Source organism: Gekko japonicus, unplaced genomic scaffold (assembly GCF_001447785.1).
Source record: "Gekko japonicus isolate JY-2015 unplaced genomic scaffold, Gekko_japonicus_V1.1 scaffold1037, whole genome shotgun sequence".
Taxonomy (NCBI): Eukaryota; Metazoa; Chordata; class Lepidosauria; order Squamata; family Gekkonidae; genus Gekko; species Gekko japonicus.
The window spans coordinates 73,839-145,501 of record NW_015171534.1 but is presented as its reverse complement, the minus strand read 5'-3'; the positions used below and the strand labels follow the sequence as shown (position 1 = coordinate 145,501).

The 71,663-nt window shown below is 46.3% G+C and overlaps 2 protein-coding genes across 2 annotated transcripts; one reads left to right on the top strand and one right to left on the bottom strand.

Moving 5' to 3' along the window:
* The first annotated feature begins 14,411 nt into the window (after window positions 1-14,411).
* TSN (translin) lies at window positions 14,412-25,630 on the top strand. Its single transcript, XM_015419602.1, has 6 exons — window positions 14,412-14,604; window positions 18,598-18,691; window positions 19,121-19,217; window positions 20,230-20,345; window positions 21,199-21,278; window positions 24,230-25,630. The coding sequence occupies exons 1-6, from the start codon at window positions 14,539-14,541 to the stop codon at window positions 24,464-24,466; spliced, it is 690 nt and encodes a 229-aa protein (XP_015275088.1). The 5' UTR covers window positions 14,412-14,538; the 3' UTR covers window positions 24,467-25,630.
* A 4,741-nt stretch (window positions 25,631-30,371) lies between these two features.
* Window positions 30,372-61,747, bottom strand: LOC107117473. Its single transcript, XM_015419601.1, has 7 exons — window positions 60,663-61,747; window positions 52,525-52,621; window positions 50,548-50,752; window positions 46,959-47,299; window positions 46,668-46,928; window positions 35,743-35,888; window positions 30,372-31,168 (listed from the first exon to the last, which is right to left on the bottom strand). Exons 1-7 carry the CDS (start codon window positions 61,745-61,747, stop codon window positions 30,373-30,375), a joined length of 2,931 nt encoding a protein of 976 aa, XP_015275087.1. The 3' UTR covers window position 30,372.
* Between the last annotated feature and the right edge of the window lie 9,916 nt (window positions 61,748-71,663).

The following is a 71,663-nucleotide window of genomic DNA, read 5'->3' as shown; positions in this document are numbered from 1 at the left end:
TGTGTCATAAGGTCACACCCCCTGACATCACCGGAAGTGTGTCATAAGGCCACACACCCCGCCCCCAACGGTCCCGGCCACCGCCGCCGACCTTGCAGCTCCACTGCTGAGCCCCATGAGGGGCCTGGTGGTGGACCTGCAAGGCCGGCGGGAGTGCAAGGAAGCCCCGCGAAGGCCCTCCCTGGCCCCAGGCAGGCAGGGGTGGGGAGAGGCAGGGAGGAAGCAACTTACCCTTCCTCCTGCCTCCTCCTGGCTGAATGAGGGCCGGAAGCGGGGTGGTCGGAAGCGGGGGGCGGGGCTTCGTCATGTGCCCCACCCCCTGTACCTCACCCGGGGGAACTGCGATCCCCCCCGAAATGACCTCTGTACATAATATTGATTGCTAGTGAATTAGAAAAAAACTCAGAGCTCCAAAATATCAAGAATGTTATTTGAAATCATATATGGCAAAAACACAAGTGCAGCTAGACAGTCAAAACAAATTTTCCACAGTATCTGATGTAACACTCTTCCCATTTTATGATCTCCTCCACAGGCCTCTGTAGGAGGGAAGGCAGCACTATGTCGCCTGATCTCATCAGGTATCATGAGCTAAGCAGGAAGGGAGACAGCCAAGGAAGACTCTGCAGAGGAAGGCACTGGCAAACCACCTCCGCTTCTCACTTGCCTTGAAAGCCCCTTGCTGGGGTCACCATAAATCGGCTGCGAGTTGATGGTACTTTACACATACGCACAAGCCTCTGTAGGTAATTTGTCTGGCAAAATTATAAATGATAAGAAGTCCCTCCACATGAAGTTTTTTTTCTTTCGTCAGTTACGAAAGCTAGTTCCTATATAGTTTGCTGGATTAAGAACAAAAAATTAAATACCTTTCAGAAAAATTAAACTAAATGTCAAGTGCAGGAGACTATTAGGTATACACATTTCCCCAAAAAGTATTTTGCATAATAATAATAATAATCTTTCAATTTATTAATCGCTCAATCCTGCAGAGCTGCTGGCTCTGAGCGATTTACAGTTACACATTCACAAGGGACTAACAATGATTCATAGGGGTAAGGGAGGACAACACATATTCGCAGCCAATGTGGATTTTGTTTCAGCTGTAGACTAGACAAAGTCCTTTTCCATGAAAGGAAATGTACCTGTCCTTTAAAATCGATGCATTCAATCCATCACATCATCTTGGACTACCAATTGCACGCAGGTCCACGTAAGAAACTCCTTTCCTCTCCACTATACCCTAACCATTGTATTAACAACGAAAGAATAATACAATGTTTATTAAATGACACAAATCTGGTCCAGACATCACAGCTCCGGTTGCTAAATTCTTGGCTGAAGCGGTCAAAGATAGACACAGGTTCTCTGTATGATTTTTTTGTTGTCTCTGTAATACCTTCTTGCTCATATTTTATCACGCTGTGTATTTTATTATGCCATTAAACATATGTTGATTGATTTATAGTTTTAATTCATCCTTCCCCCCCCCCCTTTTTTTGCAAAAGTCTTCCAGGCTAATGTAAACCCCGAATCCTTAATTATGTTATACACTGATGTCAGAGAATGTGGTGAACGGGGGAGGGGATCCCCGTGATGGGCAGAAGACGACCGGATTTTCTTTCACTTTTCCAGCACAGGGCGATCTGCTGCATTTTTCACTAAGAATCAGGGCTTTGATCCTACAATGCAGAGCAGGGGTGGCTCTAATTCACCCCAGTCCTCAAGGATAAATGACGCACTGACAGCGCTTGCTCATCCTCCATTCTTAGGCTTGGGGGACAGAAGAGAAGCTCTCTGCGTCCTTCAGTGCAGGGGTGAGGCTTCATTCTCTTAGGATCTGAGAGTTATTTGCATTCAGCAACATACTATGAAGACAAAAGCAACGATAACTGTGGTAGGATTGTTTCTTCTATTTAAGCTTGCCATAAGCCCGTGTGGCATAGAGTCAAACATGGGCCGTGGAGACCTGTGCTCAAGCCACTGCTCTGCCATCAAGGTCGTGGGGTGGCAGGGCCCCAAAGAGTGATTAACACATGGAACTCACTGCCACAGGAGGTGGCGGCGGCTACAAGCACAGACGGCTTCAAGAGAGAATTAGATAAGCATATGGAGCAGAGGTCCATCAGTGGCTATTAGCCACAAGGTATAGATAGGGACAGACAGTGACAGCAGCCATGAAATTAAAAGACGCCTGCTCCTTGGGAGGAAAGCGATGGCGAACCTAAACAGCATGATAAAAAGTAGAGACATCACCCTGCCAACAAAAGTCCGCATGGTCAAAGCAATGGTATTCCCAGTAGTCATGTATGGCTGCGAGAGTTGGACTATAAGGAAGGCCGAGCGCCAAAGAATAGATTCTTTTGAACTATGGTGCTGGAGACGACTCTTGAGAGTCCCTTGGACTGCAAGAAGATCTAATCAGTCAATTCTAAAAGTAATCAACCCTGACTGTTCCCTGGAAAGCCAGATACCGAAGCTGAAGCTCAAATACTTTGGCCACCAAATGAGAAGGGAGCACTCACTGGAGAAGACCCTAATGCTGGGAAAGATTGAAGGTCCAAGAAGACGGGGACGGCAAAGGATGAGATGGTTAGTGTCATAGATGCAACGAACATGAAATTTAGCCAACTTCAGAGGACGGCGGAAGACAGGAAGGCCTGGCATGATTGGTCCATGGGGTCGCAAAGAGTTGGACTCGACTGTGCGACTGAACAACAACAAAAATAGATAGGGACTCCGGGGCAAGTGATGCTCTGTATTCTTGGTGCTTGGGGGGCGGGACAAGAGTGGGAGGGCTCCTAGTGTCGTGGCCCCACTGCTGGACCTCCTGATGGCACCTGGTATTGTTGGCCACTGTGTGACAGAGTGTTAGACTGGATGGACCTTTGGCCTGATCCAACATTGGCTTCTCTTGTGTTCTTAGGGATGCCAACAACCTGGGGGGAAATGCAATATGTCTTTAAACGAGGAGTTGATGCTTTTCACGGCAAATAACATCACCCAGTAAATAACATCCCATTAAGCTTCTGTTCAAGGAACAGAACATCCCCCCCCCCCTTCCAGGCTGTTGACATCCCTACTGGGAAACCTTGGGCCAGCCACGCTCTGCACCTAACCTGCTTCACAGGGTGGCAGCTGTGAGGACAAAATGGCGGGGAGATGTAGACTATCTTTGAAAGGAGGGTGGGTTCAGATCCTGACTAGTTATGGGAGATCAGTGCTGAGTCTTTAATTTCCCTGTGCACGGAATGAAAAGGACATAGGCACATCTAACCCTTTTCACTGCTGCACCACTATGTAGGGGGAGACTGCCCATCTCTCTCTTCATCACTGTAGCCCAGCTTCATTAGTTAAAATGGGTAGCACGATATTCTTTGATCCCAAAGCTTTTCTAGCAAAATGCATCAAGATCCACACAATACTCTGAAGTTCTGTTTTTTGGATAGCTGAGAAGAGCTTGAAAGGTTTTCTCATCCAACCACCTGCATTTAACACTTGCCAGATGTTCAATAAGCCTCTGGCAAATCTCCTTATGTACCTCCTGTACAGCTTCATTATGCAAACATGCCTACTGTATTTACAGATGTGAAGTTTTCCCTGTATTTTCCCAGGGTTGCACATTTTCCTCTGAAATGGCCATGTCCCTTTGACTGGTAGAAATTCAGCAGTGATGTTTTCCTTTCCTATTACATTTACATGCCAGTTTTTATTATACTGGGGGTTCTGGGGTTAGTATTATCTAGGAAATCTCTTTCCTTATGTGCAATATATCCCATAATAAAACTTTCCTCTTCATCACACTTCCTACCTCCTGGGCCCATCGCTCCTGCTATACAAGTGTTTGAGGAACAACTAATGAGTGATTTAGAAAAACTGGAATGTAATTTAAAATCTAGAAGGGTAAATTGGAATAACCAAGAGAGGCTGGCATTAAATAAACTATCTAGGGACCCTAATATTATAATTAAAGAAGCAGATACGGGTGGTGCTATTGTTGTTCAAAACAGGTCAGATTATGAATTGGAAGTTATGAGACAACTTAATTATCCAGTGTATTACACCTCATGTAAAACAAACCCAGGTCCATTAATTCCAGGTATGATTAGAACTATATTGGAGGAAGGTTTTATTATGGGATACATTACATCTAAGGATATTTCCTTGATAATAATAATCCCAGAACCCTAGTATGTTACATTCTACCAGAAATACATAAAAGTATTTCCCACCCCCCCACCCCCATGTAGGCCTATTTTTTCTGGTTGTAACTCTATCCTGGACCCTCTATCCAAATATTTTGAGTTTTTTCCCCCAGACCATTTGTGTCCTTAATGCCATCACAGATAAGAGACACTACTGATTGTATTAACAAATTGGAGAGTATAGTTAATATAAATAAGGAAATCCTTTTGGCTACACTAGATGTGATGTCACTCTATACCAACATTCCTCAGAGAGACGCATTATCTATTATAGGAAAAAACTTAAACAAGAGAAATAATAGGAATTCCCCAACTTGTTTCTTGTTCTCTCTAGCTGAAATAATGCTCACAAACAACTTCTTCTCATTTAATGACACATATTTGCAAAATAAAGGCATTGCAATGCATTCCTCGATGGCCCCAGAAGTTGCCAATTTATATATGAACAATTTTGAAGATAAATTTATTTATTCTGTTAATAATCCCTTCCATAGTTGTATCATTGAATGGTGGTGATATCTAGATGATGTATATTATGGAAAGGTGACCACAGCAGTCTGTTGGAATTTTACGTTTGGCTAGATGTACAGGATGAAAATATTGAATTTGACCTCCATGTGGACGACAAGGAAATTAGTTTTTTAGATGTCATGGCAATAAGGGACCAGGATAAAATTTATAAAAATCTTTATAAAAACCCAACAGATAAAAACAACCTTTTGAGATATGACAGTCATCACCCTAAACATATGAGGAGTAGTTTACCATTCAGCCAACTTAGAAGAAATTGCTCAAACATTTATGACTTCAAAAGGGAAGCTTCTACTCTTAAGCACCATTTAGCTAATAGGGGTTTATTCAACTCATATACTCCAGTCTGCTTATCAAAAAACCTTGGCATCAGATAGGAAGAAATTACTCATGAACAAGGAGAAAACTGCTTGTGATTGGAGTCCATAGTAAGACCTATAGATGCGTTAAGTCAACAAACAATTCTACCTGACACTAATCCTCCTCGGGGGACATTTTGCTTGTTGAAACTGTAATTCTTGTAAGTTAACATGTAATATGAAATACTTTATCAATCCTTCAGATAAGAAAAAATACATACTGAGGGATTTTACAACATGTAACTCTATACAGGCTATATCTATCATCCAGTGCCCCTGTAATGTTGGGAAAACAACTAGAAACTTAAAAATATGCGTAGCAGAACACAAAAGTAATATAAAATTGAAAAGAACAAATGCCCCATTGACTAAACACTTTACTGAAAATAATCACGGTCCTTCTGATTTTATTTTGGGGGGGCTGTGCAGAAATTAACCTGTAAAAATGAAAAGCTGATACTGAAAAACGAAGCAAACTAGATTGTAAGACTCCAGACACTGACACCTAAAGGGTTAAATTTGTCTTTCAAATTGCATCAGCTTCTGTAAAAAAATGAGAGAGATTATGTCAACTGGATATCAGAATATAATAAAGTTCTTCCAGTGACAATTAGCTACTGGTATTTTACTCTTTTTGCAGAACACAGGTTTGCAACGTTCATTGAGGCACAGAAAAAAAGATTTATTTCATTTTGAACCAAAACCTGTTGGATGTTGGATACCCTTATCTCTCTTCTCCACAAGGGGTTTCTCTTCCTCGTGCAAATCGCAAGGACAAAATAAGCTCTATCGGTTTTGTATGTGAATGATATTTTAGCACCTGGATTTTAACATTTAATACAATAACTTAATTATATAATTATATAATAAAAAGACGCTGAACTGCAGGCTGGAAGGTCCGTAGTTCAGCAGTTCGAGACCCGAGTGCCGCATGATGGAGTGAGCAAAAATATGTGAGCATCAGGATCATTTCTACTCTTATAGATGAGACAAAACACTGGAAATTATCTGTATGTATAAGAATTTTTAGGAGCTGCGGTGGCTCAAGTGGTTAAGACGCTGAACTGCAGGCTGTGGAAGGTCGGTAGTTCAGCAGTTCGAGACCCCGGTGCTGCATGATGGAGTGAGCTCCCGTCTCTAGTTCCAGCTCAAGCCAACGTAGCACTTCGAAAGCAAGAAATTGCAAGTAGATAAATAGGTACCACTTCGGTGGGAAGGTAAACAGCGTTCCGTGCGCCTCAGTGTTTAGTCATGCCAGCCACATGACCACGGAAACGTCTTCGGACAGCGCTGGCTCTTCGGCTTGGAAATGGAGATGAGCACCACAACCCTAGAGTCGGATTCAACTGGCTTTCGAGTAAGAGAAACCTTTACCTTATGTACACTCAGTGTTGTTGTTATATATTACAGATCCCCCTGACAAAGCCTGTTGCTGAAACGTGTAGGGGATTTTTGGAAATTTAACTGAGTAATAAAATATATATTTTACCTGATTTTGCACCATCGGCCTTGGACTTATTTTTTTCCCTCTGCTAACTGGTGCTGTTCTTTATTTTCTTGTTTACCTCCATGGCATGAAAAACTAGGAATGAGCAGCGTAGTGGCCACGTTTGCACACGACACAAAATTATTCAAGATGGTGAAAACCAAGGCTGAATGTGAAGAGCTCCAAGAGAACTTCCACAACGTTTGAGTCCAGTGGCACATTTAAGACCAACAAAGTTTTATTCTGGGTATAAGCTTTCATGTGCACACATGTCTTCAGACAGATTGAAACAGAAGTCACCAACCTTTACATATAGGTAGTAGGGTTGCCAAATCGGGCCGGGGGGCGGGGAACCCCCCGCTTCCACGGCCCGATTTCCGGCGCAGGGGAATTCCGGCCCAGGGGGAACCCCGCTCCCCAAGCTGCGTCACCAGAGGTTTTCCCCTCCACGAGCTCAGCCACGCCCCCAACGTCAGCACGTCGCCCGTCACTTCCGGTACAGATGCAGCTGTAGCGTAGAGCCGCCTGCCTGTATACAACGGATTGTCTGGTATGTTTAGGATGGTAGCTGGAGGCATGTAGATATGTCTGTCAGTCAGTAGGCTTCCGGTATAAGGTGGTGTCTATGCATCCATCGTGTATTTGTACAGTAGTGTACAGAAAATGTATTTCTTGCATAGATTGGTTTATTGTCAATTTGACGGTGGGGTGAAAGTTGTTGAATGCCTGGAATTTGTTAATGGGGAACTCAAAAGTAGCTGTTTTATTGCAAAGGAACTTCAGAAACATATGCTAGTCTGATCCAGCAGGGCTCTTCTTATGTTCAACTGCCCATTTCCCACCAGTAACCAACCTGGAAATCTTTAAATTAGGATTTGTAAAGATGCCCCCCCCCCACTCTCCAGCAAAGCTGTTGCTGTGTGATGCACAAAAAACCAGCTGGTGAAGCTTTAGCTAACATCAAGATGCAGTACTGAGAAAAGCTTCACCTACTGAATTTCTGCATCACGCACTCTATGGGAAGAAATTCTGGACAGATCGCTGTTTTAGATTATTGTTAGTTACAAAGCTATTTATTTTTGCTGGTAAAGTTATGTTAATCATGTTCTTTTGCACTCCCAATCTTCTGTGGCTTACCTCAATACTATGTGCAATTATCTGAAAATAAGTGAATTCTGCTAAGCTCAAGTAATTGCCCTTAGGGTTAGAGCCTCACTGAAGGGCTTTCCTGTTGCTCTGAGTTGGATCCGCAACGCAGAAACCAGAATATGGAATCTCCTTCCAAAGGGCTGAAGTATAATTCATGACACAGCACGTCTCTCCATTTGCTTTGGAAAGTATGTTTGGTTAAGTATCAGATTCCAGGTTTCTGCTCCTGTGCCTAGCTATGGAGAGCTGCATATTTATAATCCAGGCAGCCCTAAAGAAAGCAACTACCAAGTCAGTCCCTTCTGGGCTCCTGAGCTTACTCCATAGTTTGGCTTGAATTGCAGGACTGTATTAATTGCTGTTGCTTTTATCATGCCAGAAGAATACAGACCCCACTCTGGACCAAGATAAATTTGTGCCCAGAAGGATTCATGGCTTAAATGAGACCCATTATCATACGAGTGCAACCGAAGCAAGGCCCGAGCAATCCCAAAAACAGATCTGTAGGAGGATTTTGGAGCTGCCTGAAGTGCACTGTAGTGGGCATCAAATTTCACACACACACCCGCCACACAAGCCATTTCTGTTGTCAAGAAACCATACAATGTTGGGCAAACCCAAGTGTCAGCAGCAGTGTCAAAAATGGTCAAAGCCACTCTCACTGTTTCATGTACATAGACTCTTGTTCCCACCCCTCCAAAGGCATGTGCAAAAGGGGATGTAGCGTACTTTAAAAATATTTAAGACAAAAGCAGGACAAATGCAAAGAAAATCCAGATTAATAGTACTGTTTTATAGTAGGTGAGTTACAGGCAGGGCGTCATTTCGTAGAAAAAGAGGTGCAGGGGCTCATTAGCATAACTTATTTGCGTATGCCACACCCCCTGACATCACCGGAAGTGTGTCAGAAGGCAACACCCACCGCTCAGGCTCCACTGGACTGTTTTGGATTGCTAGCTATTTGGGGGGGGGGGGGGGAGCACAGGTGGGGAGAACATGCAGATCTGTCCTCGCAGAGGGAGAGCTTGTACCTGAATAAAACTTGGTCTTAAAGGTGCCACTGGACTGTTTTGGACTTGGGGGGCCGGGGGGGAGCTCTACAACTTACCTGGCTGCTTCTTGCTCTGACTGAGGGCTGCTGGGAGCAGGGGGTGGGGCTTGTTGCATGTGCCCGCCCTCTGGGCTCTTTACTGCCAGAGCTCCATTCCTGTGTGCTCCTGCAGGAAATGACCCCTGGTTACAGGAATGAAAAATCAGCCATGCATTTCACAAGTAAGAACAGGGCCCGGAGATGCTGTGGGAGGTTGAGAGACTCACAATTTCCAGCCAGGCACGGCTAGAGTCAGGGCAGGGCCAAAGGGCACGCTGCCCCATCTGAGGCATTAATCCTTCCCCCCCCCCAAAAAGAAAGGTTTTTAAGAATTGTGAGATGACAATTTCCACTTAAAGAATGCACTTGAGTTTTTAGACATGTGTTTTTATTTGAAAGGCTGTGCCTGAGTGGTAGAGCTCAAGCGTGTGTGTCCAGGTGAAGGACTTTTTCCTATGTGAGACCGGAACAACTCCTGCCATTCAGACTACACAATAGTAAGTGAGAATGGATTCATCATCTGGTTTTGGTATATTGCAGTTTCGTATCTTGTAAGCTCATAAAATAAGCCACTCAGGTTAAAAAATAAAACAAAACTGGTGGTTATTGTCACCTGAAAGTGGCACCCTTCCATTCAGGCTACCTTGAGTCAGGAGGAATTGTCCAACACTCCCATCAACCTTCTCATAGTTCAATGATCGGGGGGGGGGGGCATTTTGGCTGGTATGGTGGAGGGCATCGTAAGGGGGCAAGAAGTTAATTTAAGGAAGATGCCTATTACAATTAGGTTAAAGCTTCTAAATCCAAAAGTAGTTGTCTTTATTACTCAATGCACACACCGTTCTAATGATGCATAGACATTAAAACATACATAGGGCCTTGGCAGCGGGGCCCTAGCGGCTTCTGTTTGTCACTGCTGGTCTTCCACACTTCCCTTTGAAACCTCACCTGGGAACACGACAGCCCCAGCTACCAGGGAAGCCTGGCTATGGCCCTGTAGTCAGCGATGGAATCGGCTGCCTTCCCACATGGATAGGCGGTGGCTGGAGACCTCCTGCTACTACAACGGATCTCCAGGCAACAGGGATCAGTTCACCTGGAGAAAATGGAAGGTGGACTCCATGTAGGGCTGCCAAGTGGGGGCGGGGGGTGGGTAAACCCCCGCTTTGGAAGTCCGATTTCCGCCGCCGCGGAATCGGGCCCTGGGGGGAACCCCGCCCCCCCCCGAAGCGCAGCGTGGCTGCATCACAGGAAGATCACGTTGGGGACGTGGCCCCAATCATCGGAGGGAAAACTCTATGGTTTTCCCTCCAACGATTGGGGCCACGCCCCCAACGTGCTCTACGTCGTGCGTCACTTCCTGTGAAGTTCTGGCGGCGCGTGTGTGCTTCGCATGCACGCAGGTCCATCGGCAGCTCCTGGACCCCGGCGACGCTCCCCCGCCGGTGAGTCCTAGCGACTTGGCAACCCTAACTCCATGGGATTGTCCCCCATTGTTCCCTCCCCTCTCCAAACCCCGCCCTCCTCAGGCTCTACCCACCAAACCTCTTCCCATTTTAGGGCTGCCAAGTGACTTACAGTGAAAAGCAGGGGAGCGTTGCACGCACCGCGACGACATCACCCAGAAGTGACGTCATCACACCGGGCACGTCGTTGGCTGACGCTCTAGCAATCAGCCTGAAAACTCTATGGTACCATAGTGTTTTCAGGCTGATTGCTCGAGCGTCAGCCGGCGACGTGCCCAGCGTGACGTCATTGCGCCGGGCATGTCGGCCTGAACCGGACACTTTGGGGGCGGGGTAGCCCCCCCGCCGGCCTGATCCGGACCGACGGATTGGGGGCACTTTTAGCGGGGGGACCTCCGCCCTCCCGGGGGACCTGGCAGCCCTAGTGTATTCCCCAACCCAGAGCTGGCAGCCCTGCCCATGGACTGCCCCTGGGGAGGCTTTCCTCAGTGGCAGAGCAGCTACGTCCGTTCCTCTGTCAAGCTGAGTGCCGAGTATGCCTGTACTTGTAAGGCAAGTATAGAATGTATAGGAGTAAAATATCTGTATACTTTTACAAATGTAGTTATACCTTCGGACAACCACAGGAGGGGGCAGGTCCTGTCTTGAGAAGACAGCAGGCAGGGCTGCCGGTACCCAGGTGGGGCCTGGAGTTCTCCCAGACAACCGAGGTCCGTTCCCCCGAAAGAAACGGCCGCTTGGGCGGGCAGACTCTCGGGCATCCTATCCCTGCCGAGCTCCCTCACCAAGCTCCGCCCTCCCTAGGTCCCACCCCGAAATCTCCAGGAATTTCCCAACCCAGGTTTGACGATAGGGAATAGCTGGCTTTCTCTTGCACTTTCGTAGCCGCTTGAGGTGTAAAGACCAACTGGTAAAGCGTGTCACGGCAGGGAAACCCATGGTATCAGCGGCCACTCTCTGAACACCAAGCAGCTGCTAAAGGCCCAGTCACAGCAGGCAGTTGGAAAACTTACCACCAGAGGTGTTACGCGTGAGTCTCACTTCCTGACCTCTATAGACTACTTCACGTCCATAGCACCCAACGTCTCCCTTATTGCCATCTAGGGTTGCCAGCCTCCAGGTGGGGCCTGGGGATCTCCCGCTTTTACAACTGATCTCCAGCTGACAGAGATCAGCTCCCCTGGAGAAAACGGCTGCTTTGGAGGGTGGCCTCCGTGGCCTTGGACCCTGCTGAGGCCCCTCCCCTCCCCAAACCCTGTCCTCTCCCGGATCCACCCCCAAAGTCTCCAGGTGTTTCCCAACCCACACCTTGCCACCCTATTGCCATCCTAGAGATTCTAAAATGGCAACCAGTGACCAAGCACCTTTGCATCCCAGACTGCAGCTATGGTTGCCACTTTTTTCTTCTTCTTCAGATGCTGCTCTTCATACTTTCATAGCAGCCAAGCCTGCAAAAATGCCACAGCAAGATTCTTCATCGCTTTCTCTCCATGCTTTGAAAAATCTCACCTGCTCAGTTTCTGTGCATCAGCCTCCTGTTAAAACAAAGGGGGAAAGGCCAGTTTAGAAAGTGGCATGTTATTGTTGATAGGGCAGCCATGTCTACCTGCCCACCGGGAACAAAATCCTGGCTCTTTATCAACTGCTTGCCTGGCAAAGGAGATCATCCACGTTTGAGCCAATACTAATTCAAGCCAAATACTATTGCATTTATGTCATTCCTACAGGATTTGGATGCAAAGGGTACTTGAGCATCTACCTAAACAGTTTTAAAGAGGAGGTATATCCAAGCAATGTCAGCTGTTGAGATATTCAACCACACAAGGCATGACATATTGTGATCAACTTGGGAAGCTTCACTGCATCTCCTGCAAGCTTTAATTTTCTTGTAAAATGGTACAGACTATTTGAACCAGTGATGAACAATGGGTAAGCATGGGGGGGATGGACTCAGTTTGCTCCTTTTCACAAGCTGTTCCTACAAAGGAGTAATATTCACACACCCACAATCCACATTGCAATTAAATGATGAGTGTGCTGCTTAAGTGTTTCCCCAGTATGAAATGTAGCACTTTGCTAAGGAACAAAAAATATCTTTAGCTAAAGTTATACTTGTCCAAAATATTAATATATTGTGTGTTACGTCTGGGAATCAACTGCACAGGAATCTAAATACACACACTACAAATTGAGTGGGTAGAAAGGCCTGGCTTGCACTAATGTAATGTACTGCCCCCTAGTGAAACTAGTCTTTTTTCCTCCTATGAAACAATAAACTTTGGGGTTTGAGGTTTGTACATTTCATAGTAAATCAAATCAAAATACAGTGTGTCATGATTAAAAATTGATTTCTTACAGCAGGAAAACAGATACATCTGGGAAGCTGTGTCGCCCTTCCTATGGGGGGGGGGCTGTGTTTCCTTTAAATTATACTCTGTCAGACCCCAGAGGAACCACTCTTCACGCAATATTCTTTTAGCAGGTTTATTGGCAAGATTTGGACTTCTGGTAAGGTGAACACCTTTGTCAGATCTGGCAAGCTAAAGCATAGGCACGGCAAAAGGGGGAAAGGGTTCCACCCCTCAGACACACATCATACATACCCAGGCTACCACAGGTCATGAGCAATGTTCCCTCTAAGCTGTGGAGTCTTGTGAGCAAAAATTCTATTTTGTGAACTACTGGCATTAAAGTTGTGAGTGAGAGGTTTGGCTGCTGCGTAAATTAGTTTATTTTGGAGCCTTCCTTCCCAAGCTAAGACAAAAATGTGTGAGCCAGAGACTAAAAAACTGTGAGCTAGCTCACACTAACTCAGCTTAGTGCCTCCCTCTCTACTACAGGCCTTAACTAATTCAGCTTAAGTAGCGAATGGTCGCTATACACGTTTCCTAGTTAGATTTTTATTTAACGTCATGATGACGTTCCACACTACACTTCGGAATCCCCTGAATTCCATGACCTCTGGTCCTTGCTGTTTGTTTGTTTTTATACATAGGTCAAAGGGATCCCCTCGCTCGAAAGCCAGTCGAATCCCGACTCTAGGGTCGCGGTGCTCATCTCCGTTGACAAGCCGGAGAGCCAGCGCTGTCCAAAGACTGTTTCCCCTGGTCATGTGGCCTGCGTGGCTAGATGCCGAGGCGTAGGAAACACTGTTTCCCTTCCCCACCGAAGCGGCGCCTATTTATCTACTTGCCATTTTCTGGCTTTCGAACAGGTTGGCAGGAGTACATAACAGGAATGCAAAATAAACAACCGCTGAAGAGAGGGGGGGGCAAACTCTTAAAGGTATAGGTAAAGGTTCCCTTGCTCGAAAGCCAGTCGAATCCGACTCTAGGGTTGCGGTGCTTATCTCCGTTTCAAAGCCGAAGAGCCAGCGTTGTCCGAAGACGTTTCCGTGGTCATGTGGCCGGCATGACTAGACACCAAGGCGCACAGAATGCTGTTACCTTCCCACCGAAGGGGTACGTATTTATCTACTTGCAATTTCTTGCTTTCGAACTGCTAGGTTGGCAGGAGCTGGAACTAGAGATGGGAGCTCACTCCGTCATGCGGCACCCGGGTCTCAAACTGCTGAACTACCGACCTTCCACAGCCTGCAGTTCAGCGTCTTAACCACTTGAGCCACCGCAGCTCCTAGGAGTACATAAAGGTAAAGGTTCCCTTGCTCGAAAGCCAGTCGAATCCGACTCTAGGGTTGCGGTGCTCATCTCCGTTTCAAAGCCGAAGAGCCAGCGCTGTCCGAAGACGTTTCCGTGGTCATGTGGCCGGCATGACTAAACACCAAGGCGCACGGAACGCTGTTACCTTCCCACCGGAGTGGTCCCTATTTATCTACTTGCAATTTCTTGCTTTCGAAACAGGAATGCAAGGCCGCCGAACTCTTAGGGTAGCACAAAAACCAAATGGTTCACTTTTGCAGCCACACCTTCACTTGGCGGGCGCGCGCCCCTGGGACCCTTAGCGGCCGTTCGATAGGGGCGCGCACGAGCACTGGAGGCACGAGCGTCGCTCTAGGCTTCTCTTTCGCACGGGAAGACGACGGAGGGAGGAGGAGGAGGAGGAGGGGGGCGGACCTCGTTCGAACTCTAGACCGGAAGTGCCTGTCAGGACCGAGAGGGCGAGGTCGTTGTCGTCTCTATGGTTCCCCTTTCCGGGCGGTAAAGGCAAGGTTTGGCGGCGCCACACAGCCGAAGCGTGGAAGGGTCTGTTTCTTGTCGCGCGGGTGGGGAGCCAATTTTCCTCTGGTGCCGCCATGTCTGTCAGCGAGATGTTCATCACTCTGCAGGGGGTGCTGACCGCCGACCAGGATATTCGCGAGGTGAGATTAGGGAGGGTCAGTGGGGTATGTGTGTGGGGGGGTCTCTCTCTATAGGGGGCGCCGTCTTCTCTCTCCACCGTGGGTCCCCCGGGAGCCGGAGCAGTCCTCTCAGACCCTTCGCAAAGTCCCACGTCTGATCCTGGGGCATCACGGGTCTCCTGCTGGGGCTTTTGTGAGGGTTTCCCCGCGCTCGAAAGGCGGTCGAGTCCCGACTCTAGGGCTGCGGTGCTCCTCTCCGTTTCCAAGCCGAAGAGCCAGCGCTGTCCGAAGACGGTTTACGTGGCCGGCGTGGCTAGACGCCCGAGGCGCACGGAGCGCTGTTTACCTTGTAAAGTAAAGGTAAAGGTTCCCTTGCTCGAAAGCCAGTCGAGTCCGACTCTAGGGTTGCGGTGCTCATCTCCCGTTTCCAAGCCGAAGAGCCAGCGCTGTCCAAAGACGTTTCCGTGGTCATGTGGCCGGCATGACTAAACACCAAGGTGCACAGAACGCTGTTACCTTCCCACCGAAGTGGTCCCTATTTATCTACTTGCAATTTCTTGCTTTCAAACTGCTAGGTTGGCAGGAGCTGGAACTAGAGACGGGAGCTCACTCCGTCATGCAGCACACTCGGGTCTCGAACTGCTGAACTACCGACCTTCCACAGCCTGCAGTTCAGCGTCTTAACCACTTGAGCCACCTTGTACCTTGCACTATATTGAAGAGGGTAGGCACGCGGGGTGGGGTGGGGAGGCATTAGGAAAGCTCTTCCTGTGGAAATCTCTCCTTTTCAGCAGCTAAGTTAAAGGTAGATCATTCCAGGTGAGCAGCTATGTTAGTTGCAACAAAATAAACAAGGAGTCTAGAGACCACCTGGAAAGCTGCTAAATTCTGCTCCCAAGCAATTAAATTGCGTTCTATGTATACTTCCCAACTTAATGTGGAAGAAAGTAGCTGATTGTATTTTATATTTTTATGTAGTTAGATTAGAAACTGCTGCATTTTGTATTAGTTTTAATTCCTTTGTACACTCTTATATTTGTATACCTTAATTTTTATATTTTACCAGGCTATGGTCATTCTTTTTCTTGTCTTCTGGTCATGGACTACTGTAAATAAAGAAGAAGAAGAGATTGGATTTATACCCCGCCCTTCACTCGGAGTCTCAGAGCGGCTTACAAACTCCTTTCCCTTCCCCTCCCCACAACAGACCCCCTGTGAGGTGGGTGGGGCTGAGAGAGAGCTCTGACACAAACTGCTCTTTTTCAAGGATAGCTGTGCCAGAGCTTGTGACTGACCCAAGGTCACATCAGCAGGTGCAAGTGGAGGTGTGGGGAATCAAACCCGGTTCTCCCAGATTAGAGTCCGCACACTTGACCACTACACAAGTAAAGTAAGAAGGAGTCCAGTTGGACCTTAAAGACTTGTCAGAATTTACTGCTGCGTGAGCTTGTGTGAGTGAAAACGGCACACACTGTTAGATCTTCTATTATCGTTACGCAATAGTAATCATTCACAACTGTATTACATTTTCCACGCAGGGGAATCGATTTGTGAATGTCTGCTATAATATCTAACGATGTGTGGATGCCGTCTTAGTCTCTAAGGTGACGCTGGATGCCTGTATGATTAAAGGGAGAGGAAGCCCAGCCTCCTTTTGTTTTGTTTTTTTGTTTCCTGCTCTTTGCCTTTTTCCTGAAAAACCAGGAGGTTGGATTAAAATGTGACCGATTGTTTCATTGATCTGTGTAGTATCTCCTTGCTCTCACAGATATGAAATTGAATCCAATTTTTTCGGGGTCAGTTCATGTATTGCCTGGAGACGAGCCTGGTTTTACTGCTAGTACCTGGGAACAATGCACCCTCTAAGCTGTGGAGTCTTGTGAGCACAAATTCTACTTTGTGAGCTACTGGCATTAAAGTTGTGAGCGAGCAGTTTGGCTCCTGCATAAATCAGTTTGCTCTGGAGCCATGTCTTCCTGAGAGAAGACAAAAATGTGTGAGCCAGAAGCTAAAAAAAACCCTGTGAGCTAGCTCACACTCACTCAGCTTAGAGGGAACACTGCCTGGGAGCTGCAGCTAATCACAGCTACTTGAGTGTATGAGGTATGCCAGGCTATAGGATATTTACTTGTTAATAATCTATATTCGGTGGGAAGGTAACAGGGCCTTGGTGTTTAGTCATGCCGGCCACATGACCACGGAAATGTCTTCGGACAGCGCTGGCTCTTCAGCTTTGAAACGGAGATGATCACCACAACCGTAGAGTCGGATTCGACTGGCTTTCGAGCAAGGGAACCTTTACCTTTTCTAATCTATATGTTTGCATGCATACACCCATATGTTTCATGTTCATGTTATACACATGAACACATGAAGCTGCCTTATACCAGGTTAGACTATCGATCCACCAGGGTCAGTATTGTCTACTCAGACTTGGCAGCCAGAGTCTTAGGTAGAGGTCTTTCACATCATCTATTACACAACCTTTTTTTAACTGAAGGTGCCAGGAATTGAACCTGGGACTTTCCGCATGTCAAGGAGAGGCTCATCCATTGAGCCATAGCCCCTCCCCAGTGTACATGTAGCTAACATTAGGTGTACATTTGAAACATGGCAGTGTGTGAAATGGCCCTTGAATTCAAGTGCAATACGTGACCAGCTTGCAGATGCTATTTCCAAGCTGACCCTCTGTGCCAAAATAGTGGCATCTTATAGAAGAAGAGATTGGATTTATACCCCGCCCTTCACTACCCAAAGGTGTCTCAGAGCGGCTTACAGACTCCTTTCCCTCCCCCTCCCCACAACAGACATCCTATGAGGTAGGTGGGGCTGAGAGAGCTCTGACAGAAACTGCTCCTTTTCAAGAACAGCTGTGCCAGAACTATGGCTTGCCCAAGGTCATCCAGCCAGGTGCAAGTGGAGGAGTGGGGAATCAAACCCGGTTCTCCCAGATTAGAGTCCACGCACTTAGGCACTACACCAAACTGGAGTTGTAGTAATTGCTTCCAGAGGAATAATTCTATAGAATCCCAAATATGGTGGTATTGTGTTATAGATCTTGTATGGTTGGCGTGTGCATATATTTTCCTTACTAACGTTTCTACATAGCCTTTCTGCCACTGCATTCATGGTGGTTTATGGTTTTAAAAAATGGTCTGCACTGTAGTACACACAACACAAAAGGGTAAAGGGACCGGGCAGAAAAGGGAAAGGATGGAGAGCAAGCTTAAGTACCAGTTCTTAAGATCATTTATGTAATGATTACACAGTGACCAGGCCAAATGTCCACTGCAGGCCTGGATCCAAAGTAGGTGAACAGAGTGAGAGAATCATGGAAAGTAGATAAGAAAACCAGAATGAAACCATGGACAGTATCATCTTTCCTTTATAGGATAAGCAGGACACATTGACTTTGTGTATATATGAAGTGGATGAATTTTTGTGAGATGTGAAAATGATATGGATTGTGAAACCTTTGAATTGTTTTGCCTTTGACAAAATGCCAAGTTAAACGGACCCACAGGTTAGCAGAATCATCAGACGGAACGTATGCTGTTTATCCTTTAAAGGAAAGATCGTACTATCTTCGGAGTATAGCAAAACATTACTCACATCTCAGCAATTGTTATACTCACACTGGAGTCTTCAGGAGACAAAGGATTTTTCAACTGCACAGGACACTTTGAAATTGACGAGAATCGTTTTTCAACTGGATTAGAGACTTTCTGAAAAATTAAAAAAAACATTGCAGTGCACTATATAAAGGATTTATGATGTAAATTTCTTCTTGATTGCCGTTTCTTATTGATGGATGTTGCATGTTAATATATGTATAAAGAATTCTCAGTAATTTCTTCACAGCTCTGTTCTGGTTTTCTTATTGATCCAAAGTAGGTTGATGAAGGGCCCCCCTCATTTCTCGTCATAATGCAGCCTGGTGAAATGGTTGCAGATGCAAGTGATGCCAGTTGTTGTTGTTTCATCTTGTATGTCCTGTTTTGTTCCTCTTTACAGGAGATCAGGAAAGTTGTTCAAACTATGGAGCAGACAGCTCGGGAAATTCTGACGGTGCTACAGGGGGTCCACCAAGGTTCTGGGTTCCAGGACAGTAAGTCAAGATCTGCTTGTGTCTTGTCTTCAGTATATAATCACATTGCTGAGAGTGTTATAGTCATGCATATTAATATGAGATTGATGATAAAATGCGAGGATTAATTCCCTTGAGGAATATGCACTTCATACTGTTAAGGATGTAGGCTGCTGGTCTTTGTGAACAGAAGATGTAGCACAGTGAACCAGGCTAGTGACATCTTCCATGGCTGAATACTCAACTGGCAAAAAGTATTTGACTAGCCAATCAGTTGAATATTTAGAACTGTAGCACGACGTGAGCTCTTGGCCATGAAAGCTTGACCTTGCCCTTAACAGTTTTTGCTGGCTTTCATGTCTGACGTATGTAAAACAGACTTAATACCTAGCACTTTTTTCTCTTGACTGAGAAAGCCATCACTGCTGTTTGCTTGTTTTCTGGTTTCAGTACCAAAGAAGTGTCAGAAGGCTCGAGAACATTTTGGCACAGTAAGAGCACAGCTGGCCTCTCTGAAAATGAAATTTCCTGCAGATCAGTATTACAGGTGAGTAAGCATTGGGAGACTCAACAGTTTTGTTAGTACAGTGCAGTGTGGCCACATGGTATACACTATCTGCTGCCCCCTCCCCCCTGCCATCTCTAATAATGTTTCAAAATGGAGAATGAAAGCCAGATCTTCTGGAGGAAAGAGCGATTAGTTTTTGGCAGGAGCTTGAGGTCCAAGAAACGAATGTGCGCATGCTGAATAGGTCTGATCCACGTTCATGTCGTCGTAAATCAGGTAGAGGGATCTGGGAGAGTAGAAGCATTTTGTTGCTCAGTCAGGCTGGTGTGGTTTACTGGTTCATGAGCTGGACTCCTGTGTCTGAGCAGACCTGGTTTCAAATGCCCACTCAGCCTTAAGTGTCACTGGCAGGGCTATTTTTGGGCAGGAACGCACAGGAACAGAGTTCTGGCTGGCTCCTGAGTTGGCCACGCCCAGCAGGAACTCATTAGCATAATAGGCCACACCCAACAGCAGAAACTCATTAGGATTGGCTACATTAGGGGTGTGTGGCCTAACATGGAAAGGAGTTCCTGCTACAAAAAAGCCCTGGGTTTTGACAACAAACAAGGTAAACAGAATAACAAGCAAAAGGTGGGTGTGGCTGGATAACCACACTTCTGGTAACATGGGGGTGCGGCCTAATGTGCTGTGCTGTCAGGGGTGTGGCCTAATATGCTAATGCGTTTCTGCTGTTGGGTGTGGCCTGTTATGCTAATGAGTTCCTGCTGGGCTTTTTCTACAAAAAGAGCCCTGGACTGGGTAACCTTGAGCCAGTCACTGCTTCTCAATGTAGTTTGCAGTGGCATTGTGAAGATAAAATGGGGGATTATCTTCCCAAATCTGCCAAGTTCCTTGAGGAAAGTAGGGCATGATGATGATTAATGTCCTTGGTATAGATTCAGATGTGATTTTCTTATGTATTAAGCTTACCTACCTAATCTTACTATCTGGAAGCCTTAATTATCAAAGGTTGTCACAGCAAACTTAAACATCTGAATTTTCCATACAGATTTCATGAACATTGGAGGTTTGTACTACAGCGCTTGGTATTCTTGGCAACATTTGTTGTCTACTTGGAGACAGAGACATTAGTGACCCGGGAAGCTGTTACAGAAATACTTGGAAGTAAGTAAGCAGTTTCCCACTAAAGTGGGATAAATGTCTTCTCTTTAGAGAATTAGCCAAACTCTTGACATGGCTTGAAATTAAAAATGCAGAAAGACTCTTGCCTCATGTTTTGACTTGTTTCTTTTGTCTTGAAAAATAGTAAAGTTGGTATTGACACATGCAACGTTTTGAAGTTATAAACTGGCAAAGTTATAAACACTTACAAAAATGTGGACTGTCCACAGTAAGAACACAGATGAGCAATGTTCCCTCTAAGCCACGGAGTCTTGTGAGCCAAAATTCTGCTTTGTGAGCTCCTGGCATTAAAGTTGTGAGCGAGCGATTTAGCTACTGCATAAATTAGTTTGCCCTGGAGCCATCCTTCCTGAGCTAAGTCAACAATTTGTGAGCTGGAGGCTAAAAAACTGTGAGCTGGCTCACACTAACTCAGCTTAGAGGGAACACTGCAGATGAGTAATGACAATTTTGGGTGCAATTTGTCTAGCCAATCATACGGAACTACCATATAAGCAACACTTCTATTCATCTAGCCCAGCAATGTCTGGTCTGAATGGTAGCAAGACTGCCTGGTTCTCAGACAGAGGTCTTTTTACCCTCATTGCTTGAAACTCTGAACTGGGTGTACTGGGGATTGAACCGAAAGCCTCTCACATGCAAAGAGGGTGCTTTGCTACTCTTGCTGTATCTCCTTTAATTCAGTGCTCAGGTGAGTAAAAAGGAGAAGGCCCGACCTGAAGTAGCGCAGGAGATCCTGAGTCTTTGAAATCTTTCTGTTGAGAAAATTGTTTTCCAGGTTTGCTGTTGGTGTTGATGTCAGAGACAAATACAGATTAGTTCTTTCCCTTTGCAGTTGAAGCCGAGAGAGAGAAAGGTTTCCATCTGGACATTGAGGACTACCTCTCTGGAGTGCTGACTCTAGCTAGTGAGCTGGTAAGTGGAGAATACCGAAAAGCTTTATAACATAGTTATTGTCACCGATATAGCCAGGCTGAAAAATAACAGACTGACAGCAGTGTTTTTTCTCACCATGTTGTCATTGTGCAAAGTTAGAGGTTATGGTGCTTCATTCATTACTGATGAAGCTGCTACTTGACCTTACCCACCATAAAAAGATAGGCCTTCTGCTAGTAGTTACTAAAATAGTTGACCCTCCTTACAAACTCTGCTCTCCCTGCCCCCACTTGCCAAGGTAAGACAGTTAATGACCAGAGGCAGGGCTTTGTCAGTGGTAGCACCTTTTCTGTGGAATGCTGTTCCCCATGAGGCTTGCTTGGACCTAGTGTACTCTCTTCTAGGCACCTTACTTTTTACCCAGCTTTTTAATTAGGGGTTGATGTCTCACACTGCGTTTACAGTCTGTTGTAGCCTGTTTCATAAGACTCTGTAGAAGATTTTACGTGCTTTGCCCTGTGCTTATGCTCTAGCAGTTTTTTTTTTAAATGTTGTGTTAATAGTTTGTTAATTTTTAACTTATCTGTTCTGTGTTTTTATCAGGCAGGTTCCTGGGGAAACAAAATCCAAGGGAGCACAGTGTACAAGAACCTGCAATCAGTGTTCCCTCTAAGCTGAGTTAGTGTGAGCTAGCTCACAGTTTTTTAGCCTCCGGCACACACATTTTTGTCTCAGCTCAGGAAGGATGGCTCCAGAGCAAACTAATTTGTGCAGTAGCCAAATTGTTTGCTCACAACTTTAATGCCAGTAGCTCACAGAGTAGAATTTTTGCTCAGAGGACTCCACAGCTTAGAGGGAGCATTGCCTGCAATATAACTGAAACCACTGTGACTGAATGAAAATTAATATGCATAGAATGATAATGTTATAGCCAATTATAATTCAATTATCAACTAACTGTTTTAACAAACCTATCCTTATATATAATTGAATAGTGGGTGCCAAAGTTCTAATTCTAAAATGCACTCCCTTAGTGTATGGCTGATGGCACTGCTCCTCAGCATATATCGCCACCAATCAGAAGGCAAAGCCCGGGTCCCACCCACACCACAACTGCTGCGACAACCTGGTCTTTTGCATATGGAAGCTGATTGGACTTCACTCCATTCCACACCTCAAACTCCCCCCCCCCCCGCAAGGCAGTTGGAATGTCAGTTGCATATGGAACCTGCTGTATTCTGGTGGTGTGCAGGTCCCAGGTTCATGTTTTAAAAGCAGACTAACACTGTTTGCCCAAAGCCAGAGCACTCTCCCAGAGCCTCTTTCTAGATCCCGTTGTATTTATTTCCACAACGGGCCTTATTTCTAGTATTGTATAAATGTGTTTTAATATAACTTGTTTTTATTAATTCACATATACTTCAAAAATACTCAAGAAAGATGAACATTGCATTCCTCAAATTATTATAATGGAAAGAACAAGCCACGTCAAAGGAACAAAACTGTTACTCAAGAATACTTGCACAAAGTCAGAGTCCATGTCAAAATGACAATTGCTGATCCACGAACAGTCATATAAACAGACAGCTATATGAAAAGCTGTTCTCCAGCTCATGTGTCGGCACACTAAACTACTGTAGACTGACTTGTGATTAATGTGAATTCCAGACAGAGTTGCTCCACTTGTGATCATGTATTCTGAACAGAAGCAGCAACGTTCAATTTTCCAACAGACTTAATGTGTCTCCTAGGTTAAATCTGCATTTCTGATCTTTGTCAGAGTCAATGCCTTAAAACGTCTGAACTGGAGCTTCATACTGTGTTACCAAAAACACACCACTTCCCAATGACGAGGAGCAAATCGCTTCATATTTCGAAAGAAATGCAGATTTAACCTAGAAGACGCGTTAGTCTGTTGGAAAATTGAATGTTGCCGCTTCTACTCAGAATATATGTCTGGAATTCACATTAATCACAAGTCAGTCTCCAGCCGTGTTCCCTCTAAGCTGAGTTAGTGTGAGCTAGCTCACAGCTTTTAACCTCTGGCTCACACATTTTTGTCTTAGTTCAGGAAGAATGGCTCTGAAGCAAGCTAATTTATGCAGTAGCCAAATCATTCGCTCACAGCTTTAATGCCAGTAGCTCACAAAGTAGAATTTTTGCTCACGACTCCACAACTTAGGGGAAACATTGGTCTCCAGTAGTTTAGTGTGCCGACACATGAACTGGAGAACAGCTTTTCATATAGCTGTCTGTTTATATGACTGTTCGTGGATTGGCGATTGTTATTTTGACATGGACTCTGACCTTGTGCAAGTATTCTTGAGTAATGGTTTTGTTCCTCTGACGTGACTTGTTCTTTCCATTATAATGATTTATTTATTTATTGGTTAGACTTTTATCCCGCCCTCCCACCGAAGCGGCTCAGGGCGGCTTACAATAGTTAAAAACCAATATACAATTGATAAAATATCAAGTCAAAACAATACAATCGGTAAAATCTCAAAATACAACTATTACAGTTAAGATTAAGATTGAGGAATGCAATGTTACTCTTTCTTGACAAAGTATTTTTGACGTACCGTATATGTGCATTAATAAAAACAAGTTATATTAAAAATACACATTTATACAATATAGGTTTGTTAAAACAGTTAATTGATAATTAAATTATAATTGCCCATAACATTAGTATTTAATGTGTATTAATTTTCATTTAGTCACAGTGGTTTTAGTTATATTGGAGGTTTCATGGAGTGCCAGAAGGCAAACTTTCTAAATAAATAAAACAAAATAATAAAAATAAAAAGCCCTTAGGTTTCATCAGATGTACTTGTCTGTTTTATTCAGAAAGCTCTAAAAGTCCCGCTCTGAAAGGGACAAAACACTTAGTTCTTACTCAGAGGTGAATATTGTTCTGGACTCTGGTTGGGTTGTTTCAGTTCTGATTTGTTTCTCTACTTAGCTTGCTCCGTTCTGTGTTCTAATAGTCTAGGCTCGCAGTGAACAGTGTCACAGCCGGAGACTACTCTCGCCCCCTCCGCATCTCTGCTTTCATCAATGAGCTGGATTCTGGCTTCCGCCTCCTGAACTTGAAGAATGACTCCCTGAGGAAGCGGTATGATGGCCTCAAGTATGATGTCAAGAAGATTGAGGAGGTGGTTTATGACCTGTCGATCAGAGGGCTCAACAAGGAGGCAACAGATGGTGCTGGTGGAGAGAAATAAATCAGGGCATGTTGAACTGAATCTATGATTACCTCAGTTTTGCTGCCAATGGAGGAGCTTTAATTGAGCTCTCCAGCAGTAGCTTAGAGGAACCACAAGCTGCAAAACCACTTTTTTGCCCCCTACTGAATGTTTAGTATGTCCACATGAAAGCACTCGACTCTTCTGTGAACACCGGCCTGGTAGCCGTGTTGGCAGCATGAGTTGACCATGTTGTGAGCAACCTGTTTTGTGAACAGCAGCCATAACAGTGTACTAGCTCTGCACAAGGAGGTGTGAGAGTTGTTTGCCATTGGGCCACAGTTTCTAATCTTTCCTCCTCTGGTTGTGCTGAGGCCCGTCTTTTGGGACGTCTCCACCACTCAAGCTTTATACAGTTTAGTGTGAACTAAGATGGCGGCACTTGGCTGCAAATATCTTCTGTGGTTAAAACATGGTTGGGACACTTCCTTTCTACTCATACTAGTAATTGTGTACTGTTGTTGTATTAAAGCAAAAAAGGATAATCTGGTCAATAGCCATATCATTGGGAATTTGTTTTCAAAGAAACATTGTTTTACTGTACTCTGCATACTTTTTGTATATAGAGCTTGATTTGCATAGCTAGGAAAGACCTAGCTTTTGAGTCTTTTTACTTTCTTAGAGTCTTCTGACTCTCATAGGTTATTTCTATGCACGGCGTTAAGTATACAGCAGCCATTTAAGGAAAACAAATCCTAAAACGTCTGTTGCATGTGTTGGCGATAAGCACACACTTGTGGAGGCCACTAGCCAAATGCTCAAGTTGGGGGTATTTGTGCTCCTTTAGATTCCAGGTGACTTGTTTCATATCTCCATCATTTTGTATTGCATCTCTTAGTAAGACCTTAAGTAGCAGTAAAGAAAGTATTTGACTGGTAAGAGGCAAATTATTGCCCCCCTCTTGATCCTTAAACACATTTACTTGGGTGCAAATTCTTTGATTTCATTGTGTACAGAGGATCGCAGCCTTAGTAGTCTAGTGTCAAAGTTGTGGATGCAAACCAAACCTGACTGGTCACTTGTGTGTGTAAATCTCTTGTGTGTCAGTGCTTAATGTCCATCTTCCAAATCAGATTTACATAAGACATTTCTTCAGTGTGCAGGGTCATTTTTCATGTTGTATGCTTTGCTGGATCTCCCCCCCCCCCCAAGGTTTTCCTTTGATCCCCCCCCCCCCCCCATGTTTTCCTTTGATAAAGGTAACATCCAAAGAATAACAAAACCTTCATACTTTACAAATTAGTAGCTGTAAGTAATCTTGTTTGTAAAACTTTTTGCCTTGTTCTGGTTATTTTTTTAATGGTCACTGCGAACGTTCATGTGGGTAAATAAAGAGAATCCTGTTCTTCAGCAGTGTATGTGCTTATATAAGTCTGCCCTATTTCCTACAAGAAAACAACTGGGAGTGTTGACAAATTGCCTAGAGGGAGGAGTTGTTATAAATGCAGGGTCCTTTAGGAAGGCGAAGGCTATCTCCTCTTCCTTCTGCGGGTGCTTATGTTGGGGGAGGGGCGCCTAATTCTGTCTGGATTTTATGGGATCTAAAGTGGTGCAGCACATCGCAGTGCTGTTAATGTGCAAGTGGTGTGTATCCGTGCACATAAAATATGTGTTTCTATCTTTACAGAAATCAATCTTTTAATTTTAACATTCAACCTTTAGCATTTTGTAGACTTACTGCTGAAAGTAGTAGAGATGGGATCTATCAAAATATGTGTGTCAAATGTTACTCTAGTTGGGGCAGTTGATGGAGACAGTCAGATCTGTAAATGAGGTCCACCTCAAAGTTAATTTTCATTAAGGGAACTGTAGGTTCCAAAATCCACACATTAAAAGAACACTAACAAAGTTTATATAAATTGAGGCTGATAAAATAGTTACAGATTGTCTGTGTGGGAAGGTGAAGGGTCCCTTTGGGTGTTCTTTAGAAAGAAGCCATATTACAATTCCACAGAAATGCGGTATAGAATACAGGGAAGTGTTTCTGCTCGTGCAAGAGGTGTTTCTGCTCATGCAAGAGCTATTGTGTAAGCAGGAATATTCTGTGAAATGCAATCCCAAAGACCCTTTTTCGCTGCAGTTATTCCCAGCTTGGAAACATGTGCCCTAATATGGTAGGTGTGTTGCCCTCCCCACCTTTCTGCTCCAACAGCTGGGATTGGACACGTGGAGGTTAAAGTTCTGCTAATCATTGGATTGGGAGGAGGAGCAATGGGATGGATTCAATCCCTGTTCACACCGGTGGGGATTCTCATTTTGTTGTAAGGTCTCTGTGTACACAGTCCCCACTTCTTCACGTGTGTGCTCCTTTGGCCTGGGGCACTAATCTTGATGTCAGTCAAATGTGCAAAACTAAGTTTCACATACAAACTCGGAAGCAGAGAGTATAATACAAGTCTTCTACAGGGTATCTGTTGTGAACAAACACTGTTCCCATCCCCCAGAGCCTGTTTTCTGTCAAAGTACTGTGTGGATGTACACATGAACACTCATGAAACTGTCTTATACTGAGTCAGACCCTTGGTCCACCAAAGCCAGTATTGTCTGCTCAGACTAGCAGTGGCTTAGGAGTTTCCCATCACCTACTGACATATATTTTAACTGGAGATACCAGGGATTGAACCTGGGACCTTCTGCATGCCGAGCAGATGCTCTGCCAATGCCGCAGCCCCTCCCCACCTTGCACTTCCAACTAGTTATGAGGGCTTCTGTAAACAAGAGAAGTTGGAAGGGTGGTAAAAAGGTAAAGGTTCCCTTGCTCGAAAGCCAGTCGAGTCCGACTCTAGGGTTGCAGTGCTCATCTCCGTTTCAAAGCCGAAGAGCCAGCGCTGTCCGAAGACGTTTCAGTGGTCATGTGGCCAGCATGACTAAACACCAAGGCGCACGGAACGCTGTTACCTTCCCACCAAAGTGGTACCTATTTATCTACTTGCAATTTCTTGCTTTCGAACTGCTAGGTTGGCAGGAGCTGGAACTGGAGATGGGAGCTCACTCCATCATGCGGCACCCAGGTCTCGAGCTGCTGAACTACTGACCTTCCACAGCAAGGGTGGTAATGACAGCAATTAAGGACATGGGAGCTATGCTAGTTCTTTAAAAAATGCTCATCCTTTGTGGGATCAACGAGCTTGAATGAAGTGTCTGCCGAACAAAGTTTCACAAGGGGAGGGGTGGTCACCCCATCTCTGTATGCCTTTGCAGTTTGAAATTGGGTGTATTGATGGCACAGTCAAAATGAGCTTGTTGTTGACCTAAAAGGTCAAAGTGGAACATAACCAGGGAATGAAGGCAGAAGATGTTAAGGGCCTTAAGATTAGAAGCTGGGAGCAGCAGCCCAAGTACATGTGCTGTTGCTGGCTTTCCTGTCAGGGTAGCCTTCCATAATGAAAATTTGTGATTGGCATCTGTGCTAGTCTCTAGCAGCAAAATAAAACAGGAGTCCAATGGTACCTTAAAGAAGTGAGTTCTGGTTCATGACCGCTTCTGCTGGAACAAATGTGGTTAGTCTTTGGGTGCGGTCAGACGGTGTCTGGGAGCGGGTTAAACTGCTCCAGCTCCATGAGTGCTTTTTTTAAACCTGGAGAATCGCGACCACACTCACCACCTTGCTCCGGATTGCTGCGCGGCCACATTGCTCCCCGCCGTCCACACGTGTCGGTGTTGTTTTTCTCTCAGTTTGGGCATGCGCACAGGCAGCCATCTGTAGAACCCGACTGCTGTAACACTTCCCTTTAAACTTTAAAGGGACGCTTCCCTTTAAACGTTTAAACTGCCTTCCCTTCAAGGGGAGGGCTTGCCCAAGCTCCCCGCAGTCACGGCAAGCCAAGGGAAGGCATGGGGTGCAGAACTGTCCACAACAGATTTTGTTCTGTTGGGTGGGATACTGTTATACATTATCCCATTTTTTTAAAATGTCGGTGTTCAAACAGGAAATGTACCAAACTAATCAAAGCGCAAAGCAACCATAAAATATTAAATCATTTTATGCTTGTTAATCTACAGTATAATGTAATGGAATTTCTTTTAAATTAAAATTTTGAAATACACTAGATTACATCATTTAAATAATCACAAGTTAGGAGAGGTAATTGAACCTTGTTAAACAGAAGCACAGTTCAGAACTACTTCTGATGCATCACATTCCTTGAACTTCCACAATGGATTTTTCACCATTTAAAAATAAATCCAGTGATCCGTAAAGAGAGAAGGTATTGCTTATCCAGAGGATTCTATTAAGTATTCTGGAATGTTCATGAGTGAACTCTGAAGAAATGCTGGCTTCCCTTTTCAGTTTTATATACTACATGCATTCGATAAAAGGTAAGACTCAAGCTATGAGACTCGCACCTTCTTGGCCTTGAGGATAAAAGCAGACAAAGAGGAGCCAAACTGCAAAAAAAATGCAAACCCCAAAAGGACCAGCTACTAAAGGAAATACTTCCTGGGAGAGCAAGCTGACATTAGAAGATAATTATACCATCTAGACATTCTCCTTTATTGGGTTAATACTGCTCTAAATTGGACCTGGATGTTGCCTAATGCTGTTATAATATATGCACAATGGAACCTCTATCATATATTGTCAAGATTCTTTCTTCCCCCCTGTACAATCATGCAGAGTCAAAACACTTCACACGCTTTCTCTTAGCTCCACAATATTAGCTCCACATTTCCTTGCTAGAGACCTGCTCCTTGCGATCTGTTACCAAAGACCTCATTGCCATATGGGAAGGTGTCCCTAGCAGTCCACATCTCTGAAGGGCCTGCCTCCCTTGTGCAAGTCTTCACAGGCTATGGCCTATTTGCCTGCTAGACTGACCGCACAACGTTTTATCATCTTTGCTGTCTTACCTATTTACAAAGGTGCAAAAGACTCCCATTGCTTAGAAGCTACATCCAGCCGCTTCCCCACCCAAGAACCTGCCCTAACTCCCGAGTTTGAATGACTAGATCTTCTGCTTTTGCCTAGCATGTGCAGAACTGTGGTCATTTGCTCAGCTCTTCGGGCTCACTGCATTTTCCTTATCACCAGCTGGATAAATTACGAAAAGTAGTGCATGGTCTAGAAGCTCTCTCTCTCAAGATGGCAGCCTCTCATGGCAGCTTTGTTTTCCATGGGGTCCCACTAATACCCCTTCAGACAGTGCATCTCAAAAGGGGGATGGTGAATCTTGAGGAGGAATGTGGGACACAGAATTTTAGTTTTTAACCCAATGGTCTTAGAGAGAGGAGTGGAACTGTGAGTCCCTGACTGGTGCAAGTTACCTCAGGGCAGAACTCCCGACAAAATAGGGGTTGCACTGCAGGGCTCTTTTTGTAGCAGGAGCTCCTTTGCATATTAAGCCACACACCCCTAGTGTAGCCAACCCTCCAAGAGTTTACAGAGCTCTTCTTACTGGGGCTACTGTAAGCTCTTGGAAGATTGGCTACATCAGGGGTGTGTGGCCTAATATGCAAAGGAGCTCCTGCTACAAAAAGAGCCCTGGCAGGAACAGAAACGGTAGCCATGGGAGAAGTAGCTCTGTGCATAAGTGCACAGAACGACAGCAGGGCACAGAGTGGCACTGAGGTTATGGGAGCTGGGCCGTTGTACCCACTGAGGTTTCTCGGTTGGGAGTGTGTGGAAGAGCTCATCAGTTCAGAAATGGGGCAGTGTCCTAGATTTTGACAAACACTGATTTAATGGTACTCTACTGTCTAGTCCTCCTTGGTAGAAAATTAAGCTGTCAAAGGTAGTTCTTCTGGTGCCGTTGAGCCCAGCGATGGTCATCCTTTGTGGAATTCTGCCGAAAGGAGTTAGAGCTCTGTCGAGGATGAGACTCAGCCCAGTGCAGGTCTAGTGCTATTTCTGAGCCGAGCCAAGTAATTTCATATTCGGGCGCCTCTCAAGATCTATTGTGGGATGCGCTTATCATGATGTTGGGTAGGGCGTTACGGCGCTTCTTCCAGGACCCCAGCTCCCGCGAGTACCTCCGTATCTGTCGAAACCAGTGGTGAGTCCGGGCTTTGTCCCCATCTCGGAACACAAAGGATTCCCGCCGGATCTCAATAAGTTCAAATGTATCGTCGCAGTCAGGATCCACAGAGACCACACAATTGCTGAGTTTCAAGGGTTCCCTAAGTAAACTAAACTTCCCATTGTTTTTGTCCCTAATAACTACAAGGACTGCATCTTTTACAGACCCTGGCTCCCCAGGCTCAAAGCTGGACTCAGATGCACGTCTGATGTTGACCATGAGGAGTACTTGCATGTTCTGGAATTTTAAGGTCTTGCTGCCCTTTTTCACCCACTGTCCATCGGGCGGCTGGGCAAGCTGCAAGGGTCCTTCCATAACAAAGCGGGTTTCTTCCCGTAACCAGCCCACAGTCTTGATGGCGGTTTCCCGCATTTCAATGTTGATGACTTCCCTGTTCTTCTTACTGTCCTGGCGGAATGAGCGCAGTGTCCACGAGTTTCCTTCCTGCTTCGTTTTCATGTTAATGTGCTCCAGGTGGGACTCAATGCGGCTCTTGGCTTCCCTTAGGCTGCTGTGATCTGGGTGGTACTCAGTGGTGGATTTGATGACGCGGCTCAACAGAAGTGGGTATTTCGTGACTCTCTGTAAGGGAGCCATGAGGAAGGACCTCAGATTCATGCGGCGAAGCGCTGTGTTGTCATTCTGAGAAACATTGAGGAATATCCTGCAGGGATTTAAAAAAAAGAATTGTTAAGCAAGCTGACGGGGGGGGGGAACGCCAACTAATGGGCTTGTTTGCAAGTATGAGTTAGGCAAAATAATCCCTAGTTATGTTATGGCATACTAGACTGCTATCAGGAGAATAGTCACTGCAACTGGATGGTTTTTCTGCACACTTCAGTAGGATAAAGTAAAGGTAAAGGTTCCCTTGCTCGAAAGCCAGTCGAATCCGACTCTAGGGTTGCGGTGCTCATCTCCGTTTCAAAGCCGAAGAACCAGCGCTGTCCGAAGACGTTTCTGTGGTCATGTGGCCGGCATGACCGGCCTTCCCACTGAAGTGGTACCTATTTATCTACTTGCAATCTCTTGCTTTCGAACTGCTAGGTTGGCAGGAGCTGGAACTAGAGACAGGAGCTCACCCTGTCTTGCGGCACCCGGGTCTTGAACTGCTGAACTACTGACCTTCCACATCCTGCAGTTCAGCGTCTTAACCACTTGAGCCACCGCAGCTCCTTTTTTCAGTAGGATACTGTTCAGCTTATTCAAGTATCCACTTATATTATTATTATTATTATTATTAATAATAATAATAATTTTCCATATTCCAAATGGAACAAATGCTGATGGTGCAGTCGCATTGCTGCCCTCCTCCACCACTTTACTTATTCCACAGGAAATGCTCCTTAGCTTTAAATCCCCTCCTCCGCTTAAAGTGGGGGACACACCAACGGTCAGGCTTCCCCACAGCATCAATGAAGTACACTCTTGTAGAAAGGTTTTACTTTATTTGAAGCTATAGGTGCATGTACAGGATCACTGTTAGGAATGAGGGAAAAGCAATGTGCATGACAGGTTGTAGTACATTCAAACAGCTGAGGCCCAATTGTGGGACTTCCCGCGCGCGCCATCGTGCCTGGGAGCAAATGCTTCTAGTTGGCAAAACATATCTCCTTCCCACGACTCTCCATGAGATCACCCAAGCAACTATCTAGCAGCTAACCACCTGTGGCCTTGAGAGATATACACGTTCCAGCAGCTAAGCAATTAAGCGCATCAACAGGTCTACATATGAACCCGAAAGCAAGTAAGCGCATACATGTAAAATTCAGAATAAAAGAAATTTGGCAGCTTGCTGACACCAACCAGTCGTCCCATCTGTCAGGGTCTTGGTTCGTGTCAGGGAGTGAAATGTTTGATACGTACAAGGGGAGGGCACTCACAGAACCCTCTGCTGCTGTTCACACCAGGATGGAAGAGAATTAAACATTTCTTTGCCTATCCCTTAGAACGTAAGAAGGATATCCCAGTGGTGCATTCATGATCCGGATCTTTGGGGGTAAGGACCACTTGAAGAGGAGGGGGAAATCAGACTGTCACAAAACTCGACACGCAACAGCAGAACAGCACTGCCAATCATGGGGGAGGTGGAAAGTGCCGTCAAGTTCTACAGTTCCGCAGGGCCTGCAAGACGGAGCTCTTCCACCAGGCTTTCAATTAGGAACTGCCCTCACCACTACCACCAACATCCGGGTTATGGGCCGGCCCCAGCTTTGAGATCAAGCCAGAGCGTCACGTGATGCCAGAAGATCACTGAGTCGGGAATTGTCTGCTTGTTACATCACACAGCACGCCATCTCAATTAATGATGGAATGATTATTATTACTAGCACTTTATGATTACCTGATTGTTTTAAAATGTTTTAAATGCTTTTATGTGGATTTTATGGTACCTGGTACCGACTAATGTAAGCCGCCCTGAGCCTGTTCACGGGGAGGGCAGGATACAAATGATAATAATAATAATAATAATAATAATAATAATAATAATAATAATAATAATAATAATAATAATAATAATAATAATAATACACACAGCTGACTTATGGCGACCACTCAGGGGGTTTCCAAGGCAAGAGATGTTCAGAGGTGATTTGCCACTGGCTGCCTCCGCATCACGCCCCTGGCTGAAAGGTCGGACAAGAGTTCCGTTTCCAGGAAAAAATACTAAATCCACACAGAAACGTCCATCTGTATTTCATCCGAAGTTTCTGGCCCTTTCTGCTTGCACAAAGGGAAGGGGAAAGCTGCTAACAGTTCCCCCCATAGCAGATTCTTGTATCTTATCCTACCTACAAAGTCCATTGAAGTAGTATGAGCAGAAGTTTTAAAGCTAGATGACAATCAGTAGTAAGAACACAAGAACATAAGAGAAGCCAATGTTGGATCAGGCCAATGGCCCATCCAGTCCAACACTCTGTGTCACACAGTGGCCAAAAATACCAGGTATCAGGAGGTCCAGCAGTGGGGCCAGGACACTAGGAACCCTCCTACTGTTGCCCCCCCCCCCAAGCACCAATGTAAGTAATAGGAAAGTAGCAATGTCAGTTACAGGAGAGGAACGTGTGGATGACACAGCGACCTCATTACTTTGGTAAGGCCTCAGGTCCCAGGAAGCCTTGACTGGTCTGAAATCCTAGTCCATGCCGTGCACCCTGGTGCTTGACTTTGGGTTGGGTCTGCAAATGGAGTGAGCCCACAGAAGGGAGCTCTGCTGTCTCTCATTCGTCAGCACGGCCCCTGCATCCATTGGAAAGCTGCTCCTGAAGACTGGAGACCCTTAGGCCAGCGGGGAATGTGGCAGGGAGGTTGCATCAAGGCAGGGGAACTGACAGAAATCCCCCATCACACGCTATTGTGAATGGACCGAGATCAGAAAATGGTACAAAAATATGCACATGAGGGTCTATGTCAGGGGTCTGCAACCTTTAAGACATAAAGAGCCACTTGGACCCGTTTCCGAAGGGGAAAAAAAACCGGGAGCCTCCCACTGCCAAACCGCACCAAAGCACGTTGCTCATCAAGCACCCCGTCGTCGGCAGGTGTGGAAGGGGCTAGGGTTCCAGGCCCGGGTCGGCTGGGCTAGGCAGGGGGATGGGTGGGGATCAGGCGGAGGTAAGTACCCCCCATCCCGCTGTTTCCCTGTCTCCTCCCCCCCCCTGCCTCTCCCCCCCCCCGCCCGGCCCCCCACCCCCCCCCCCCCCCCCCCCGCTGGAGATGAGCCGGAGCAACTTCTAAGTACCACGATCCGGATCTCCCTCCTTGGACACAAGCTCCGTTGAAATCAGTGGGTGCCGCGCCCAGGAAAGCCAAGGGTGCCGGGCGCGGGGTGTCACTCACTGAGGAGGCGGCCATCGGATGTATCTGGGTCAGCCGCGCGCGCCGGGCGACTAGTCCTCAAGGCAGGGGCTCTTCCGCGGGCTTCCGAGCAGCAGGCAGAGGATCAGCGCGATGGATCTGGCCGAGTCACGGGGGGGAGGGGGGAATCTGGGGTATCCCTTCCGACCACTGGAGACAGTTACCCGAGCGAGGGTGGCCGCCAACTTTGGAAGCACAAAGGACCCCCCCCACCATTCTTTCCAACCCCCACCCCCGCTAGAGAATTGACAATCTCTGTGTGGCGTTTCGCAGGCCAGAGCCGCTCAGAGGTGGGTTGCCCTCGCCTGCCTCTGTGTAGCGACCCTGGACTGCCTTGGTGGCCTCCCATCCAGACACTGCTCAGGGCCGTCCCCGCTTCGTTTCCGAGATCTGACTGGATCGGGCCAGAAGGCGCGAAATAATACGCATAATCCTTTAAAAAATAATAATTGCCCTTTGGCTCCTTCCCCCCCGCCAGGCCGCCCCCTCCCGTCCCTCCCCCGCACGGGGCCCGCCCCTTTCGGCACGCGGGGGGTGCGCCCAGACGCGAGGTGCGCCTAAGTGACAGGGGCGCCACCCAACCAGCGGCGGAGTTGCCGGGGAAGGGGGGTGGCCGGGTTTATAGTGGGGAGCCCGAGCGCCTGAGCGGGGACTCGGAGCCGCACTCGCTCTCGCCTTTGGAGCCCAGCAGGAGCCGGCGGGCGGAAGCGCAGCGAGGAGGAGGACGACGAGCGGGCGGGCGAAGGAGAGAGCGCGGCGGACCAGCCCGGAGCCGCGGCAAACGTTCCAAAGAGCCGCATGTGGCTCTGGAGCCGCGGGTTGCCGACCCGTGCCCTACACCCAAGCTAAGGGAAGGCAGTTTAAACTGCCTCCCCTCCCCTCCCAGGGCCGGCTTGCCCGGGCTTCCTGCAGCCGCGGGGCACCCGGGCTAACCAAAAGAAGGCAGTTTAAACTGCCTCCCCTCCCCTCCCAGGGCCAGCTTGCCCGGGCTTCCTGCAGCCGCGGGGCACCCGGGCTAACCAAAAGACTGGTGTTGGGTGTGGCCTATTATGCTAATGAGTTCCTGCTGGGCTTTTTCTACCAAAAAAGCCCTGGTTTATGTGGCACGTGTGTCATTTCTACCTTCTTGCTACAGCCCCCCCCCTCCCCGGTAGCTATTCTCAAGAGTCCTCCTGACCTTCAGGAGTTGCTTCTTGTGGGGCTACGAAAGGGAAAGTGGCCACGATCCGTTTTGTAAACATGCTCCACTAAGAGAAGGGAGGATTGTAGCTCTATTTCACTCTGAGGCCCACCCCACTCCAAACCACATCTGCTGCTAAAGCTTGTTTGTTCTGGAACCTCATGCCCACGTATGACCTACCCAAGTTTCAGAACGCTTCTCACCTGAGTAGCTCCTTCTCTTTCTCCAATGCATTGAGCATGTTCACTGAAGAGGACTGCTGGAGACAATAGGTCTGGAAAGCCGGCAGCATGTTGACAAACTCCAGGAATATTTCTCCAATGCACACGGTCATTAGGTCGTCATCACCCTGCCAAGTACACGACAGGAGAAGTTCATCAGCCAGGGAAGGGGAGGCAGCTCAGGGCGTCCACCAGCCCAATACTAATGTCAATTCAGAGGAGTCCATATATTTAAAAAGTGGTAATCAGGGTGCATCGCGATAACTGCAGCCACAGCGAGGCTCCTTGGCACCACATTTTCTAAGGATCACAACCTCCCGTATGAATTCTTAAACAATCAAGTTGCTTCAGCATAGAGGGGGGAGTCTGTAACAAGCTACCCAGATGCTCTGCAGCACAGAGCGAGAACGCCAAAATGCTCAGAGGGGAGGAATAACAGAAAGAGGAAGTGACAAAATGTGGGAGAAGTGGGAATCCTTAAGGCAGTGCTGCTGGAATGCTACTAATCAGATACAACCTGAGCCAGGTTAGAATGCCCTAATGAGTTTATTATTATTGTTGTTTGATATACTGATTTTCATTTTTTCTCCTTAGGTTTATAATCACTGGGCTAGTGATTGCACTTTAAAGGTCTTATGGGCATATTTACCTTGTGCCTGGTGATTTTACTTTTGAAGTAAGTTTATGGTCTATATTTATAGATTGGCTATATAGATTTCAATTTTTTGTAAAATATGTGTGTTTAATCTTTTATTTTTTTACAGCAATTTACTTTATGGTCCTCATTGAATCTATACTTTGTATATATTTCTGATTGTGTTTATGTGAAAATAATTATTAACCATCTTGCCACATATGTATGACCTCTGAGGAAGGCCTATTTGGCCGAAACGCGTAAGGTCAACTTTGTAAGCCCTTGATATTGTTATATTTTATATACATTGGTTGTAAATGGGCCTCTATATATGTTTTAAAATTTGTTATTATTATTAATAAATACATGTACCTCTTTTTATCTTTTATGGAAAGGTTTTAATATTGGCCCTCCTTTTCACTAACCTTTGCTTGGTTTTAGAATGTCCTAATGACCATCCAAATGACTTCCAACAATCGGAAGTCTGACAATTGGTCTAGTTTGTTAGTGTCTGGTTTCATTGTTTCAGACAGCAGAAGGAGCTGTCAACAGAATTAATAAGGCAGCAGATGTGAGCCTGGAATGGGACAGTATTCAACCAGAACAACGGAACTGTCTTTCCATCAAATAGGATCATTCAAATTGGCATTTCCATGCACAGCACTTTCACTTTAAGAACGTAAGGGAAGCCATGCTGGGTCAGCCCAATGGCCCCTTCAGCCCAACATAGGTGCCATCAGGAGGTCCACCAGGGGGGCCAGAACTCCAGAAGCTCTCCCACTGCTGCCCCCCAAGCACCAAGCACACAGAGCATCACTGCCCCAGACAGTGTTCCATCTATACCTTGGGACTAATAGCCACTGATGGACCTCGGCCCCATATGTTTATCTAATCCCCTCTTGAAGCTGTCTATGCTTGGAGCTGCCACCATTTTCTGTGACAGTGAATTTCACTTGTTAAGTACTCTTTGGGTGAAGAATTACTGCCTTTTATCTGTTCTAAACCTACTGCTCATTAATTTCATTGAGTGCCCATGAGTTCTTGTATTGTGAAAAAGGGAGAAAAGTACCTCTTTCTCTATCTTCTCTAACCCATGCATTATTTTGTAAATCTCTATCATGTCGCCCCTCAGTCGTCATTTCTCCAAGCTAAAGAGCCCTAACCTCTTTAACCTTTCTTCACAGGGAAAGTGTTCTATCCCCTTAATCATTTTAGTTGCCTTTTCCTGCACTTTTTCCAGTGCTACAATATCTTGTCTGAGGTGCGGTGACCAGAACTGCATACAGTATTCCAAATGAGGCCACACCATCGATTTATGCAGGGGCCTTATGATACTGGCTGATTTGTTTTCAGTTCCCTTCCTAATAATCCCCAACATAGCATTTGCCTTTTTCATTGCCGTCACACACTGAGCTGATATTTTCAGTGAGTTATCTACCACAACTCCAAGATCTCTGTCCTGGTTGGTCTCCGCCAGTTTGGACTCCATCAACGTGTATTTGTAGTTAGGATTTTTGGCCCCAGTGTGCACTACTTTGCACTTGGCCACATTGAACCCCTTTTGCCATGTTGACACCCACTCGCCCATCCTCAACAGATCCCTCTGGAGTGCTTCACAATCCTCCCTGGTTCTCACCACCCTGAATAACTTAGTGTCATCTGCCAACTTAGCTACTTTACTGCTTACTCCCAACTCCAAATCATTAATGAACAAGTTAAAAAGCACTGGACCTAGTACCAAGCTCTGCAGTACTCCACTCCTTACCACCTTCCACTGTGAAAACTTGCCCATTTATACTCTGTTTCCTATTAATTAGCCAGTTTTTGATCTACAAGAGGACTTGTCCTCTTATCCCATGACTACTGAGTTTACTTCGGAGCCTTTGATGAGGAACCTTATCAAAAGCTTTCTGGAAGTCTAGGTAAACAGCATCTATTGGGTCACCCTTGTCTTGCCAAAGGCTGTACCATCTCACTGGATTTGGGAGGAGGGCCTGATGCTGTATAAACATAAGTCTTCTGTCTGCATAAGCCGTTTTGTTCTCTGGAGCTGTGCCTGCTCTGCAAAAAAAAAATTTAATTCCCTGTAGAACAGAGATGCTTTTTCCTATCCGTATGAAATTTGGAAGGGAGTATCCCATGTCTGAAGGAATTTAATCTCAGTTGATGTGGGATAGGAGTTACAACCAGAAATGTGTTTTCTATTGAAACCGCTGGAAATAACTATCACGTAATTGTCTAATGTGACTGTAACGATTCCTTGTTTTAAGAGTGTGTGTGTCTCTTTAAGTGTTTGGTTGAGGTACAGTGATAGCAGAGCAGGGTGATTGAGAGAGACAAATGTGCTGTGATTGGTGGATGACAGAGTGTGGGGTTTTGAAGTGAATCTGTGTGGGTGTGTCAGTTAGTCCGTTATGAAAGTCAGTTAGAAAAAGCAGTTGGATTTGTGCAGCTGGCGTTCAGTCAGTGAGGGTTAATATAGTTCTGTGTGAGATCTCAAAGAGGAGAGTATATATGTCCTTAGCCTGAGTGGCTGACTCTAAAGAGAAGAGTGAATCCTGTTAATGTTGGAACTGAGTGTCAAACAAACAAAAGAGAAAAAAAAGGCTGTGTGTGTGATACGTTTGAACAACATATTTACAAGTCCCTTTACCTTAAACAGTTACAGAATAACCAACCTCATATTTTGTTCTTAGTTCAATAAATCATCTTTTGTTTAAGTTATCCCAGAATTGAATTCAATCCTCCCTCATGACCACATAGATCCCTGAAAAGTCTAGACCCTGGGTTACTTTACCAGAAAGAAGAACAGAGAGAAGGTTTGGAAATCCTTAAATTCCTGGTGGCAGCCGAATCTACCCAGTTTAAATAAAGCAAAGAGCACATTTAAAGGGAAAACCAGTCCTCCTTAATAAGAGGACGCCTCAGTGACTAACTTCAATCCCAGTATTAAATTACTCAAGTTTTTAAAATGCATATATGTGTGTGTGTATATATATATATATATATATATATATATATATTTACAATATATACACACACATACACATACACATATATATACATATACATATACACACACACCTATACATATATATAAAATCTGATGTCAAGTACACAGCAACATTTGGGGGGGACGGGTCTCCCAGTATACCTCTATGCAGGGGACATTTCATAGAAAAAGAGGTGCAGGAGCTCATTAGCATAACTTATTTGCATATGCCACACCCCCTGACTGGAAGTGTGTCAGAAGGCAACACCCACCACTCAAGCTCCACTGGACTGTTTTGGATTGCTAGCTATGGGGGGGGGGGAATGTGCAGATCTGTCCTCGCAGAGGAGGGAGAGCTTGTACCTGAAGGCGGGCCGGGGGGGGGAGGCTCTGCAACTTACCTGGCTGCTTCTTGCTCCTCGTGGCCCAACTGAGGGCTGCTGGGAGCAGGGGGCGGGGCTTGTTGCATGTGCCCATCCCTGGGCTCCTTACTGCCGGAGCTCCGCTCCTGTGCGCTCGTGCAGGAAATGACCCCTGGCTCTATGGTTCAATCACAAAATTTTGGGTGAATCCTACAGCCTCATGCCACTGAGATGATGTCGCTTCTGGTTTTGCACTAGAATGGGTGTTGCAAGTTGGCATGACACTGAAGAACTTGTCCCCGCCCTCCGCCCCCAATTCTCCTGCTCCTGCTGAAGTGTTTGCTACAGCTGGCAACCCTAGCGGCATCACTGAATGCCTCCCAAACCAGAGATAAAAATGAGGAGATACCCACGGCACACCAGTCAAAGCAGCTTTACTTATAGAGATAGACATATGAAGCCCTCACCCAGATAGCTCAGGCTCGCCTGATCTCATCAGATCTTAGAAGCTAAGCAGAGTTGGCCCTGGTTACTTCATGGATGGGAGACCTCCAAGGAAGTCCAAAATTCCTACACGGAGGCAGGCAAGGGCAAACTGCCTCTGAATATCTCTTGCCTTCAAAAACCTAAGGGGCCTTAAGTCAACTGTGACTTCGTGCCCCCTGTCAAAGATTAATGGAGGAATAATGTTGGGGGGGAGGTTGCCCCAGGTGGAAAGAAGCACTCCTGGTCTGATGTATGCCACTTTTTAAGGGCTCAGAGGAGAAATCTGGATCTGGGATTTTATCCCGGGTGGTGGTGGGGGGGGACACAATAAAGCAATGCGATTCCACTGGCTGTCAATTCATTGCAAGTAAGGGGAATGGGCTGCCTAAAACCCCAAATACCACACATATGCCCCCAAGCTCTTGAATGTCCACCAAGATAAGTAGATCGCCCTGTTGGGAGCTACGGAGCTCCACTTAAGAACCGCTGACCTGACCTGAATAGCCCAAGCTAGCCTGATCTCATCAGATCTCAGAACTTAAGCAGGGTTGGTCCTGGTTAGTATTTGGATGGGAAACGACTAAAGCAGTACATGGCCGCCACACAGAGGCAGGCAATGGCAAAACCACCTGTGAATGTCTCTTGCCTTGAAAACCCCACAGGGGTCACCATAACTCAGCTGTGACTTGATGGGAAAAACCAAACAACCCCCCCATGGTTTAGAACCATTCCCATTTTCATCAGCAGAGGGCGGTATGGCACAGAAGTCTAGTAGTTCATTCTACTTCATGTTCCTGGGATCCCAGATCACCGCAGACTGTGACGGCAGCCATGAAGTTAAAAGACGCCTGCTCCTTGGGAGGAAAGTGATGGCGAACCAAAACAGCATGATAAAAAGTAGAGACATCACCCTGCCAACAAAAGTCCTCATGGTCAAAGCAATGGTATTCCCAGTAGTCATGTATGGCTGCGAGAGTTGGACTATAAGGAAGGCCGAGCGCTGAAGAATAGATTCTTTTGAACTATGGTGCTGGAGAAGACTCTTGAGAGTCCCTTGGACTGCAAGGAGATCAAATCAGTCAATCCTAAAAGAAATCAACCCTGACTGTTCCCTGGAAGGCCAGATAATGAAGCTGAAGCTCAAAGACTTTGGCCACCAAATGAGAAGGGAGCACTCGCTGGAAAAGACCCTGATGCTGGGAAAGATTGAAGGTCAAAGAAGACGGGGACGGCAAAGGATGAGATGGTTCGACAGTGTCATAGATGCAATGAACATGAAATTGAGCAAACTTCAGAGGACGGCGGAAGACAGGAAGGCCTGGCGTGATCTGGTCCATGGGGTCGCGAAGAGTCGGACTCGACTGTGTGACTGAACAACAACAACAACAAGTTCATTCTACGTTAACGTGCGTGGAGGATACATGTTAAATTCCATGTATCTTAAACGACCGGTTTCAGTCTACAGGCAGATTTCATTTTCCATTCAACCCTGGGTTCAAGATCAAGAATTCACTTGCATGGATTAAATCCCCAGCGTGACCATTTAAAACTTGAACCAGGAGACTCATCGGCCCCCCCCTTTAGAACCCATTAAATGTATCAAAATACAAAACTTAAAAATGGGTTGGCATGTTGAACCTTCAAGTCTGAAATGGATTTTCTTGCATTGCGCTATTCATATACATGATCTTGAATTCTAACCAATTATTTGATTTCATGATACTCTGCCTCCCGGGGGTGTGTGTGTGTGTCAGAGTCCAAGGTGGGTACGCCCTCCAGTCTCCTTGTTTTCTTTAGCACACCCCACATGCATCTCAGCACAGGGAAGGAGAGGAGTTCAGAACACCCTTACCCTTCTCTCCCCAGCCTTGAGTCCACCCTCTGACTGGTTAGGTGTGGCTGGGCCTCCAACACTGCTCTGCGGGGCCATATGGATGTGGGGAGGGTTCTTCCTGCCCCACCAATGTTGCTACAGCCACGTGGCCTTGTCCTGGCATTAATGGCAAGCAATGGAGAGGCTCCTCCAGCTGTGATGTCGATACAGCCTTCCAGCCAGCCCACAACACTGCAGATAAGTGTGGGAGGGCTTTGTCAGCCCTGGACACTGTTGCCTTTAGTGGGGAGAGATGAAAATGGCTTTCAGAATACCTCTTGCGGTTAGATTTCTAACTAGGAGGGGCTATGGCTTAGGGGCAGAGCATCTGCTTGGCATGTAGAAGGCCCCAGGTTTAATCCCATGTCTCTCCCGTTAAAAGGCTCAAGCGCTAGAGAAAGTGAAAGACCTCTGGACAGCCATTGCCCATCAGAACAGATAGCACTGAGGTTGAGAGATCAATGGTCTAGATCTGTGTAAGGCAGCTTCCTGGGACTAGGCTTCATTCTCCTGTGTTTGAGGCTAAGGACGGCTGAGATGAGTGGGCTTGGCCCTGCCTTTCTGTTGGATTCTGCTGCCGACAAGGCTATCTCATAAGAACATAAGAACATAAGAACATAAGAGATGCCAATGTGGGATCAGGCCAAAGGCCCATCCAGTCCAACACTCTGTAACACACAGTGGCCAGAAATACCAGTGCCATCAGGAGGTCCACCAGTGGGGCCAGGACATTAGAAGCCATCCCACTGTTGACCCCCCCAAGCACCAAGATGACAGAGCATCACTTGCCCCAGAGTCCCTATCTATACCTTGTGGCTAATAGCCACTGATGGACCTCTGCTCCATATGCTTATCTAATTCCCTTTTGAAGCCGTCCATGCTTGTAGCCGCCACCACCTCCTGTGGCAGTGAATTCCAAGTGTTAATCACTCTTTGGGTGAAGAAGTACTTCCTTTTATCCGTTCTAACCCGACCACTCAGCAATTTCATGGAGTGCCCACGAGTTCTTGTATTGTGAGAAAGGGAGAAAAGTACCTCTTTCTCTACCTGCTCTTTCCCATGCATAATCTTATCTCTAGCAAAAGGAGACCATTGGCTAAAACGACTGCTTTCATTTTGGTGCGCGGTGCTCTTTACTTGACAGGACAATCAACAATGAAGATGACGACACGGCGTTCAAAACGGTAAAGTCTGCCCCATCCAATTTTTAAAAGTTCAGTAATGGTATAAAGCTTGGGCGCCGGGCACAGAGTACTCATTTGTCATAATGAATGGTCAAGAACGGCCGTTCCAGCGAATTAAATAACCTTGCGTACATTTAAGAAAGGATGCCAGTTAGGAACATAGCTCAAATAACACTGTGGGATTTAACTAACCTTGTTCTTGGCCACTGGCGACTACTGGCATGTAAAGCTGCTTTTAATTGTTTTCCTGCGGGCAAGACCGGCCGCCTTGGTTGCTGCTGCAAAAATGAATTTCATGGTGAAAGGATCTCCCCCCCCTTCTCCAAGCATAGAATTAAGGCAAAGCAAGGTGTGCATATGTAGTGGCGTGTAACCACCATTTGCTTTGCGCAGGTGTTAGCCCAACCAGCTGCCTGCGTGCACTGTTCTCCTTTAATCAAGGACAAGGTTAGTAATATTTGTTGTTGAGGATCAGCCTCCATGTCAGAGCTCCCAAGTACTTACCTTAATTCGGCGGGGGATGTATAGTTCTTCGCGGGACCATTCCCGCGGGGAAAACACAGGTGCTGCACTACTCCGTCACCCAGACGTGACGTAGGCACGTAGCCGGGCGACGCTCTAGCAATGGGGCTGGAAACTCGATGGTACCATTGAGTTTCCAGTCCCATTACCAGAGTGTTGCCCAGCTACGTGCCTACATCACGTCTGGGCGACGGAATTGTGCAGCGCCTGTGTTACAAGCAAGAATCTTCCGGCGGGGAAGCATGTGTCCCCCGCCGGTTCGTAGGTAGGTACTTGGGAACCCTACTCCATGTCCAAGTAGGGCACCGGATGTTTGAACAAGGAGTGAAGGAGCAAAAACAGCACTGTGCACTTTCCATAAAGCTTCTGCATCAGAGTGTGGGCGTTCAAGAGCAGAAGGGGGGGGATGGCCTGTATCAGAGTGTGGGCATTCAAGAGCAGAAGGGGGGGGGAAATGATTTTCAAGATTGTCTGCCTTGTGTTTGCTGCATTTACACATCTGGCTGATCCCTATAGACAGGAGTATAAGTATAAGGAAATTAGGTGTATATCTGGTCACAGTATAAAAAAGAACCCAGAATTGATACTCTTGAACCTTAGAAATGAAACGGCTTTATCCACCATACAAAGAAAAAGAATTGCTTTATTATTATTATTCGCAGCCAAAACAACCATCGCTTCAAAATCGAAGTCAGAAATTAAATTTTAATAAAAAGTTATTTAAAAAAGGAAAAGAAATTAGACCACCCCTAAACTTATGGTACAGAAAGTTATGGAACTTATGCATAATGGAAAAAATATCCGACGTAATGAATCCAACAAGATCTAATGGCAGATATAGTGAACAAGGGTGGACCCGCAAGAAACTTGCGGGGAGTAGGCATTCCCCCACCTTTGCTTCCTTCCCTCTCCCCCTTCCGCTTTCTTTCTCTCCCCAAGCCAATCCCTCCTTTTTCTTTACAACCCTCCACCAAGTCGATCTCTCCCCCCTCCCGCAAGCCATCCCCCTTCTTTCTCCCCCCCCACCAAATACCCCATCTTTCCCTTTCTCTCCCCCCCCCCAAGCCAATCACCCCCTTCTTTCTCCCCTCCTTTCCCCCTAACTTTGAGCCCGGCAGCAGTGGCAGTGCCTGGGAGGCCGAGCCAGTGCAGGCTCAGCCATAAAGCCACCCGCCGCTTTCCATCCCTCTTTGCTCCCGGCTTCCCAAAAGTGGAAAAGCCTGCAAAGGCCTCGTCGCTAGGAAAGCCGTTGCTAAGGGCAGTCACCTGCTCAGAACTTTCCAAGGAGAGAGAAAGCTCTTCGTTGGTAAGTCCTTTCTCTGTGCATGAGCAGAAAAAGCTGTTGTACTTTGGGGGGGGGGGGATTTAAATATCCCCGTATCCTTTTTTAAAGTTTTTAGATTTTTCTGCACAGCTGGGAAAATCTCCCTGCCCCCAAAGTGCCCCTGATGTGCGGATTTAGATATCCGCACTGAGGGGGCATGTTGGGAATTAGATATATAGATTTACAATGACATGGCTACCGATCTTATCCCATCTAGTTTCTCAAGTAACAAGACCAGAGATAATAGACCCTCTTCGTTTGTGGTGAAGGTTGATGTCAACTCTACGCTTATGAAAAATGCTCTTTTTTATGCTGTTAAATTTATGTACACTTATCCTGTAAATGACTGTTATTACTTGCTATTGGGATTTTGAAAACTGAATACATTATATTGGGGGGGGGGAGATAGGAGTATAAGCAACATGTGGAAGACTGGATGCATCCGATCCAACCCAAGTGTCTCTGAGAGGCAAAAAGGGGGGCACATAAATCAATCAAAGTATTCTAAACCCAAGGCTGTACTCTCAAGCTCACACACATATGCATAAGAACTACTTGATTTCCTTACATGGTTGAAATACTGGGGGTGGGGGGGGGGATGCTGGCATGGGATCCTGAGTAACGGTAGCTAGGGAGACTTCCAGAGGGATAAAGGGAATGAGTCAGAAGATCACAGTGCAAACCTCGACTCTCAATTCCCTTCCCTGGTGCTTTTCCAATGAGTGCTGCAAACTGTGCCATAGCAACAGTGCCGCTGGGAAGGGCCCGTGGCTCACCGACAGAGCACCTGCTTTGCATTCAGAAGGTCCCAGGTTCAGTCCCTGACATTTCCCGTTTAAAAGAACAGGTGATGTGATAATCCTTTGCCTGAGACCCTGGAGTGCCGTTGCCAGTCGAAACAGACAATACTGACCTTGATAAACTAATAATCAGTATAAGGTAGGGCCTACCAAGTACCTACCGTGAATTGGCGGGGGACACATAGTTCTTGGCGGGAACATCCCCGCGGGGAAAACACACACGCTGCACTATGCTGTCACCCAGACGTGACGTAGGCACGTAGCTGACGCTCTAGCAAGGGGGCGGGAAACTCGATGGTACCATCGAGTTTCCAGCCCCATTGCCAGAGCGTCGCCCGGCTACGTGCCCAGCGTGCTGACGTCACGTCTGGGCGACAGCATAGTGCGACGCGGCCGTGTTACACGCAAGAATGTTCCGGCGGGGGAGCATGAGTCCCCCGCCGATTCGCGGTAGGTACTTGGTAACCCTAGCAGAAGGCAACTTCACACGTTCACTCACAGCAACACTGTGGCCCACGTCCGTGACGTCACCATGCCGGAAGCACAACCCTACCTTTGAAAACTGTCTGGAAACTTTAACTGACCAAGATATGGCAAGCCACAGCACTGCTGGGGGTTGTATATAGGGACTGCATCACCCTCCTGCCCCTTTTGTTTCCACCCACAATCTGAGTACTTGATAAGGCCCAGAGAGAAAAGGGAAAGGGAACCGGAGATCGCACAACTCTACCTGCTCAAAGGCTTGGTCGATTTCTTCCTGCAGGTACTCCAGAAAGTTTTCGTTGAGGTCAATCAACTCCTGTATGTTGCTAAAAACCACCAGCAGCTGGTCCTGTGTTAAGAGGCCAGCTGCTTGCATGGGGAGGTAGAACTCCTCTTTGATAATGCGCAGGTCCTCCCCGTAACTGGCTTCAGTGTTTACAAACTCCAGCACTGACTCCTTCCGCTCCATCCGGCATCTCAGGCACTTCTCGCAGAGATTGGCCTGCCTCTTGTTCTGGTTCTGGACGTCGGTTTCCACTGGGAAATCTCTTCCCCCGCAGTCAGTGCATGGCTGGTGGGCTTCCCATGCTTGTAGGGAAGTCAGCATTTCGGACGCTTGGCTTCTCCTCCACTTCCGTGTCAGCACTTGGCTGATGCCACTGTCTGCCCGCTCCATCTCGGCTGATCTCATCCGTGGCGCCCCGCCATTGCCGGCATCGGCACTGTCCCTCTCGTCATTCCCACCCACAATGCCGCTGTCGGCACTGAGACTGCTGATGTTGCTCCAGCGGTGCTTGGAACGAAGGGTGCCGCCCAGACCACGCTGGTTCTCGTCTAAGCCGCTTCCATGGTTGACACTGGCTTTTGTCATTGCTGGGCCTGAGCAGGAACAGATACGTAAACATCACTTTCAAGCCGTTGTTTGCTCGACTGTGCTAAGAGGGAAGCCCCCCATTATCTCCCTTCCTTCATTTATCTGAAACTAGGGGTCATTTTGTAGAAAAAGAGGTGCAGGAGCTCATTTGCATAACTTATTTGCATGTGCCACACCCCCTGACATCACCGGAAGTGTGTCAGAAGGCAACACCCACCGCTCAGGCTCCACTGGACTGTTTTGGATTGCTAGCTATTTGGGGGGGGGGTGTGGGGGGAATATGCAGATCTGTCCTCGCAGAGGAGGGAGAGCTTGTACCTGAATAAAACCTGGTCTTAAAGGTGCCACTGGACTGATTTGGGCTGGGGGGGGGCTCTGCAACTTACCTGGCTGCTTCTTGCTCTGACTGAGGGCTGCTGGGAGCAGGGGGTGGGGCTTGTTGCATGTGCCCACCCCCTGGGCATTTTACTGCCGGAGCTCCGCTCCTGTGCGCTCCTGCAGGAAATGACCCCTGTCTGAAACACTTATTAGCAGCCTTTCTTCCTTACAGAACTCAAGGTGGAGTACAATATAGTTAATACACACAAAATGGAATACATAAAACCAAAAAATTTAAATGATAGTTTAGGGCTGCTGGTAAATTAATCAAATGGAGAACTAAGTAAAACTGTTCGACTGCTTCCTAAAGACGCACAGTGAGGGGGCCAGGGGCATCTCTTTGGGGAGGCTGTTCCATGATTGTGGGGCTACCACTGAAAAGTCCCTCTCTCGTGTCCCCAACAGACAAGCTGCTTGGACTGATGGGACAGTCAGGAGGGCCTCTTAATCCCTGGGCAGGGAACCTATGGGAGTAGAAACGAGCTCAACCTTACTCTCCCAGCAATGAAAGGCTAGTCCTGTTTTTTCCTGATGGGATGGAAGTACGCTGCAAAATACATGCATCTTCCCCAGACAGCAGAGATAGGGAGAACCTAGTTGCCGATGGGTTTGGGGCTGTGGCATCCTAACGCCACATTCCACACTTTAAGATGATGGCAATCATATGAGGTGAAGATTTTCCTATCTATCTCCATACTAGAAAAAGAGCGGCTGTCTATTTACCCCGACAGTGTCACAGTGATACATCTCCAGGGTTTAGGCTTCCCAAGTCCCCCCGGGGGGCGGGGAAACCCCCGCCCCAGAGGCCCGTTCCCCGCCGCATTGGGCCCTGGGGGGAACCCCACCCCAACGTGCGCGTCACCTGGAAGTGACGCAACCATGCCGGGCACGCTGGGGGCGGGGCCACAGTCATCTGAGGGAAAACTCTATGGTTTTTCCTTGGATGGTCATGGCCCCGCCCCCAGCGTGCCCGGCGTCGTCACGTCACCTCCGGGTGACGTGCGTGCGGCGCAGCAGTCTCCCGGTAAGGAGAAATTTCGACTTGGCAACCCTACCAGGGTTGTTGTCTAGGGCTTCCCCAGCACTATCACTTGACCAGGCCTAGACAACATGAACCACCAGGAGCCCATCTGAGACACGCCGGTCATGTGTTTGACAACTTCCTGTTTTGCGCGACACCCATCTTCTTAATTCCACAGCTCACAAAAGGAAGCTCTCCTTTGCAGTCAGGCTCTGGTGGGATTTAAATGTCCCTTTCTTCCTACCAACCTAGCAGTTCGAAAGCAAGAAATTGCAAGTAGATAAATAGGGACCACTTCAGTGGGAAGGGAACAGCGTTCCGTGCGCCTTGGTGTTTAGTCATGCCGGCCACATGACCACGGAAACGTCTTCAGACAGCGCTGGCTCTTTGGCCTTGAAACGGAGATGAGCACCGCAACCCTAGAGTCGGATTCGACTGGCTTTCGAGCAAGGGAACCTTTACCTTTACTTTTTACTACACAGGAGGAGCTGCGGTGGTTCAAGTGGTTAAGACGCTGAACTGCAGGCTGTGGAAGGTCAGTAGCTCAGCAGTTTGAGACCTGAGTGTGCCGCATGACGGAGTGAGCTCCCGTCTCTATTTCCAGCTCCTGCCAACCTAGCAGTTCGAAAGCAAGAAATTGCAAGTAGATAAATAGGTACCACTTCGGTGGGAAGGTAACAGCGTTCCGTGCGCCTTGGTGTTTAGTCATGCCGGCCACATGACCACGGAAACGTCTTCGGATAGCACTGGCTCTTCGGCTTTGAAACGGAGATGAGCACCGCAACCCTAGAGTCGGACTCGACTGGCTTTCGAGCAAGGGAACCTTTACCTTTTTCTCCCCCTATCCTAGGAATCCGTGAAAACAACAGGCAGGAAGCATCTGCTGGCTCCATCTGCTGAGCACATTTGTCAAACAATGGCCAAGTTCAGACTGGCAGTTTGCCCCAATATAGGCACAAGCCAGAAACGTTCCACAAACGGATTAAAAGGGCCGTTCACACAGGCACATCTGTCCGGCGTTCCCCAGCCGTACTCAACCCGTCTCGTAACGCTTCCCTCCCGAGTTTAAAAGACACCAGGTGAAAGTGGTATCAAACCCCGGAAAGCGTGATTATCCCACATCCATCCCGCTTCGAATGCGAAAAGCTGCGATCCGGTAGGGATGCACTTATGCGCATGAGCTCACATAGCCGGATTACCAGAAAAAGCCACTCACAGCCGCGCCTCCGGGCCAACAGTGTGAACACTCCCTTGCGCCTCCTCCCCGGTATGCTCCCGCATCAGTCGGTGCAGTGTGACCGGGAAAACCCGGAACAGTTTGTTCCGCCTCTTTTTTGCCATGACTCCCTCCCGCTTCAAACTGCCCGTCTGAACTCAGCCAATGATTCTAGGTCTTGCTCACCTCTCACGCTATCATTCAAGAAGCCATCAGCAAAGTCCTCCCGGCAACAGTCCTGAGCTTGGCACATGGAAGGTGTAACAGTACTGCCCTAAGTTGCATTTCCCCATTGCTGCATTTGCCAGGAACCAACATGGCTTTGTGTGTGCATCGGAGCAGCCTCATAACTTGCCAGATTTGGGCCCAACGGAATCTTGCATGTTATTAGCTATTAAAAGTGTAGGAGCAGTCAAGCACATAGGGGCATGTGCGGTGTCCCCCCCCCCCAGCCCTTGGCATAAAAGGCTGCTGCTGGCTGCAACGCATACTCCACGTGCAGGAACATTTTGAAGCGTGATCTAATGTTTTTTGTGGGTTGGGGGTTTTTTTGCAATCATGAACTCAAAAGCTCAGAACTCAGAGCAAGAAGGGCACACCAACACCCGCACAATTCAAAGAGAAGGCAGTGACCATACTATGCGCTCTCTCTTGCCGGTGCTTCTGGGCATGCTGCCGTGCAGCGGCAGCGATCTTCAGCTCCAGTTGTTTCCTCTTCACGGCATCTGTTGGCATCGGATCACTGAAATGAGGCCGCAATCGACACTCCCGCTGAGTTTTCGCGAAGTCCGGCGTTTCGTGGGAAATGTCGGAACTGGATCTGCGGCAGCTGGGGATGGAGTTCTGGGCAGAAAACAGAAGGGTGTGCGTGTGTTTCGCTCCTCAGAATACGGGGCACTCAAATATCCTCAGCCAAATCACTATGTGCTTTATACCACCTCCCCACCCCCACACCCCCAGCTCACTCTGTCCTTGGAGTCATTCCTGTGTTTAGGGCACAATCGCGAACGCAAAGAGGCAAAACAAGAGCTGTTATATTAAATACATCATGTGTTTGAGAAATATGCATAGTGGCGTTTCCGAGCAAGTAAGCTGAGGAGGACTCTAGGGGGAACCTAGACAGGAACATCCCAGTTTTACAGGGCTGTGCAAGTGGGATGGAGAATTAAACAGGGTCACATGGAAACAGGGAAATCTCTTCCTCTCCTGGCACATTTTGAAGGCTGACTATGCTGATATACATCCTACACAATTTAGCATATTTTCTCAGGCTCAGTTGAGTCTCCCAATTCAATATGGCCAGATGGCCCACTATCTTTAAAACTCAGTCCAGCCTTCACACCGTAGAGCCTTTACACTAGCCCGACTAAATGTGTTCCCTTCGAAAGAGCTTTCAGGTCGGTTTAAGAAAATTCCCTTTCATGAAAGGTTATGTTCTTGTCCTTTAAAATCCGTGGACTCAATATATATTATTTTTGACTGTCAATTTCACTCAGTCTTACGCAAAGAATTGCTGTCATCTTTATTTCCTCTTAATTAGGGTTCTAATAGGGAAAAAGTTATTCAAAATCTACTAAAGGATGATAATCCTAATATTACAGCTATAGCGGCCAAGTTTCTTGCCGAAGTAGTCAAAGATAGATCTATTCTAGTAAAGGATTGATTCATATTGCTTATGTCTTATATATCCATGCCGTGTTATTGTACATCTATGTCTTTTACTGCTATGCCATTAAAGGTATTTGACTTTGAGTTTACTGATATACGATTTTGACACTGCAGGCCTAGGCAGAAGTCAGTAGGGAGTCAATGAGCTTAGAAGGTAGTAACTCTGCCTAGAACTGCCCTATAAGTCTCTTTCAAACCGGTGTAACTGGCCTGGCTCTCAACCAAGCATTAAGAGAAACCTAAACACTGCAAAGGGCTGAGAGATAGCTATCATACAGCTTCCAGCACCTTGATACAAGAATGCAACTCACAGACCGATTTCACGCAAGAACTGTGCCGCAGTTGCGCCTCCCTTTGCCCCGCTTCTATTGGTCAATTTCCCAAAGCCGTGTGGTTGCATTTTCACCTGCGGCTTCGCCCGATTTCCCCCGCGGTCAAAATGCAGCCGCACGGCTTAGAGTAGGAAATTGACCAATAGAAGTGGGGCAAAGGGAGGTGTGACCGCGGCACAGCTCTTGTGTGAAATTGGTCACAAAGTTGTGTGGGGAGGGGAGGCCATGACAATTAAACCAGTTTCAAACCAAATTACATTTAGTGGGCCTGATGCATTTAAAATTAGTTATGACTATGGTCTTTTGAAATGAATGGAACAGATTCGTCCCAACTAAGTCCCGTTGTTCTCAATGGGAATTTGTCCCAACAATCTCAATCCAGATTTCGGCTGCAGACGAGACGCGCCTCAGGTTCTTCAGAATCAGGGAGGGTGGATGTGGGGACAGAAGACCAAGATGGAGAGGACAGAGTGAGGACTGGAGGAGGGCCACAACGGGCAGAGAACTACAGACAGGAGTGCAGAATGGTTGAAAGCTGCAACACACCACAAGGGTAGGTAAGTTCCTGGATCAACTGTTGTAAAACTCTTCTGTACCCCAAGGCATGAAACTCACTGTGGGTTGACGATGGTCCTCTAGAAAAGTGAGATCAGCTTTCTCAAATCCACCTGGTCCTTTGGATGGGGACTCTGTGGCGGTTTCTGCACTGCAACTGCACGGAAAGAGAAAAGATCCAGTTAATGATTCTGAGAAGAAGAAGAGATTGGATTTATACCCCACCCTTCACTACCCGAAGGAGTCTCAGAGTGGCTTACAATCCCTTCCCCCCCCCCACAACAGACCCCCTGTGAGGTAGGTGGGGCTGAGAGAGCTCTCTCAAGGACTGCCCTTGAGATGAGAGAACAGCTCTGAAAGAACTTATGACTGACCTAAGGTCACAGCAGCAGCTGCATGTGAAGGAGTGGGGAATCAAACCTGGTTCTCCCAGATTAGAGGTCACGTTCCTAACCACTACACCAAACTGAGGAGGGCTTGTAGGTTGGAGGTAGACCGTATTTGCATTCAGGAGGTTCCAGGTTCAGTTCCTGGTCTCTCCAGTTAAAGTGTACTAGAAAAGACCTTTCTCTGCCTGACATCCTGGAAGACTCCTGCTGGTCAATGCAGATGACATATAACTAGATGGACCAATGGTCTGAACTGGCACAAGGCCATTTCCTATGTTTATATAATACGTCAACCACAGTCTAGAGCCAAGTTCAAAGGCAGCAAGGAAAAGATACAATTTTAAAGGAGCCCTTGAAAATGGGGGAAAGCAACATTTTAATATAAAAGTTTATATAAAGTTTTAACTGGGAGAATTTTTTTATTCCTTCAGTTTTTCTTGGCTATTTAATTTTCAGTGAGACTCAGATAACTTTCTCCATCATCACAAATGCAATAAAATACAAGAAAGTGCAAGAAAGAGATTTCCTTCTGTTACCAGACATCATATCATGCATCCTGCCAAAAATTTCCACTGACAGAAGGAGTATTAACTCCCCCCTACCAGTAAAGCCCCAAATGCCCCCTAGAAGGGGTCTGCAATCGGAATGGGAAAATTAGTGAAAATTGCCTCCCCCCTTCCAAAGATGGAAATGCTCTGAAAGATCCAGCCTCGTGTATAATTTCTCCTCCATAACTGATAAGCAGATACCTTCAGGACCAGGAAAGAAAGACGGCACCACTCACTCTGAGTAGCTACTACTCACAGGATTAAAAGATGCAGAAATAATAATACTATGCTGTTACTCAGCGCACTTTAAGTGTTCACTACAATTTGCAGTCATTCGTGAAATGAATGCAGGAATTCAAGAACCTTTCCAGATATTCACAACACAAAAAACGGTATACTCTTCTCACTTGTAACAAGGGATTCCTACGGGAAGGTGCTTACAATTTGGGGACATTCTTGTTACTCATACAAAGAATAAAGAGTCCTGAAATTATCTCTTTTCTATGATAGGTAATCATATAATGTTCCAGACAATGGACTGACATTCAGCCCCGACTTCATAAAACAAAATCTCTCGTTTTACTACTCCCAGTGGGGGTCTGTCATACATTACCTCATGCAATATATATAAATAATATCTCTTCAATTACTATCAATGCTTTATGTAGTGTAGAAAAATAAAGAAATATTATGTTTTGAAGGATGAGCTGTAGCTTTGTGTTTTAACACAGGTTGGATGCACACTTCCCTCAATACTGTGCTATTTTGCTTATTACAACAGCCTAACATCCAGCGATGTGTGGATCCAGCCACATACAGAATGAAGTTTTATTAGAGAATAGTTCTTGTTACAAATCAAGATAGAAAACAGCAATACATATTCAGGTGGGTAGCTGTGTTGGTCTGAATTAGCAGAACAACGTTTGAGTCCAATGGCACCTTTCAGACCCTGAAGACCTAGAATAAAACTTTGTTAGCATATGTATTTCACATAAATGGCAGTGATTACAGATCTATAATCTCTCTAAGATTCAAGCCTGTGGATCAGGGGATTGTGCTGTTCTTCTTATTCCATCTGTGTACAATTAACTTCATATAAAAGATTCAACAGAGTTTTAGAAAAAATGCATTAAGAATTCCAAGATTAAATATGAGGGTACAATATTTGCTAGAATGATGGATACTGCCATATAGAAACTTTCGACAATGTGAAGTCCTGGCAGAACAAACTAGCCGTTTGTTCTATGAATATACTGTGCCTTCTGGCTGACAAAACATCAAGATGTGTATAAATCTTAAAACATCAAGATGTTTTGTAGAAGGAACACTTCCAGTTAGCTAAAGAGAAACAAACATCACGCGTGAAGGGCCTGCGCAGAACAGCGATTTCCACTTCAACCTGACTGCTGTAACACTTCCCTTTAAACTTTAAAGGAACACTTCCTTTTAAACGTTTACCACCGAAAATGGCCTCCGTGAGATCCCGAACTCCTCTAAAGGCTAAAACTAGGCACCATTTAAACATTGTTTTTAATAACCCTGTGGCGGACCTCCGCCTATGCGCACACCGCCAACGCTTTTTAAAAAATGGCGGGCGAAAAGCGGAAGCCTTGGGCAGCTTTCGAGCGGGCAGGGGGTTTAAACCGGAAGTGGCTCGACACTGGAGGCACGATCACACAGGGGGGAAATGCGGCTGGAACTGGAGAATCAGAAAAACACCACTTGGGGACCTGGTATCAAAATACTCCGGGTTAAAGCTGTTTTGAGCCGGAAAGCGACGGCTGGGGACGGGAGGCAGATGTTGACCGTGTGATCGCGCAGATAAAATCCGTTTCTGAGGTGGGCCGAAAGCAGACTAAACGGCCCGTCTGAACGCACCCAATGTGTGGTTAATCCTGCCTTGTGGAGATCTACAACACTGGCATTACAGAACTCCCCCCGCAGCGAAATAACGTGGTCCCGTCAAGGTCCCGTGGTTAGGGGGGAGGTGCCGATCACATGACGTGCCAAAGAAGCGGCACAGCGCGGCAAACAGGGTTGTGGGGGTTTTTTTGTAACCTGAAGTATGCGCATGCCCCGTTAGGTGCTTGTGCACATCCCTGGAGACTTTGAGAGAAAAAAACCTTTTCGCAATGGGGCATGGGCGGGCGCCAGATGCCACCGGAAACGCGATCAGACGCCCGCCCTTGCCCCGCGGTTTCTGGAAACTAGTACCTCCGAGGTACTAGTTTTTTACCGTGCGTCTTCGGCAGGAGGCCTCGGGTGAGCCACGGGAGCTCTACGCTTCCCAGATGTGGTGGTGAGATCACGCCCGGAAAATCCGCCCATCTTCCGTCCCTCTAGCGTGGCTAATGCTCCGTGTGACCGGGGCCGTTGATACCTTCTTATACAAAGCAACACAGTGTGGCAGCCAAGCAAGAAGGGGGGGGGGGGTTCAGTTTTTTTGATATCATAACTAGTTCCTGTTGGTGAAGGGGTGAATTACTGAGGCTGGATCCAGTGAAGAAAGGAGTCCCCATCACTCTACCTTATATTCAGGTCCACATCTCCACAGCTCCTTAGTGGTCCATATCCATTTTTAATTTGCTTAGGGAACCTCTTCCACTCACCTCTCCATCTCTGAGCAGGGTATTCTCTTTGAGGCACCCTATACTACCACCCTCCATCATCTCTACTGGTTGGGCTTATCTGCTATAACTAGATTCAATATGGTCTTCATTATTCCACACCTTTAACATGGGCTGTTCTTTTGATCATGAAAAAACAGGTTCCTGGTCTTTTAATACACAATATTCCAAAGAACCCTTTAGTTCATGGGCCCATCCATCCCACAAATCACTTTCACCATCATTCCAAACATTTTCCAAGTCTTCACTTATTGTCTTATTCATCCGAAGTCCAAATTTCCTCGAACATTCACTCAGGTACAGTTCAGTAATGCCTCTGGCTTTTTTGTAGAATTCAGATTCTTAGATAGATTCCCATTTCAAAGGTGAATTAAGTAGCACACCAGTATCCCTATGCTAGTTCTGCCTGAGTGAAAAATCCCTAAGCAAGTTATGAGAGGCTTTGTAAATGTGCATGATAATAAAAATGGCATATCAGAGTCTCAGAATTAAAACCTGTTTATACAGGAGCCAGGTAAACAAAAAAGAATTATCAGAAGGGAAGTTAAAAATAAAGGACAGAGCTACCCCATAGTATTCTGACTGTGCAAAATTCCAAGACAACCTTGGGATGGAAGTCCTCTCTTTGAGATACACTTCATATGAATAAATGGCATCTATCTATAATCTATCTATCTATCATCTATCTATCTATCTATCATCTATCTATCTATCTATCTATCTATCTATCTATCTATCTATCTATCTATCTATCCATCCATCCATCCATCCATCTATCCATCTATCTATCCATCCATCCATCCATCCATCCATCCATCCATCCATCCCTGATTCCCTTTTTTAACCCAACCCTTCCTCCAAGGAGCCGAGGGAAGAATACACAGTTCTTACCTCCTCTTTTTTTTTGTGCACCATAAGCTGGGGCTCTTTTTGTAGCAGGAACTCCTTTGCATGTTAGGCGACACACCCCTAATGTAGCCAATCCTCCAAGAGCTTACAGTAGCCCCTGTAAAAAGAGCCCTGTAAGCTCTTGGAGGATTGGCTACATTAGGGGTGTGTCGCCTAATATGCAAAGGAGTTCCCGCTATAAAAAGAGCCTGGTCCATGGTCACTGTTGACAGAATGGAATGGTCTCCCCACTACTAGTCTAACCATACTGGCCCCCTATATTAACCACAGGAGTAGGGTAAAGTTGTGGGGTAATTCTACACTGTAACCTTTTTTACCATGTCCATTCATCCCTAGATTAGGAAGGGGGGAGCTGAAATACAGCCTGCTCTAGTCACTGCTCTTTATAGCCTGCTGACGTCACTGTTCATAATATTCTTTTTAAAAATATTATTATTGTAATGAGTCAATTATAAAAAGGTTTCCCCCCCAAAAAAAGGGCAGTGGCTTTTACAAGCTACGAAGTCCTTCCTCCTCCACAGACTAAGACATGATTATTTTCAACACTCATAGAGAACAGAAAATAACTAATCATGCTGGAAGTAGAAGGAAGGATTGAAAATTTAAAGGGGTCAGTAGCTCTGAGAAGCTTTGGCACTCTACAAGGCATTACAATAACAGTTTCCCCCCCCCCAAAACTCCAGAACTTAAGTTCTAAAAAAAGGCAGGAACCCAACATAGAAAATACAGGAATGCAGAACTGACTACAACATTTGTGTATGGTCCATAAAAATGAGCTGACAAACCTTGGCAATGGTACTCTAAATGACTAACATGACTAACACAAAACCAACCAATATTTCTGCAGTTGCTGTGCATGTACTGTAACGCCCTTCAAGACAAACTGCCACATGAGGCAAATAGTTCCACGGACCTGCTTATTGGGTTCTATGTGAGATCTAAACAAAGTCTGAGTCCAGTGGCACCTCGCGGGGAGGGTGGGGTATAAATATAATGAAATAAATAAATAAGACCAACGAAGTTTAATTCTGAGTATAAGCTTTTGTGTGCATGGACACTTCTTCAGACCTAGACAGGGTACTTCTCTTCCCCAAATCAAGCTATGGCCTATCACTGGTATTTTCTGTCTATGGAGGACTCCTCTTTCCTTAAGAACATAAGAGAAGCCAATGCTGGATCAGGTCAATGGCCCATCCAGTCCAACACTCTGTCACACAGTGGCCAAAAATACCGGGTGCCGTCAGGAGGTCCAGCAGTGGGGCCAGGACACTAGGAGCCCTTCCACTGATGCCCCCCCAAGCACCAAGAATACAGTGCATCACCTGCCCCAGACTGAGAGTTCCTATCTATACCCTGTAGCTAATAGCCACTGATGGATCTCTGCTCCATATGTTTATCTAATTTCTTCTTGAAGCCGTCCATGCTTGTAGCTGCCACCACCTCCTGTGGCAGTGAATTCCATGTGTTAATCACTCTCTGGGTGAAGAAGTACTTCCTTTTATCTGTTCTAACCCGACCACTCACCAATTTAACTGAGTGCCCATGAGTTCTTGTATTGTGAGAAAGAGAGAAAAGTACTTCTTTCTCTACCTGCTCTATCCCATGCATAATCTTATAAACCGTGATCATGTCACCCCTCAGCCGTCGTTTCTCCAAGCTAAAGAGCCCCAAGCGTTTTAACCTTTCTTCATAGGGAAACTGTTCCAACCCTTTTATCATTCTAGTTGCCCTTTTCTGCACTTAGCCCAATGCTATAATAGCCTTTTTGAGGTGTGGTGACCAGAACTGTACACAGTACTCCAAATGAGGTCGCACCATCGATTTGTACAGGGGCATCATGATACTGGCTGATCTGTTTTCAATTCCCTTCCTAATAATCCCCAGCATAGCGTTGGCCTTTTTTATTGCAGTTGCACACTGTCTAGACATTTTCATGGAGTTATCTACTACAACTCCAAGATCTCTCTCTTGGTCAGTCTCTGCCAGTTCAGACCCCATCAATGTGTATTTATAGTTAGGATTTTTTGCTCCAATGTGCATCACTTTGCACTTGGCGACATTGAACCTCATTTGCCATGTTGATGCCCACTCGCCCATCCTCAACAGATTCCTTGGGAGTGCCTCACAATCCTCCCTGGTTCTCACCATCCTGAACAACTTCGTGTCATCTGCAAATTTAGCCACTTCACTGCTTACTCCCAACTCCAAATCATTAATGAACAAGTTAAAAAGCATCGGACCGAGTACTGATCCCTGTGGTACCCCACTGCTTACCACCCTCCACTGAGAAAATTGCCCAATTACACTCACTCTCTGTTTCCTATTAATTAGCCAGTTTTTGATCCACAAAAGGACTTGTTCTTTTATCCTGTGACTATTGAGCTTACTTAGGAGCCTTTGATGAGGAACTTTATCAAAAGCTTTCTGGAAGTCAAGGTAAACAACATCTATTGGGTCCCCCTTGTCCACATGTTTGTTCACTCCCTCAAAAAACACTAACAGGTTAGTGAGACAAGATCTTCCCTTACAGAACCCATGCTGAGTCTGCCTCAATAGTATTTGTTCATCAATGTGCCTACTAATTCTTTCCTTCATAACAGTTTCCACCAATTTACCCGGTATCGACATCCTTCTCTTATCCTATCTTATCTTATTGCCCCACATACCCAGTACCAGAAATGTGGCCATTTATTAGGCTTCCATGCTTCACTAATAGCTTCCAAGCCCATGGTTTTGGAATCCTTTATCCTGAGTGATTTAAAGTGAGTTCCAGATTGGTCAGAGGCTATGTCATACAGTGGGGCTGAAAATGACTCAAATACTCCAGTTTCTCACTTCCACTGAAAGGATTTCATAAATCCATATGGCTGAAGCGGCCCCAAAATCAGTTCCTTGTGTTCATTACACTAAGATAGTAGTAAAGAGTGAAAATGACAAAGGGGCACCACACCATAAGAGTGCCTGTAGGAACAGTTCAGTAAATCTCAGTTACTCCAGTTTGCTCAAGCATCTGAGTGAAGGTACGTAGGACTGAGGAAAGTAATGCAACCCCTCCTCTCAACTGCTAGGCAACTAACTTGGGTGAAATTCTTCCTAACACTAGCCATCATAGCTAAAATCCACAGCCTGGTTATATGTATCAGTTAGTTTTCCAAAAAGGGAAGATAATGTATCTTGGTCCTCTGATTTAAAATCCGTTTCCCACATCATTGGCAATGAAGAAGAAGAAGAGATTGGATTTATACCCTGCTCTTCACTACCCAAGGGAGTCTCAGAGCGGCTTACAAGCTCCTTTCCCTTCCCCTCCCCACAACAGACACCCTGTGAGGTAGGTGGGACTGAGAGAGCTCTGACAGAAACTGCTCTTTTTCAAGGACAGCTCTGACAGAACTATGGCCCAAGGTCACATCAGCAGGTGCAAGTGGAGGCGTGCGGAATCAAACTCAGTTCTCCCAAATTAGAGTCCGTGCACTTAACCACTACACCAAACTGGCTCTCTATGGCAGTTCAATGCCTCAATGGAAGAAGATTCCCACAGACCTAGATGGGGAAAGCCACCCAAACATCAATTTCCACACTGCATAAGGGACCAACCTCAGTTCTACAACATATAAATTCAGACACAGGGAGTTCTAAAAATTCCTAGTGCTAACTAAATCTGCAAGGACATTTGTTAAGTACTCTTCACCTGAAATTCTTTCAGGAATGCAAGCAGAATTGATTACCTCTTCTTAATGAGGTCCAGGGCGGAGCCTATAAATTCATCCTTCATTTTCTGTAGCTTAGCTCCGTAGCTGGATATATCTGTTGCTTCTAACAGCAGTGGGCAGCAAGAAGACCGAGTTTCAGACGCAAAGGACTGTCCGGCATGGTGAAGTACTTCGCTCAGTTGTCTTATATCTAATTCCTGCTTGTCCCCTTCAGTAAAGTTCTTCCCTCCCTCTGTAGGACCAGCAGCAGACTGTAAAGGTGACCTTGGGATTGGGCTAGAACAAATGGGGCCTGGGATCCTATCAGAACTTGGCATCTCACTGTGGCAATCTCTTGCCACTGGCATATCCATCAGGCAGAAGCTCCTGTCCCAGGTGGATGAAGAATCTTGATAGCTACCCAAGTCAGAAGCATTTTGAGTATTTTCATGGAACACGTCATCGTACTCATCGACAGTCGAAACCATTTTTTTGGCAAGGTCCTGCTGAGTATCTACACAAAGGTTCTGGTTTCTCTCTTCTAATTTTTGGGTCCCTTCCTCCAACTCTTTTGCCGCTTCATCACTACCATCTTGCAAACACGTTTCCTTGATTCTCATCCTCTTGAACTCCTCAAAAGTGGGTATGTACAGCCGCTCTTTGCAGTCCCCTTTTCGGCTCAGTTCCAGTGCCCTTCTGGTGTCTTCTCCCCCCTCACAATCTTTTAGGGATCCAGTGGTTTGGGATTTGACCATCTCCTGTCCTTCAGTGGGACAAAGAAGAGCTAGGTTGGGTGAGCTGTTCTGCCTTCTGAACTGCAGCCTTCTCTGAGCTTCTTGTTTGATGTCTTCTGGATTGGTCAGCCTACGAGAAAAACAGGGGCGATGCCTCCCTAGTGCCACCCACGGCCCATGAGCAAGGGCAGCATGTTGCACAAATATGGCACAACAGTTAACTGAACAGCCATTCTTATACTGCTGGCACATCTGGCATTCTGAACACTCCCTTGCAACCAGGTCATTCAAGGAAGCTTGAGGTCTGAGAGGCTTGCAAATCTCTGTGGTTTTAGTACTGTGGATCCTAAGTTTCTCCTTCAAGTCTTTTTTGACATCCCCGTCCATGGACGAGGGAAAAAGCCATGGAGGCACTTTGGCACAAGGGGAAAGGGCTATGTCTTGCGTTGAAGGTGGTATTTGCTTGGATGGAAAAGGAAAGTGTCGGCAACAGTCAGGTGAGCTGGGGGCTGGGGTACCTTCCGTGGAACACTTGGACCAATGTGTTGTGCCTTTGTAATGGAAAACGAGTTCATTGTCTACATTCCCACAGTGGGGATGGCAACCCGAATCAGCCACTGAGGCCCAACGTAGATCCTCTACACTCCGATAGAGATGCGTCTCTGTATTGCCGTTTGCTTTGCCTACGGGATTAAGATCGCCAGTAAAAATCCGAGGGTCTAAATTCTTCAGCGGATGCATGCTGCTAACTGAGAAACCCTTTAAGCCATATTGCGCATACAACTGATTATTCCGGCAGCTCAAAATTACCCGGCAATGCTCCTGTCTCTCATCAATGTTGATGTATGTCATAGCAAACTGGCATGGATGTTCTAACAGACAGACGATCTTAGAAGGGAGAGGGCTGGAGGATGTTGCCGGACTGCTCCAATGCTGCTTGGAAATCCTGCCCACGGACAGCAGGGCTCTGCTCCCTGGAGATTCACATTAAAGAGTAGATCTATCTCCTCAGTCATCGCTGTGGACTTGTGTGCCAAACTGAAACCTGGTAATGCAAAGAAGAAGAAAAAAGCTTACAAAACAGGCCTGGTATTCAAGAGACATAAGCCATTATGCAGTGAGTGATCACAGAACAAGTACAAGTGAAAGCAACATTAAAAAAAGGCTTAATTTAGAAGAAGAAACCCCCCAAAAAATGAGATACTGACTGAACATAACTAGCTGGACACAACAGCAGAAGACCCATTTCTTCAAATGGTGTCCAGTGGTGGAATACTGAGTGGGTGACTTCAGGCATAGACACTGCTTATGGTACAGGGTTGCTGAACCTCTCTTCCATCCACAGTTTTCCCCTTAACAACTTGTGGAACTACCATAGAACGTAGTGATGGATACTAGAAGAGCCAGTTTGCTGTAGTGGTTAAGTGCATGGGACTCTAATCTGGGAGAACCGGGTTTGATTCCCCACTCCTCCACTTGCACCTGGCTGGATGACCTTGGGCAAGCCCTAGTTCTGATAAGAGCTGTCCTTGAAAAAGAGCAGTTTCTGTCAAGAGCTCTCTCAGCCCCACCTACCTCACAGGGTGTCTGTTGTGGGGAGGGGAAGGGAAAAGGAGTTTGTAAGCCTCTCTGAGACACCTTTGGGTAGTGAAGGGCGGGGGATAAATCCAATCTCTTCGTCTTCTTCTAGAGGGCGTTCAAGGGGGATTAGACAAATCCATGGAGGATTAGGCCATCAGCTGCTATTGGCCATGATGGCTAAATGGGCCCCCAAGTGCAACTCTGAATGCGGGTTGTTGGCGGACAGCAACAAGGGGGACGCATTGGCCTCAAACTAAAACTCCTAGGATTCATGGGAGGGAAGCAAAGCAGTATAACACCGTCACAAAGCAGATCTCTTCAACTGGGGTAAAATGGATGTTTCTGAAATGCAGAGGGGGGTCTCTGTAGAAACCATGATGCTAGACTAGATGGATCATTGGTCTGCTCCAACGGAACTCTTATGATACCTAGGACAGTTCTTCTCTGATTTGCTTATTTTCAGGGCTATTCTTGGGCAGGAACGCACAGGAACGGAGTTCCGGCTGGCTTCAGAGCTGGCCATGCCTAGTACAGCCAAAACCTCTGTGTGCGTGGCTACAGAGGGAAGGCCTGGATAGCGACCCCCCCTGAAGCGACTCTGAGGCGGGGGGGGGGCTGGAAGGATCGGGGAGGCATTTAAATGCCTCCCCGTGACTTCCCTGGCCTGTCCAAGGGCTGGCTATCCCGGGCTCCCCGCAGCCGCGGGGTGCCCAGGCAAGCCAAGGGAATGCATGGGGTGTGGCCTAATATGCTAATGAGTGTCTGCTGTTGGGTGTGGCCTATTATGCTAACGAGTTCCTGCTGGGCTTTTTCTACCAAAAAAGCCCTGCTTATTTTCATCTCAGAGTCCAGCTAAGAGAAGATCACTCTGAAGCGTTGTGAGGGGCAGTGAGCAAATGAAGGTGTGAGCACCTCCCTCTCCACCTCATGAATACACATGAAGAACTCACTGCCACAGGAAGTGGTGGCGGCTACAAGCATGGACGGCTTCAAAAGGGAATTAGATAAGCATATGTAGCAGAGGTCCATCAGTGGCTATTAGCCACAAGGTATAGATAGGGGCTCCGGGGCAAGTGATGCTCTGTGACATCTTGGTGCTTGGGGGGGGGGACAACAGTGGGAGGGCTTCTAGTGTCCTGGCCCCACTGGTGGACCTCCTGATGGCACTGGTATTTCTGGCCACTGTGTGACACAGAGTGTTGGACGGGATGGGCCTTTGGCCTGATCCAACATTGGCGTCTCTTATGTTCTTATGAAGCTAACCTTATATTGAATCAGATTCTTGATCCATCAAAACCAGTGTTGTCTACTCAGATGGGCAGCAGCTCTCCAGGTCTCCGGTTTCACGTCACACACTGCAGGGGAAAAAGGGTGGGGGACTCAACCCAAAATGTAGCTGTGAACTGAGAGGGTCAAGCTAGCATATAAATTACATATATATATAAAAATACAAATATTTATTAGGGTGTACACAAAACTAAAACATACATACGGTTAAAAGAAACAGATATGAACAGATGTTGCTTTCTTATATACTTTGCATTTGCTTCGAGTTTGTATAGTGGGCCATAGGTAGTAGCTGTGCAACTTCTCCAAATTATTCTGGTAGTGAATATCCCATTCGTCAGGATGTGTGTCACTTCCATCAAAGGTAATAGCATGGCCCACTATACAAACTTGTAGCAAATGCAAAGCATATAAGAAAGCAACATCTGTTCATATATATACACACACAAAATTCTTTAAGCATGTATTTCTGGATGCGTGTCATTGCAAAATAAAGAATATTGACCACAAGGGGTCATTTCGTAGAAAAAGAGGTGCAGGAGCTCATTGGCATAATTCATTTGCATATGCCATACCCCCTGACGTACCCGGAAGTGTGTCACGTGTAGATCTGTCCTCACAGAGGAGGGAGAGCTTGTACCTGAATAAAACCTGGTCTTAAAGGTGCCACTGGGCTGTTTTGGATGGCTAGCTATTGGGGGGGGGGGACGTGTAGATCTGTCCTCGCAGAGGAGGGAGAGCTTGTACCTGAATAAAACTTGGTCTTAAAGGTGCCACTGGGCTGTTTTGGATTGCTAGGTATGGGTGGGGGGAACAGATCTGTGCAGGCAGGCAGGAAGGGCCTGGGAAGGCGGGTTGGGGGGGGGCTCTGCAACTTACCTGGCTACTTCTTGCTCCTCGTGGCCCAACTGAGGGCTGCTGGGAGCAGGGGGCGGGACTTGTTGCATGTGCCTGCCTCCTGGGCTCCTTACTGCCGGAGCTCCACTTCTGTGCGCTCCTGCAGGAAATGACCCCTGTTGACCACCGAGGAAGGCCCAAAGGGGCTGAAACGCGTATGGTCCTTAGGTCATAGGTTTTACCCATCAATTGGATATGTATAACTATCAGCTTTGATGATATAAGCTTTGAGTCTCATATTTAGACTATTTCTTTTAACCGTATGTATGTTTTAGTTTTGTGTAAACCCTAATAAATATTTGTATTTTTTAATATAATTTATATGTTAGCTTGACCCTCTCCGTTCACATCACACACTGCCTGGTCCTTTCAACTGGAGATGCCAGGGATTGAACGTGGCACACACTTCTTGACCCCATCAACAGAGTAACTCCTATGGCCTATTTCTACCATCTGTCGAACCACGAATACAGGAGAACATTTACGCTTATGCGCTGGGATGCTCTTCCCTTAGCGAATACAGAGGGAAAGTATAAGAAAATCCCATTCGAGGAACGCATAGGCCCCTGCTGTAATGTAGGCATCGAAAATCTAGAACAGGTCATGTTCGACTGTGAGGCCTATAATAATCTCTGGAAATCTCTTCCATTCCCCAAGTTCTTACCTCTAACCAGTAGGCAAAGAGCCCGTATTATGAAAAACCTCCTCTCAGGTAGGCACTTTTAAGAATTAAAAATCACAGTAAAACAAAAGTTTGCCACATCCACAATACAGCTTTTGCGGAGGCTGTGTGCTTTGAGTATCAAGAACAGTTACCTACGAAACCATGAAGATGCTCTTCTGCTAATAGGTAGGACTGTTCTTCTCATAACAGCTATATCTTCTCAGGCTGAATAGTGGTAATTCAGAAACCATTGACAAGCTTCCTATCTAGCTTCCTAATCATTGTCCAGCAGGTCTTTCTTGCCCACATAGTCTTTAATTTAGGGTCAATTCACAAATACATGTTCACCACTAAAAAGGTAAAGGTTCCCTTGCTCGAAAGCCAGTCGAATCCCTCTAGGGTTGCGGTGCTCATCTCCGTTTCAAAGCCGAAGAGCCAGCGCTGTCCGAAGACATCTCCGTGGTCATGTGGCCGGCATGACTAAACACCAAGGCACACAGAACGCGGTTCCCTTCCCACCGAAGTGGTACCTATTTATCTACTTGCAATGTCTTGCTTTCGAACTGCTAGGTTGGCAGGAGCTGGAACTAGAGACGGGAGCTCACTCCGTCATGCGGCACACTTGGGTCTCGAACTGCTAAACTACTGACCTTCCACGGCCTGCAGTTCAGCGTCTTAACCACTTGAGTCACCGCAGCTCCTTGTTCACCACTAGATCCCTGTACTAAAGTAATTACCTCCCTGTCTCAATGAGATATCACAGATAAGACTTTCAGGTCACCTATCACTGCCTCAAACATAATGCTTTTCAATGGACTCCATTGACAAACTTAGCCGCAGGTCCATCAAGTGATATAGAATGAAACAATGCAAATATATCTGAGAATCAGCCCTTAGCGATTCATCATAAAAAGAAGTGACGCGTTCAGCAGATCGCTCTTTCAGTGCATCAGATCTCCCGCGAGCCACACACAGTCCAGGCGTGTTAGCCGGCGCCGCACTCATCAGCAGTACACAAAGGTATGTTTTTGAGCCCAGTTTAAGCAGATACATTTTGTATAGTTTTCCATCTATTTTGGGGGGGGGGATTTAAGAATGTTGAGCTTTAATATTAAAACACTAATCTCGGATCAAAAGATGAGGGCAGGGTCAGATGGCTTCCATTCTCAATTCCAACTATACACTTCTAACGTTCTAGGGGTCAAGTCCATTGTTCATTTACTCTTTTTTTTTTTTGAATTTTTTTATTTTTTCCATACTACAATCTCTACAAAGGAAAGGGGTAATACAAGGATTCTAAAACTGAAATTAAGGCAAGGATCAAATACATTCATAGTTTCTAATTATGATGTTGTTGAAGGCTTTCACAGCTGGAGTTCACTAGTTGCTGTACAGTTTCCGCGGTCTTGGCACCGTAGAGCCTGACGTTTCGCCAGTAGCTGTGACTGGCATCCTCAGAGGTACAACACAGAAAGATGGAGTACTCTCTGTGTCAAGGTAAGAAGAAAATGGTAGGCAGGTAATTTATATCTACTCCAGAAGGTGGGGTAGGGCTGAGTCATTATCTTGTAGGAGTTCCCCAGGCTATGAACATGCTAATGGAGGAGCTTTCCTGAGGAGGTTCTTTTGCATAAGGAGGTTCTTTTGCATAAGGATTGTTTCCTGAGGTTTCCTGTTTCCTGAGTAGGTTCTTTTGTATGTGGATTGGCTGTTGAATTTCTAATCTTATGTAATCTGACATGGTAATTGGAAGTGTTGTCCGGCCTTTCAGTGTCTTGGAACAAAATACTGTGTCCTGTTTGAGTTAGGCTATGTTCAGCCACTGCTGATTTTTCAGGTTGGCCAAGTCTGCAGTGTCTTTCGTGCTCTTTTATTCTTGTCTGAAAGCTACGCTGTGTGGTCCCGATGTAAACTTGTCCACAACTGCATGGTATGCGGTATACTCCTGCAGAAAACCAACTCACACGGACCGTTATTTACACAAAAACTCCAATCACCACCCTCGGCAAAAAAGAGGCATAATCAAAACATTAGCAGACCGTGCAAGACAGATATGTGGACCACACTTTCTCAATGACAAACTAAGTCATCTAAATCACGCACTTCAAGCAAATGGCTACTCCAAGAATGAAATCAGAAGAGCGATTAAGCCAAAGGGTAAAACAAACAACTGAGGAAAAACAGCCTCCCACAGGAAAAGTGTTTTTGCCATATATCAAAGGAATCACTGATCAGATGGGAAAACGTATGAAAAAACACAACCTACAAACAGCATTCAGTCCCACCAGAAAAATAGAACAGACGCTACGATCGGCAAAAGACAGAAGAGACCCCCTCACTTCTGCAGGAGTATACCGCATACCATGCAGGGGGGTTAGGACTAGATGACCCCGGAGGTCCCTTCCAACTCTATGATTCGATGATTCTAAGTTAACTAAAGATTTTAATGCTCTTTTGCAAGCATTCAGAAAATGACAGGACCCTCGCCACCTGATCATGAAAGTTTGATTTACCTCCCCTACCATCACCATATAATCAAAGCACGTTTAATTGACTTTCATTGCAAAGACACTTTTCAGTACATTTTCTGTACTTGGAAAGATGCGAGTAATCTTCATTTCTATTCAGAATGCCTCCCCCGTTCCCTCCCTCACCAAACAATCTGACGTATTTAGAGGATTTAAGCTTTACTGGAATAAATCCCTCCCCTCTAGTCTGCCTGCCTTACCAGAAGTAGGAGAAACATCAGCAAATTGAAGAAAACAAACAAGGGGGGTGGGGTGAAAATCTCAACACAAATGGAAAGGACTAATCAAAGACCTTCTTCCATAGATCATCAATGGCCTGAGATGCACGGAGATACCATAGCTCAGTCAGAAAGAGGAAAACTCAAAGTGCTTACAAAAGATGTGGCAAATGTAGGACAGGTTTGTTCACTGTGCCCACAGGGAAGTGTTGGCATAGAATTGGATGCTGGAAAGGTTTGGTTTGTAGGAATGTCAGCCAGGAAGTTGTCCTTCAAGCCTGGCAGAAACCTGCTTTGTTAGGATTTTCCCACTTCACATGAAACCCATGCTTACTCTCCTCTCCCTATACACACAGGGAAGGAACACATCAGGTCCATGGCACATTAGGTAAAGGTAAAGGTTCCCTTGCTCGAAAGCCAGTCAAATCCGACTCTAGGGTTGCGGTGCTCATCTCCGTTTCAAAGCCGAAGAGCCAGCGCTGTCTGAAGACGTTTCCGTGGTCATGTGGCCGGCATGACTAAACCCCAAGGCGCACGGAACGCTGTGACCTTCCCACCGGAGTGGTACCTATTTATCTACTTGCAATTTCTTGCTTTCGAACTGCTAGGTTGGCAGGAGCTGGAACTAGAGACGGGAGCTCACTCCGTCATGTGGCACACTCAGGTCTCGAACTGCTGAACTACCGACCTTCCACAGCCTGCAGTTCAGCGTCTTAACCACTTGAGCCACCGCAGCTCCTCCCATGGCACGTTACCTCTCCCAAAATTGTTGTCTCCTTCATTCACTTCCTGGAATAACAGCTCCCAATTAGCAGAGAACAAAGCATCTTGTGATCCAATGCCAACCTGGGCTACAGGGAGAAGAATGCAGGGGCCAGAGGTGAAAAAGAATGGTTTTTGTTTTAGCACTGTCCGGTAAAGAAGAAGAGAGAGAGACTGGATTTATACCCTACCCTTCACTACCCAAAGCTTGATACCTTTCTAATGTCCACCTTTTAGGCTTCTCACATCTCAAAAGTAAATTGGTAGTGGGGCAGCATCTGTCAAAAAGGTCTCCCCTGCCCGGCCCGAGCTGAAAACCTTTTCACCACGAGGCTGGCTAGCTGGAGACTGTGCACCTTTAACCTGGGTAGGCTGCCACCAGTCCTTCTCTGTCCCTCCAGTCAGGAGCCAAAGGGCAAACTCCTGACCTTACCAGGATCAACTAGGGAGTCCTCCCTGCGAGGTTGATTCACAGCAGGAAAGCCACAAACGTACTATAAAGGCAGTGAACCGCCGTCCGCCAGTCTTAGGCTCTGGATTGTCTTATTGCAACCACAGAGGCAAGGAACCAGAGTTTGGTGAATAAACCATATTTTTATTAAGGTGCAAAGAATATTATTAAGAGGTGCAGAATTGCTTAAAAGGACACTGTGAAGGAAAACAATAAAACTAGAGGTGAAGAAGCCAACTAGACACTTTAGAACCTTGGTTCTCAAAAGGCAAGCTGTTACCCATTCAATGTTCTGGGTCCAAAGCGTACTCCTTCTCCAGAGTCCCAAAAGCCAGGCTATTTCAAGAGGGCCCGAAGTGAGCAAGCGATGTCACATGTCAGCATAACATGCAAACACCATCAAGCCCCCTGAATAGGTTTCAAGGCAAGGAATTTATCATTTGAATCCTAGATTGTTGCTAGGCCTCTGCGCCAATCAGGTTTCAAGCAACGTATTATATGCAACGCTCCCTTCTAAGCTGTGCGGTCTTGTGAGCAGAAATTCTACTCTGTGAGCTACCGGCATTAAAGTTGTGAGCAGGCGATTTGTCTGCTGCATACATTAGTTTGCTCCGGAGCCGTCCTGCCTGAGCTAAGCCCAAAACCTGTGAGCCGGAGGCTAAAAAACCGTGAGCTAGCTCACACTAACTCAGCTTAGAGGGAACGCTGGATACAAGTAGGCCAATCAGTGAAAGGATGATTTCATTGGTCTCTGGTCATGTCAGAAGAGCAAGTGGTATGATCTGCAGCTTCACACCACCACCCCCTCTCACAGGACTTAATTGCTTTGGAATGTTAATTGGGAGAAGAACACATTATCTTTGCAGGTGCAAGGGTGTTCTCCTTTCTACAGCACATCCGTGTGAAACTTTGGAGACTTAGAGACAATAATTTTAACAAAAGCAGGCCGCAGCCAGATTGTACCAGACTGTTAAAGCAGAACTCCATTTTGAGTGAACCAAAGTTCTTGACAGCGTCCAGCAGGAAGTCTTTAATGTTATGGGTCTTCCCTCAAAATATTTAGCTTACATATTTATCTAGCAGAGAAAGAATGCATCTGATATTCAGATGTAGATTTTACATAGAATGAAATACATATCCTGAGACAACACTCTCCAGGTAGATGCAAACAACTGCATTTCTCCTACCAAAAGAGTGACTTGATCATTACAGGTGAGAGACCACAGTGTGTGTGAGAAGGGTGTGATACACATGGGAGTGGGTGACAACAAGGATCCAACATTCTTCTGTAAACGCTTGCTGCAGACCCACTGTACCATACAGTTCCATGAGAACCCCAGCACAAGGTGACAGAAAAATATTACTTTATAGTGGGGAAAACAGACATCTGTTATCTATGTATTTATTACTTTTAAGTGATCACTGGCAATAACAGTGTTCCCAATCCTGTATTTGTCATGGTCAACCTAAAAGAAATAAGGTGCCTGGGTGGGTGGGGGGACATGTTATTTTATTAGACTTGGGGCACGAGGAAACACTTAGCATGGAAGACAACAGTTCTGCACAGTGCACACTATACACTTCCCTATGAAGAAAGGTTAAGGCACTTGGGGCTCTTTAGCTTGGAGAAACGACAGCTGAGGGGTGACATGATCGAGGTTTATAAGATTATGCGTGGGATAGAGCAGGTAGAGAAAGAAGTACTTTTCTCCCTTTCTCACAATACAAGAACTTGCGGGCACTCCATGAAATTGTTGAGCGGTCGGGTTAGAACAGATAAAAGGAAGTACTTCTTCACCCAAAGAGTGATTAACACATGGAATTCACTGCCACAGGAAGTGGTGGCGGCTACAAGCATGGAAGGCTTCAAGAGGGAACTGGATAAGCATATGGAGCAGAGGTCCATCAGTGGCTA

Coding starts and splice junctions, on each gene's coding strand:
- TSN (XM_015419602.1), top strand. CDS start 14,539: ATGTCTGTCAGCGAGATGTTCATCACTCTGCAGGGGGTGCTGACCGCC. Junction 18,692..19,120: donor AGGTTCTGGGTTCCAGGACA/GTAAGTCAAGAT, acceptor TTCTGGTTTCAG/TACCAAAGAAGTGTCAGAAG. Junction 19,218..20,229: donor CCTGCAGATCAGTATTACAG/GTGAGTAAGCAT, acceptor TTTTCCATACAG/ATTTCATGAACATTGGAGGT.
- LOC107117473 (XM_015419601.1), bottom strand. CDS start 61,747: ATGGACGGGGATGTCAAAAAAGACTTGAAGGAGAAACTTAGGATCCAC. Junction 46,929..46,958: donor GCGGGGGAAGAGATTTCCCA/GTGGAAACCGAC, acceptor AACCAGAACAAG/AGGCAGGCCAATCTCTGCGA. Junction 31,169..35,742: donor AAAGAGAAGGAGCTACTCAG/GTGAGAAGCGTT, acceptor AAATCCCTGCAG/GATATTCCTCAATGTTTCTC.